Below are 72089 nucleotides of genomic sequence, written 5' to 3' on the forward strand. Positions count from 1 at the left end.
ATCAAGCCTCTCAGTGACCTAAAATACCGGGAGGTTGGTAATCCCGCGTGTTTTAGGGGAGAACAGAATTTGGAGAGATGTCTATTCAAGAGATTCAGCTATTCCCATTATTATTTCTATTCAGACGAGTTGGGACACTCGGTGACTGTAATTATCAAATTGCTGGAAGTCCCGTGTACGGGAGGCGCGAAATACCAGAGATTTAAACCAACCCCAGGCGAGGTGTAAGCAGGTTCATCTCTCTACTGGTTTGACCAATAACCAATAAGAGAGGTTCAAACAATTGTTGCATCAATGATGTTAGAACATGTGTAATGCAAACTTTGTCCTTAACATAAAAGAATTCTTAGAAAAAATCAGTAATGAAAAATTTTACACACTGTTACAACAAACAGTAACTATTACTACTCAGTACGAACTTGGTGTTACTGCTGCAATTACTCACAATCAGTTTAATTTGTTGGCTTTATCAACTATCGACTAAATTACAACTTGTTTCATTCTCTGTTTCATGCAGGTCTTACTAGTACTATGTGCACTTACAGTGTGCACATCAGCCACTTTCGACAAGCTTTTTAGCAAAAAGGACTTCGACCTCAGCGGGCTGTTTGATGGTCTCTTTGAAAAGGAGAAATCTCATGGCCCTCCGCCTCGCCCAGTCTACGGCCCACCACCAGTACACCATGCACCACCACCACCAGTGTACGGACCGCCCGCACCATCGTACGGCCCACCCGCACCAGTCTACGGACCTCCGCCAGTACATCACGCACCTCCTCCACCGCCTCCACCGCCACCACGGCCAGTATACGGTCCGCCAGCCCAGGCATATCATGCGCCTCCGCCACCGCCTCCACCACCACCACCACCACCGCCACGTCCAGTCTACGGACCTCCGCCAGTACATCACGCACCTCCACCACCGCCACCACCACCACCGCGTCCAGTGTACGGCCCGCCAGCTCCGGTATACCATGCACCACCGCCGCCACCACCGCCACGTCCAGTCTACGGACCACCGCCAGTACATCACGCACCTCCTCCACCGCCACCACCGCCACCACCACCACCACGTCCAGTGTACGGTCCACCTGCCCAGGTCTACAATCCGCCGCCACCGGTGTACCACGCACCTGCGCCCGCTCCTACATACAATGCACCACCGCCAGCTCCTGTCTACAATCCACCGCCGCCAGCACCAGTATATCAGGCACCGGTTTACCATGCACCTCCGCCACCACCGCCACCACCACCACCGCCAGTTTACAGTGCCCCGGCGCCGCATCCTGAACCAATCCAGCTATTGCCGCTACAAAACAATCCTGTTAGCTTTTCTGGCGCCAGTTCAGCCTCAGTTGCTTCCGGTTCTGTTACCGATGATGGCTATCACTATGGCGTTGGTCATGGTTCTGGTCACTAATTCCACCAGTACAATACAAACCATCCTTTTCGTCCTTTCTTGCCCTCTCTTGTCCAACCCCGCTACTATTTCAACTTTTCCCTTTCTTCTAGACAGCCTGAAAAGGAAACAAATCCGCTCGTGGATTGTACAATACCAAAAGTATGTTTTATTTTGCTGAATGTCTCACGCACTGTATTCAATCAGGGTCGTGCTGTGCTAGAGCATGATCAAATACCTGTCGAACTGTGCGCCCCGTAAACACTTTACTCTGTGCAAAAAGAAACAACAACAATTCCCAGGATATAGCGACCGATCACAATATATGCACTGCAGAGTTGTGATTACCGGACCATTTCCTTGGATCGAACGAAAGTTTCAGCAGAGTAATAGCCAGGTTAACATTCTAAAACAAAGTCACAACGACCGGTCAGTAGTGTGGTGCTTTTAACACAAATGTACAAATATAGAAGCGACCTTAAATCCTCGTGAGGCTACGCACCGGCATGAAAGATGAAAGTGATATTTGCAGTCTTCACCTTCGATAAGCTCAATCGTGGTAGTTCCGATCACCGGATACCATATGCCATAACATTGCTTTTCAAGCGGCATGCTACATGTACTGAACTCAGTTTCTAATAAAAAAAAAAACATGATTATGTTATCGACAGTGTTAGTCTATTGGGGTTTTTTTAATGCCATAAAAAATACCGTATATTGCAGTGTATCAGCGACCCATTTTTGTCCAATTTTTATGCGTAAATATAGGGGATCTTTTATTCCTCATTTTCACTAAATCGCTCAGTATCTCAGACATCGCAGTATGGAATGACTTTCTATCGCTGTTGATAATTTGGGTGAGAATTTCGTACAAATTGTTCAGAGAGAGGTCATTATTAATTCTTTCAAGAAGTGCATTTCCAATGCAGAGGATAATGTAAGTTTTAGGCAGAGAGATTTCTCTGATGATGAGGAAGAGCTGCATAGTAATTTTGATGAATTATGTTAACTATTACTGAAAAGCTTTTATTGCCTTTTTTTCCTAAAAGACAAGGGGTCTTTCATAAGCATGAAAATATAGTACTTAATAATTTCTGAACAACAGTAGGACATGCAATAAGAACATTCTACACGTTTTCCCAAAACCGAACAAAACTTAAGGGATAGAACCCTACCCAACTGACATTGGTCCAAAACCTCTTAAAAAATTTCCAACTACAACCTACTGGGATGAGTAGAATGATCCCAAATGTAGAGTTATAATAAAGAAAAGAAACTATTACGCTACCGCGTAACTGTCCAGTATAAAGCAAACATTTGTTGAAATGCGAAATTTGTACCAATAAATTGTAGGAATTGAAACACATCCATCCGCGTTTCTTATTCCTGGCTTATTCAATGAAACGCAATACATTAAAGAATTTAACTGTATGGAATCGAAATTTCACAAAAACTTACATGATAGAGTGGAAACTATAGCTTGAATTTAACCATTTTGCACCTCGAAAACTGGGAAACTAGCCGGCAAACCTATTGTTTACATTAAACTGTCAGTGTTGCATAGTTTGTTTACGATGGTGTCCGTATTTCGCAATGGACAAAAAAAGATGGCTGCACCCAAGGTTGTACGAAACAGTCTGGTATGTATTTACCTTCGATTTGTATTTGCGTGTGTGTGTGTGTGTTCATAGAACTGTCTTGAACGAAGAATAATTTTGTCAACATTCTTGTGTTTTCACATTACCCGCAGTGACGTTCCGGTTGTACATACCATCTTTCATCTCACAAGTTGGCTCGAACTTGTTTGGAAATCAGGAGCAAAACAATCGAAAGAGTGCTACCGACACGACCGCATTTTCCAGTCGCAATGGCGCTGTTACATAAAAAGGTTTCGGAAATTCCGGAAGACGCTATCCGCTTGAGTGAGGAGGATGCAATACAATACTTCATGAACTTGGTGAAAAACTGGGAAAACAAGTCGGAAGTCTGGCCAATCGTTTACACGCCCGGGATACTTGGCGCCGGCACGGTATTTTGTGGATTTTACATCAACAATTACTATCGAAGGGTGCTGAAACTTGGCAATTATGGCAAATTCTCAAGCTATTTGCCAGCGGTAGCGCTACCGGCGATCATGGCCACCGTATTTCACTCCACGTTCGTGCTACCAGAAGTAGTGCTGCGAAAGGAACTATGTCCGGTTTGTCTGCAAACTCGTGCTGCTGCATTACAAGGTGCATTTGCAGTGGCATATCCAATGATGCTAGTGCCGCTCTCATCATTTATGGTATGGTTATGGAAGCATTACCTCAAAACAAACGATGCAGTTTTCATCGCTCTGTTTTTCTTTTGCAGTTTGCCACTCGCCATTTCACGTACCGTCTGCCATCCATTACTGAGAAACCTAAGGAGGTGTTTAAACTGTATAAAAAATTATCCGGGCCTATTATGCTGCCGATTACGATGATGCTTGCATTCAACGTTGCACTGACCATTTTCTTGACCGGTAAAGAGTTCGAAACGGTTTATAAGATAAACTTTCGGTTGCTTGAGATAGAACGGCAAATCGAGGAGCAGGCTGCGTTTGTTGATTAGCCGTAAATATGATGGGACAAGAATTATTATGCTTATACGAAGTTTGTACAGTAAAACAAATGGAACGTAAATAGAAAGTCATAGCGTAAATAAAAAATAGAACGTTCTCTCGAAAGATATATTCAGGGAATATATCGTGAATTACTAGTGCGAGAAAAGTAGTAAGCATGATTGATAGTTTTATAGGAAATGAATAATAATTTAACTATCTAAAATAAATTGAATAAAATATGAAATCTTCGTATCTTTGCTTAGGAACGGAAATAATTTATTTTGTCCATTATGTATAGACCTTGAATATATGTCTCAACCTTGGGCTTTGTTTCTCGTCTGTTTTTGCTATGGCCACAGCTTCAGACATTACTTCAGCGTGAGATGAGTTTTCTGCTGTCAAATTCTTCATTTTGAATCAACATCAGGTGCAAGCGAGACAGAGTAAGAGTAAATGCAAATTAGAATTCGTTCAGTGTTCCCTGGGTTTGTGATTTTCCTTTTCTATGTTAACAATTTTTCATGTTCATAGGGATGTCTTTTGTGGAAAGTAAGCTGGTGAATGAAAAGTGATTCCGCCTAACCAAAACCGATTCCACAAGGTGCTGGAGAGAGTGATAAGTACCGGCGTAAAAGAGACGTATTGTAACGTTGTGTACTTCGTCACGCATTCCAGCTGAGAAACGTAAGCGCGTCTGGTACATTAAAAAATCTACGCGCGAGGCGAATGAGATCAACTGTTGCGGCTTTTGCCGAAAATTGTGGTTGTAACTTTAATATATCTGCAAAAAAATTTATCCATCGTTCCTGTTACAAATCTGGACTTTATTGCACATAAAGCAGGTAGGTCAATTGACAATATATCTGGTTTGTATTTAGGTGTCCTATCTAGTAGAGGAAGTACCAGCTGTTTTATTAAATATTTGCTACAGAACTATAGTGTGCGCAAAAAAAATGTTTTCTTTTATATACGTTCTTACATTCCGGCAGGAACTTAACGTAAATCGTCAATTTGGTAGCAGACAGAATGAAAAATGCTACCGTACCACCCGTAGTCATGTCTTCCAGTACTACTTCCGGATCATCTCGGGGGATCAACAATAAACGTCAGCAGCAGATTTACAGTCCAGGTAGTGGACCGCTACGGAAAACCGATTCAAGTGCGAACAACCGATCGCATCATTCCGATCAATCAGACGATCAGCCAAGGTCACGTTGGCCGGTTGAAGGATCCGATGCGGTAACAAGTGGTTCTAATCGGGCTTCTTCTGGCCAGATTCAGCAGTCCACGATGGACCCAGGCGTGTCCGGAAACCGCCCAGCAGGAAGCGTCAATTGGCGACTGGAAGGAAAATCAAACTATGCTAATAATCATCCGCCACGCGACGAAATGAGTTCAAGGAATTTTTTACCGAATAACGCCCCGATAAACAGCCGTGCAGATCGAATGCAGCGTGATACGCGTAGTGTTGAACCGCGCTTTATTAGCGGTTCTAAGAAACCTTCCATACCATCGCTTTCGCACCTGGAGAACCTGGCGCCCCGATTACAGAAAAAAACACTCCAAGATCTCGGACTTCCGCTGAACTATCTAGAGATTAAGCGGGCTGAACAACAGCAAGCGATGTCTCAAACGATGCCGAATCGTAATTGTTCTCGCCAAAATCGAGGACGTATCCGCTACTCTGGCGGTGGACCTGGTGGAGGAGCAGGAAATAGTGCCTGCTATTCAAACGCTGCATACAATGCTGGACGAGCAATGGGCAGTGGACGTCAAATGAACGACGACTATTATCCGCGTCCTCGCAGTCGTTCGTCAGAGGTTGATACCGTCCCGGATAGAGGCTATGCACCGCGAAGAGGTCAAAACAATAGAGAGACGAAATTAGATGCTGGAACAAGCAGTCGGAATTCGAGTTGTGACCGATCTAGGGGTACTCCTATCGGATATAGCGGTGACGGTGGTAGAACTGGAAACCGATACAGACAGTACTCGACTGATAGTAACTCAACAATGCCTGATATGCAAAGTAACGAAGAGCTAAGCGGTTTGGTTACCGATGGTGTTCCTTTGTTAAAGTCAACTAATCATTGGAGTCAAAAAGAATCATTGGTAATAATATTTCTACCTTGTTCGTGAAATAGACCCCATGTATAATTGTTATATTATAATTATAATTATAATATAATTTAATGATTTTCTTGCTTTATACGCAGGACTGGGCGGATGATGAAGGTTTGGATTTGAATGCTGCAGTTGACCATTCGGGTAGACGATGGCAAGGAAACGTTGATATGGAGCTAGTAACACCGTCCTCTAGTAAATCGGTTCCACCTGCAGGCAATTATCGTAACCGACAACGGAATCGAAGGTAACTAAATTATTAAATGAATGGATTCATATTACATGAAAACAATTGATAAATTTATATCATATTCTATCGAAATTCTAACTAAGTACGAAGCAGAGTCAAAAACTCTCACATCCCTAGTGTCACAGTGCAAATAAGGGTTTTTGTTCAGTATAATTAAACTCTAGAGTTGTTTTTGGCACAGCCAGTCCTCAAAATATGTCTAGTTTACATTAGTTCATTACCGCCCAGGACGACACTACTTAAGATCTGACTATTTTCTTTAAATCTCAATAGTTGAAATCAAGGTATTGTGCTTCAGAACAGGAAAACGTAACGTATCTGTTATCCTTACACATCCTTACACATGTCAATAGATGAGTATCGTTATGACCTTTCAATTCGCTCGAATGTGACCCATTCCCACCTCAAATAAGCCATATTCCTGAAGTTTTCTTCGCCTGACAGTCGATAACACAATACTGGACCAAATTAACAATATATTCAAAGTATTTGTGTTAAACCGATTACAGTGCAATTTGTCGATTTTTATTATTACCGGAAGTACGACCTGGTCGTATATTTTCAATTTGAGGAATAATGTGTAGTGGTTTATAATTATCGTATTGAATCTTTGTTTTATTTTTTGATCAATAATGCTTTGCCGATTCCAAGACCAGACCGTAGGGATAAGCTCAAACGATCTTCGTAAGTTGTAATTTATAAAATGATGTTAATGATGTATGTAATGATGTAAAAGATAGAATGTATGCAAGTATGTTTATTCTTATTTTTAATATTTAAGTTTTGAAATTATTCATCAAGCGTATAATATGAACATTTCCAATCGTAATGGATTGTGCCACGCAAAAATGTCCAATTATAAAAACGTTCGTACTAATTCGTGTACTTCCTTCTTTATTTGCAGCGATTCTCGATCCCGAAATGATTTTTACGATGAGTTTAAAGTGCCGTACCAACCGCAACGAGCTTCCAACCGCAGCCGACGAAATTCTCAATCATCTAATGTAAGTCGTGAGAATAGCTCCGAGCGCGGCTACCCACGAGGCCATGCTAATCGACGAGGACATTATCGAGACACTAGTATCGACCGAAACTATGAATCAGGCGGACGGTTTCGAAGACATTCACGTGATCGTTATATGAATCGTAGCCGGGATAACAGTCTGAAGCGGGAGACAGGTGACCGACAGCACGATGAAGATTATAGCGACAACTGGCGATGTGCAAGTACCAATGGAGCGGGACCGTTGGTCCACAAAACTGATCAGGCGATTGCTGAGATGACAAAACAGTTCGAAAGCTCAATCGGGATGCAAAAAGCTCCCGGTGTGTTAGTCATCCCAACGCGACTGCCGTCCAATAACACCGAAACCATGTCAACAGTGGGACCAGAGTATAACGAACGTAGACCAACAAAGACTTTATTCGATCCAAAAAATCCATCCCAGCCGATTATCGTAACACGAACGCAGGCAAGAACACATCCGCGTGAAAATTTCAGACGTGATGAGACAAGGGATTTCGAATCGAATTATAATTTTAAAATATCGGGTGGACCGGCCTGGTACAATGCAGAGCAAGCGAAACTGTTGCGTCAAAAGGACTTGGTCTACCAGGTAGTGGAAGCGGACGCGCAGCTTCAAGAACTGGTCGAGCGAGGCAACACGTTCACTGAATGGGATGAATTTATGGCGATTCGTCACCGGTTGCAGCAGTTGCTTGAAACGTTCTTGGTAAAGGAAATGCGTTTCGCGCAGGATGTAAATTTGGAGCACCATTTCTGGAAGCTGCTGTTTTACGGCATAATCGAACAGTTACGAAAGATGCTAACTGAGACGCAGGATGAGCAACAGAAGCATTTCCTGCAGGAACGAGCGCTGGAAGTGGTTGAAGGTGGAACGAAATACTTTGAACAGCTTTTAGCATTACTCGAACGAGAGTACCGATTCAATCTGGAACAATTTATTGGTGTGAATGCTGCATCGAGCGTGAAAGGACTGCGATATGGGTTGGCACTCGTCTCTTCCCAGAAAATATTCTTATTTTTGGGCGATCTGGCGAGATACCGGGAACAGATAACTCAAGGTCAAAACTTCCGCAAAGCCACGCAGTGGTACGTGAAAGCACAACAAATATTGCCAAAGAATGCACGCCCGTACAATCAGCTTGCCTTACTATCCGTATACGCGGTAATGTCGTCTATTGATCTATCCTTAGATGGTCGCATTGTTCGTAAAAATAATGTTGTTATTATTTTGTCCCATTTACAGAAACGAAAAATCGACGCTGTTTATTTCTATATGCGAAGCCTAATGTCTTCTAATCCCTTCGAATCTGCACGGGAGAGTCTAATGGATTTGTTCAACGAAACGAAAAAGAAGGTATTTAGGATTATTTGTATTTTTTTTGTTATAATGGCCTGGCCTTATCGACTTATTCTATAACGTAGCCTGATATTTAGTTCTTGCTACGAGGGTTTGATCCGGGTGGGATTTTGGTCCAGTCCGTTCGTGTGAACCATAATGCTTACGGGCTGCCCCAGGATTATTTGTATTAAAATGTATTAATAAAATACATTTTTAATGTTTTTTTGCTTTTATGCTGTGCCTCTCTGATTGGTTTTGAAAGACTGTTAATGTCAAGTGAAAACTATGATTATAGCGAGAGGTTTTAAGATCAAAGTTAAAAAAATTGCTGTCGATTTCCAACAAACATATGATAGCTGTCACTAAGGTAAAAATGTGAACCAAATTTTCCCTTTTTAATCATGCTTACAAACTCGAAATGGATATTTTCAAAAGTATAAATTAGTGGTGAGTGAGCAACCCTATAGATTAACACGTTCTAAAGAACGTGTTAATCAATTTTCGTATTATACTGCACCTAAAGCGAAATATTAATTCTAATCTATTGTATCATTTTACTTTCTTTATCAATTACACTGAATAGTTTGAGAACAATCAACGCAAACGTGCAGAAAAATTAAATGCAAAGCGCAAGGGAAAAGAGCAACAGCGGTTCGACGGTAATTTGCGACGTGAAATTTGGATTCATCCAGAGGGTGGACTGCGTTTGCATCGAACTGGGCCGATGTATCCGATCGGTGCTGGCAATTTTTGTGATACGAGCGATGACGAGGAACTGAACAGTCTCAACACAATCGACCTGAATAAGCGATTTATAGTCAGCTTTTTGCATGTGCTCGGCAAATTGATCACGAAGACGGGGTAATATTCATATAGCGTACATGAAGCTGAGTGAGCGTTTTGTAAACATTATTCATTTTCGATTTGTTTAGCATGGAATCATTTACCCAGTGTGCTTATCAGATGTTGCGTGAGTTCCGTGCCTTGATGCAGTATGCTCCAATCGCTGTTACCAGTTATCGACTGCTCCAACTAATGTCGCTGAACATGTTTGCGATCGAGATGACAAAATTAAAAGGCAAGTGCTAATTTGTTTTATTCCAGTAGAACAGCTAGGCCGTATTGTTTATTGTTAAAAGTAGATTAATCTAAAATTAAGATTTACATTAGTTTGAAGACATCTCTTTCTCCAAACAGTGAAAGATCATCTTATCCCGGGTGTACTCGGCCAAGTGTTAAAATTTAATAATAGTATGGATATATTAGTTCATTTTATTTCAATGATTGCATCAAAAATAATATTCAGCCTTTGGGTAGTTTCCATCGTTTCGAGTCCAGTTGAGACGAGTCTACAAATATGTGTTTTTTTATTCTTATCTGCTAGAGATTAGAGTGTTTTTCTATGTTGGCGTATTATTCGCATATTGAATACATTCAAACCAACAAGCAATATTGCGTGATAAGTTATTAGTATTGTATTGTCATCATACAATACGTAATGTTACTTTCACTTACTGGATTAGAAAATAATTATTACGGATTATGATTCATTTTTATAATCAATACTTTTCCCATGTTTTCGTGTATGATAACTGGCGTTAAATGCCGTTTATGTTATAGTACAGTGTAGTTATAATTGAAATAACAACATAGGAGGAAAAGGAAGATAGAAAGAAGTATAACGATGGAATATATGTTTTTACTTCCTTCTGTCGAAAGAGGTTTTCTTTTCTGGTCGCGTTGGTCCAGATCGTGACGAGTCTGTCACTAATCAATTATCCCGATGTTTCCCGATGTTCTGAATCATCTCAATTCAGACGGCCTAGATCGGCCAACATAATAGAGTCTACTAGAGCCTAGCCAGATACAGCTAATTATTTGTTCTTATTATTTTGTTCTTAATAAACGGGAACTTCAGTTGATACATCATACTAATTAATCTCAGATGTCAAGTGCCTAATGTATCTGTGCCTCATTAATCTTGACCAATTTGATATTTCAAATAACAACACTAGCGCTAATGAGTGGCCGATTTCGTGTGCTGGTCTTCATTTTCGATCGGTCCTCGGCAGCAGCAATGCGACGACTACAGCCGAGAAGACACTTAATTGGGCATGATAGCTAGTTTTAAGTTTAACCGAGAGCTACAGCCGTCAATCGATACGTAATTTTTAACAACAATTGCGCGAAAATGATTGCACTGCGCGTTTGGCGTAGGATGTGCCTTACACTATGCGCCTCGAAAATGGGAGTGCTACTTATCACCCATTTGAAATGGTTCGCTTTAAGAACGATACTTGTACGAACAGCACTTGTGCGAAGATGTGTGTAGATAATAAGTCGAAGTAAACGTATTTTCATTATGTGTTGCACAATAACAATGATTAATTAACATTGTTCTTGGATGTATATACGTTTAAACAGTCTTTTGGTGTTTACATATTACGTATAACTAGCCATTCTTCAATATAGTAACTTTATTGAAACCGAACATTAAATAAATTTTGCTGTTGCTTGCTAGTTGTATAAATAAAAAGAGTCTAGCGCCTCCTTGTGTATCGTTTTTATTGCAACGCACCGTTCATCCTTGCCGTTTTACGATCCTTCTATTGCTTTTTAACAACACTGTCGTATGAATGATTGTATAATTATGTTAAAATGAGCATTTATTCTCAAAAATTCTCTTGTGCATAAGGTAAAACAACACTGCTTAGTCGTTTGTTCCTTACCATGACTAACGCGCTACAATGAATACAGCTGAGCTTTTGAAATGAAAATGAATGGGTCAGCTCGTTGCGGTCGGTGGGGTTTCGTTCACATTGTATCACTTTTGGAGCGAACGAACAAGGTATTTTAACAGTTTATTTTAATGACAAGTTGGGGCAAGAGTAAGTACAGCTGCAGGGCTGGGAGGGTTAAAGCTAGCATGCCTAACTCCACCCGATGGACGGTTGATAACGGAAGTGTGTGAAAATCATTACAATGAGTGAAAACCATTCCTGTGTTTTCGCACATCTCCCTTCTTTTGTTTGCAGTTTTCTTTCCGTACCTTTGACCGGCGGAGTGCTAGATTATATTGTTCTGTTTTCGTTTTTTTCTTCTTCTCGTTGTTCCTCTTTTGTCCAGGTGCTGTGTCCTAGCACTTTCGGATGTGTATTACGGTCATTAGCACGGTCAAGACCCTTTGGAAAAATAAAGGTTCCAAGAAGCGTACGGAAGAGCAAAACGCATCCAAGCTCAAGCAAAACAGAATCGCACATTGAACCCATGGTTGTTATGTAAACGAACGGGATCATGAATATTTGAGTCTTTCCATGCCAGAATAAATGAGGCTTGTTGGAATTTATTGCAACAAGTGATCTGCTTCGCAAGCTAACATGACATTACAATTAATTAGTCAATCAGTAAAAAAACAATTAATCAACTGTACTAGCACACTTTTTAAGTACGAATACGCAATATGATGAAACCCATTATGTCATTGCAAGATATGTGTAGAGGGGTTTTGTTTTCCCCAGTAGCAGAGGCTGATAGAAGTGCGATCGTGCAACTGGATTTGGCAAGATACCATGAATTAGGAGTATTTTTATAATTGTTCAAAGTCCTCTGGAATCCTACCCGATGAAAGAAGATGACGATGCCGGGGAAGTGAAATAGAAAAGGTAGATAAGCATTGATTGAGACTTGGTCAAGACGCATATTTTAATAAAACAAAAACAATTTGCACCCTTGTAAACAAGCAACGTGGACCGCACTGGGGGGCGGGTGGTAAACAGCAAATGCTTACGGTCCAGGTGCATAAAGCACTATGAGGCACACAAGCGTATATGGCGTACGTAAAGGTTGGCATGCCGATGCCGTGGAAGAAAGGCGGTAAAGGCATCTTCCTTTTTTTTTGTTCAAGAAGAACGGATAGGCCTTATTGCTCGCAAAGACATCTTGCGAGAAATTAAATTTACGGCGCCAGGTTCATGTTACGCACTTCACTCTGCCAAGGGTCTTTTTTCTCGCTTATATCTTAAGGTGCATCCACACCCATTCAATTTCTATACTGCAAATATGTGTGTGTGTGTGTAATTTTTTTTCTGCAGAAATCAATAGTCACACTATTGAATCCAGCATAGTTACTGTATCAATTTAAATGTTTATTATATTATATATGTTATATAAGCATATAATCATGCTTTAACGTAACAGAGTTAAATTGCGGTTAAGTTTTATTTATAAAAAAAAGAACAAAACAAACAATCTCCAAGTTCAAGACACTGTTGTTCACCTTTCTGTTACGTCTTCGGTGACATCTTCACAGAATACGCGTTGCCGTACCGTCCTTTCCGGCGCATGACGTTTCATTCGTTTAACCGGTTTCTTCGGTGCACTCGCGGATCGGGAATCGCATAAAACCGATTGTCCGCTCCAGGTGATGTGCGCGCGGCCTGGCTTACCGGCTCGCACCGGTAGAGGAGGTTTGAGAATTATTACCCTTAAATCACGTCCACACAACGATTACATACATACCCTGTCCTGCAAGTGTGCGTTGTCTCTCGCACATGCACATTCCGAAATCAAACAATGATGGTCATACGGCCGATACATATATTCCCGTACCCTTCCAGGGATGATCGTGTGTTGGGCAAGCGGTTAAAACCGTACTAAAAATCGAATCTCGCTTTTGTTCTTCGAATAACGATAGAGATTTGAAGTGTTTCGTTACGCTACCGCAGCACACCGAGGTCCATGCCGTTACTAAATAAGTTTACTGGTCAGCCGGCAGGGGCATTAAGGGGCATTAAAGGCAACAGAAAAAAAAATTCCTAAGGGTGCACTCATCTTCCACGAGCTCTGGTACCGGTTCACCCGTACGTCTCCCCGCCATTATGTACGTCGTTCGCTTTGGGCAAAAGGGTTGGGACTGTTTTGCGTAAACTATGTCCTTGAACTTCCGATTGTTGCCTGCGGTCAGTGTACGGGTTCTTCTTTGCTTTGCGACGCGCAATTGCAACATCCCTTAGTTTGATGATCCGCGTTTCTCTTTCGTGTTATTTGCGTCGTCTTATCCTGTTTGCTTGCGATTGATGCAATCATTACACAATCTCGCAATCCCATGTTCACCATCGTTGCTTTGGTGGTGTTTCAGTCAATTTCGGACTGGTATTGCTGTAGGAGATTGCGTTTCGGCATTGCTTGGTCATATATATCTATATATATATATTTATACCCGACGATATACTGGAGATCCTGTTATGCTCAATAGGGTACTAGAAAGGAGAAAAAAACATCAATAAGGTATAAAGTAATACTATAGCCAGGCTTGAGGAAGATATGTTGGGTGGTGTTTTTGATATCTTGAGTTGCCTTTTCCTGTAACGTCTTCTACGACTCGACTAAATTTGTAGTCTTCTTTTTATAGAAGTAGAAATATTTAGATTGTTGGGGATTTTAAATACCTGTTGAGGATTTCCTACGTTGTGTCTTTTATTTTAGATGCTCACCAACACGAAGGGTACAAAAAGAGACCGATAGAATTAATAACGCTTGTTTTAAACTATATGTTGGAACCATTGAACTTTGCCCAAATGACCGATACCCAAAGGATAAATAACCAACTAACAAAAAAATATAAAGTTCATCCCGATATAATTTCTCCTAATCCTAATGAAACCAATCATCTATTATTAACTTTTTCCTTCCTGTTGCATTTATATTCCATCATAAACACCAATAAATAATGAATATCTGATTAGAGGAAGATAAGATGGAATGTGGATAAAAAAAAAAGAATAACATCACACAAAAGTGCGGACAAACAACAACAACCTCCTTCGGGAACAACAACGGCATGATAAAATAATAAAAAAAACAGGATCCGTGGGAAGCGGTTGGTGAAGGTGATTTAAATTAACCAACTTACTAATAATTACTGACTGCATCCACATGCAGGAAAGAATCCGGTTTATGCACTATGCACCGAGCAGAGGAAAGTCGCTAGGGCTATTGGAATGCGAGAAGCCTTGGAGTGGAGGGTGAAATAAATCGCTACTAGTAGCTCATCAATTCTATCTCCTTGTGTGCGTGCGGTTCTAAATTTAGAGCAAAATACTATTAGCACGGTGGGCTGCTTTCGCATCAGCCGCATGTGGATGTGGATCTCCCCTGCCCCCAAAACCCCTTGTGCAGGGGAATCCATTTCTGATCACCAAAGCTAGTTCCGTTGGGCCGTGTATGTGTGCGGAAAGCAGAAAATAGCAATGGTGGCGTAACATTTAGCACCGTTAGCAATTTTCCCTAAGATACTGTTTCATCAGCGCGAACACTTAGTGCTGGTGGAACCCTTCTGGACAAAACAAAAAGCAACGTGGTGCGAAGGGAATGAGAAACCACCAACCTGATCGCAATGCGAAAGGGATGCGAATCAGAAACGGTGGACAAAGAAATTTTTCTGCGTTCAGGTAGCTAGGGATTAATGCGTGCAGCTATGGTCAGTTGCAACATAATTGCAACCATGTTGGTACGGTTACAGACGTATTTAATATTACATAAATTTCATGTTTAAAAAAAAAGTTTTTGTAATAGATATTACGTACAGAATCAATCTACGATATTTCTGATAATCTTTCTTTTTAGACAAAGGGAAAGAATGATGATTACGATCATAGATATTGTTTTTTAAAGACGGTATGAAGACTAAATACTTTAAATAGAAAAAAATCTTTATTTGCAGCACTGTGTCTATATTGTATTTCATGTTTCAAGCATTCAGATTTTAGTCATTCACTTTAATGTTCGGATTGGACGAAACCATATGTTGCACCAAGAACCGTACGAAATGTCGCACATGTTTCTATGTTATTGTCGCAGTTTATCTTCATCGTTCACTGTCATTGTTAATTATGATTGAAGGTGTATTAGCCTCTTCTGGTTGACTCGCGCTTGTTCATACGTTTCATACGTGGTCTGATCAGTTCATCGATTCGTTCTTATCGGATTTTCACTGAAAGATTTTACGATACCAACTGCTTGTTACGTGTATATGTATACATTCACTACCTCAGGTGTTGTTGAGATTTGTTGAAAATTATACTCGTTATACGAAAAACTCGTTATATTGGAGGTAGCTATCCACACAATTTATATGAACAATCCGTTCCACAGCGAAGCAATGTTCATTCAATGTTCAGATAAGTTGTATATCAATCTGATGAAATGAATAAATTATGATTATATATGTTTTATATATTATATAATATAATAATAATTTATATATTTATATATTATATATATGAAAAATTTGGCGGGACTTACAAAACCACAAGATCTTCTGGTATTCATTTCTTGTGGATTAATTTGGCCCCGAAATGTGTTCTATATATCTCTGGGCACCTTTTATTAACATCTGCCAATGGAGACATTGACAATAATAAATTCATAAAGTAGTACATGCACCAGCCTCACAGCGGGCCTTATTAAAGTATAAGATCTTTTCACATCTATTGTTTGTGAATTAATATTTTGATTCCATAAAAATATGTTAGTTCATGCACTAGCCTCACAGATACTGTGTGGATAACTTTTTAAGCATGTTTTTAATATGGGTTTACATTATCAATTTTGCTCTTCATGTCTTTATGATCTTAATGACAGTGTGCAACACGAACATGCCATTACTTTATTATCCTTTTTGATTTGTCTAAAAACTCATACTCCCAGCAGCTTCGGAATTGTTTTGTATTTTGACCTGTTCAGGGAAAATTGGTTGGTTGTTATACTCCAAAGCTAAAGGAAAAATTTCTAGAGGCGTTAATTAAAGTGAATGGTTAAAATCTGAATGCTTGAAACATGAAATACAATATAGACACAGTGCTTCAAATAAAGATTTTTTTTTATTGAAAGAACTTAGTCTTCATATCGTCTTTCAAAAACAATATCTATGATCGTAATCATCATCATTTTGATGTATATAAAGTAGTATGGGTAATATTACTAACCATTCTTAGTATATAAACCTGCCTAAAATGTTGGTTAAAATATGTTTGATGTTTGACTGTGGCTCGGGGTGGTCCTGTGGCATATTCGGTAGCGACACCGGTCTTCACACGAATAAATCTGTCCAAAATCCCATCCGGACCATTGTCCGTATGCAGGATTCCAGTCACGGGTCATAATGAGTGAGAGTCACAGAAAGCTAGAAATAACAGAAATAGACCTCTCAAGGTTGTTGTGCTGGTAAAGAATAAAGAATACCCATCTTTAATGTGGCAGAAGCGCGGCACTGGTAACTTGAGTTGCTAAGCAAAAAAAATGGTGACATTAAATAACATTAGGCTAAACAATTTAGCATTTTTTAATGGTTCAATTGAATGAAATTCAATTTAATTTGTTGAATAATAATAGTAATATTAGCAGTTCAATAGTATTAAATAAAACTGATATTATACGCTTGTTAATTTTTCAAGTATTACTGAGTATTATTTAAAACTACTATGATATATTCTGGGAGACGGCATCTAACCTCGGAGATAGGTAATCCGCCGCCTTGTCTTATACTGAAATGTTTTTTTCCTTTACATTGGGAACTCTAGAAGTACTTCCGGGGAACTTCAGTCGAAGGACTGTTTTTTCGATAGAAGCTCTTGGTTTAGTATTAATTTTCAAACCCCTAACCTAATGTTCAGACCTACGGCATATGTTCATTACCGTTCTCATATGTAATATGACGGCATTTATCGGCACAGCTGTTAAACATTCCGTATCAGGCCAAATTTTCTTCAATGTTTCCACTTCGGCATCGAGCAGGAATAAAAGAGTTCCTGGAGCCTAAATGGTTGGAACCTTTGCATTATTTCCTTGTTGACATGAATATGTTCGTTATCTTACTAAAATTATGTTCGTAAATATGACAGCTAAAGGGAAGCAATGGATTTTCTTACAGCTCAATGTATTTTTCAGAATTCTTCCAGCGGTGTTGTAGTAGCGATTGGAACCTCTCCTTTTAATGTACGGGTGGCGGGTGGCTAATCATCAGAGTACCCCATCAGAAATTCGACTTGAGTTTCGCAACAGTCATGTTTCGGTATCTTCGAATTCCCCACATTTTTTGAGATTATCACTGATACATGGAAGACACTTTCTAATTACTGATCTAATTCTAATTATTTTGATGGTTACATCTCGCCAAGTAATTCGCCAATTCTGGCGAAAAGATCTACTGAAAACATCGTTGGTCCATTTGCAATCCAAATCACCCACAGCAAGCAGAGCAATAGTTCACCATTCGAATCAAAAACCTTAAAGACATGAAAGTTTACGAACTCAACCAAGAATATCAAGAATAGTGAGGATTTGTTTAAACTTTCTCCCGTTACCTTTCTGTTACGAATACATCGTTTAAATCTTCTTCTATGGTCAGTATAATGCGCTTGTTTAACAAAAAAAAAAAACAGCATGAAAAATCACCAACGAATCATCTCATTAGGTGCGTGTTTATGCGCATACATTAACATATATATTATTCAAATGACATGACACAATTTAAAACGGTTCGTGCCTTTTAGGTCATTGACGTGTTCGAGGATCTGTTGATTTCAAGTATTGTTTTTTTGTTCATTTCGTTTTGTTGACTGTCCAGTATTGTTTTAGTCTACATTTTTTGTACATCCTGGGGCATTGCTTAGTCATAAGAATCGTATTTAAATAATCTGTCCTTGATAGATGGTGGGTTGTACAAACTTTCAATAGATCTTTTGTTTATCTGTTTTTTTGTTTGATTACACTTGAGTTACACATCTCTTTATTGGTGTACTTGATGCTAATTTGGTAGATGAATTGTATATCATGTAAACGATATTTGTATGACAATTGGAGGAAATTATGCATCTTTTTCGCCTTCCTCTTTCGAAAGGAATAAGTTCAAAGTATTCATTACATCTAAGCATTTGATTAAGTATGATGTACGTCCATTCTGCTTTGTATACACATTCTTGCTTTTTTATAGTGCTGTTTGTGCGCCCAAGATCCCACGAAGAGGTGGCAGTTACGGTCGATGGCGTTACTCTACTTTATTATGTATGCAGCATGTAACACTCTAGTTGCAATTTTCTCCTGCGTGCCTCCCCGAATTGTGAGCTTACCTTTTCGTCTTTTGTAAGAAAAGACAGTTCGCTGCTAGCGATCTTAAGCGGTTTGACCAAAATTCGAACCAATTCTTGCGAAGAAATGGTTGCTTCCATGTCGCTTTTCCTACTGTACCCTATTAAGGATTTAATATTTGTGTAAGACAACTAGTAAGAAATGTAACCGCAAATCTAAATTATTCCTATCAAAACATTTCAAATTTTGATATTTTTGTGTTTAACAGCGAAAACAAAAAACTCTGCAAGTACCTTGCCGGCTCTGCGTATACTATCAGATCTGTTCTCCTTCTGTTGTTTTACCTTCCCGCTCGATTATGCTCGATCCAATTCGAGGAATCCGCCCGGCTGCAAGTGGAAATAATTAAATGCTCATTACATGACAATTATACAACATAAAGTATGTTTAATTACGTTCTTAACGGCCATTCTTGGCTGCGTTCTCTGTTGGCTCTGGTGGCACGGTCGCATTACGCAGAGCGTTGCCTTTATAATGGCCACGAGCATAGGCCGATGAAACGATGACGCCAACTGGACGCCTCAGCTGTCTGGACAGATTTCGCTGTCCTTTTTGCTGGCGCTGCGCGCATGATATCCAACGGGAATCTTGACAAGAGTGGCTCGAGCCGATCGAAAGAGGTGGCGTGTTAGAGTAGGAAAGAAGAAGCGAAAAAGAAGAGTAGAAAAATACACACACACACATAACAGGCAAGAAAAGGAAAGGAAAAACAAGAATATATTTAATAAGGAAAGAAGAAAGGAGAAAAAATGTTTTAGCTAAAGAACGGCGCTCCACGCATGTAGGTTCGTTTTAACCAAGGTGTTCACATAATTTGTTTGCACTGGTTTTATTTTTCACTTTTTTACCCATTCTTTCACTATGACTTTTTTAATTGTTTTAATTTTATGATGAACGCAATAATAGTTGCGAGAGGATTTTGTATTTGTTTGTGTTTGTTTTACAATTTGACTGATATTTTAAAGATTTTACTAATCCTCGCAACAAAGTTATCAAAACCTTGAATATTTTCTTCTTCTATAATTCTTTCAATTGTTTAAAGTTCTATTTTTTTTATAGATTCACGTTAACTCGTATGTAGAATGTGTTCTCTCTTCTTTCTATCTTCTTTTTTTTAGTTCAAATTTGTTATTATCGATCTGACACCACACAGTTTTTGTATATATGGTGAAATGTTTAGTGGGTTAAAGAAATTCTATAAGCATTTTTCATTTCAATTCCAATTATTGAATTGAACCAATAAACATTGTTTTCCAATAATAACTTCCAGAGAAAGATAAAATTTAGGCAATACGGAAATAATCGGGGGCCTTTCTATTGCTATCAGGTATTTTGTTTCATAAAAAGCTAAGCAAGTCAAGTTAAAACATACGAGACATAAAAGCCTCCTTTATATTCAGTTAACGTTAACTAGTTCAAATATATTTGTATTCTCCCTCTTCAGCAAATATTAACAACGTCTGCGACATCCACGAGTTGGAGATACATAAAATTCTACTGGCCGTCACTCGTATTCAAGCTGACGCCTGACATAGCTCAATAAAACTAACCTAGCCGTGTAATCTATCGCATATGATCATGCTACACGCTAGATTTCTCTTCGCGGGTCTGATTACCTCCGATTCCAAGTATTTTAGCAACGACGCTCTAGCGATAGGTGCGAGAGAATGTTACTCGCCGCGTGATTTATTGATTTTATTCGGTTACAATGCCGTTTTATGGGTTGCTGTTATGGTCCGTATATGTTCAATATCGGCATCGCGAAATCTTTTCCTTATCCGTGGACTACTTCACGGCGATTAAAAGACGGCGCGGCATCCTTTCATGGTGGTCTCTTCAAAGATAGTTCGCCTCAAATCCTAATGTTGTAGAGAGTTTAATGTCCGTAGCGCTTTGACAGATAAAGCACCACTGCTAGAGATTTGATTGATCGAGCCTGGTTTGGATGCGATGCATGATGAAAAGTTAATCTGACAAGCTGTAACCAATTTCGACAGCATGTCATCGAAGTGATATGGAATATAGAATGTCGGTAGGGAAATAATCGTTCTTATGTAGGTCAACACACAACTTGGATCTATTCTAGGACAGGTGAGTGTGGTTCATTTCGAGCAAAGAAATGATTGATATTGTGAGTAAAAATATTATGCCGGCGCGTGTAAATCAAGCCACATAAGATTAGCCCGCTAATAAATTAGTTTTATTGCTGTGTTTCTCCTGCTTTCATGTCAAGTTGTTGACTATGGTGTATCAGATTAAACTGTTTTGGGTGTTTTGAGTTTATACAAGTATCGCAGGGAAAGCTAAGGAAACGAAAATCTTTATTACCCACGCATTAGGTAGCAGCGATTCGGACGCAGCTTATGTCAGTGGATTGATTAATTGTTCTAGTTCACTGTGCGTCGGTGTTACAAATCAATCTCACAATAAACTCGTTTACAGCTATATGTGAATAAAATGGTAGTTGGATGGTGACAATGGACGATACCAAAACAGGTATAAATAAAAAACAAGCGTGACAACACTGACAAAATTTATGACAGTTTTGACGGCTTGTTGAATTTTAAATAATCACATAACATGATTGATGAGCAATTTCGTGAACAGAGCCAGACCCGCTATGTGAGCGTTAAGGCCTACGTTAGCGATCAAACGCAGCCGACCTAATGTGACAGGATGTTTAGCTTTGGGATATTCCTTAATTTTACAAATGTTTTATGGCATGATTTACCACATGATATCAGTGTTTTGCGGCCGGCATGGTCACTGTGGCGATATTTTAACATACCAGTATGTTGTGCTAGTTTAATCAGGTCATTCTTGACCGGGCGACATATGGGTTAAGAGACCGGTGAGCATTTGATTTATTGTTTCGGCGGTTCTATAATCAGTAAAACATATATGTGGGTCGTATGAATGGTTTTGTTGTGCCATGTGGTTTATCGAAATAAACAGATTGTCCTCTTTTCACGAAATAACTGTACTTTACCATACGATGGTGAGGGTTGTTTTTTATGCAGATTAGATGCTGGAGGTTGGCAATAGGGTCGCATTCTGATGATGTGAAGTTATAAGTGATACACAAGATTGTCCTTTTGATACCCACCATTAGTAATGGATAGTCCCGTAAAATATGAAGTTTGGTAAAACGAAGAATATTCCGGCAACTGAGGACTGGCTTATAAATGTTCCGAGTCCATCGTATCTTAAGCCTTGAATGTTGGATACAGCCGAAAGTTGTAAGATCACTGTTTATGCTTATCCGGTCACGGGTGATGAGTACTGCATATGTTAGGAATAAAGTATTAGATGACAGCAGTTTGTAGATTAAATGTCTACATGAAACAGAATTCAACTGTTTTTATACGAGTTGTGATGCTGAATGTTGTGGCGGCCTGGTGGCGTGATGGTAATGGCGCTGGTCTTCACACGAACGGACCGGACCAAAATCCTGTCCGGACCAATCCCCCGCACGCAGGACTGACTATCCAGCTATATGGGTAAATAAAAGTCACAGAAAGCCAGAAATGGCAGGCCGTAACCTCTTGAGGTTGTTGTGCCGATAAAGAAGAAGTGATGCTGAATGAGCCATAATATCTCTAAGCTTTACCTCTGTGCTTTTTGCTAGATATCCGTAAAATGCACGTAGATAGAATATCCGTAGGAACTTTGATGATTTTCCACAGTTTAAATTTCCCGTTCGTAACTCGCTTGTAACGCTTCCCACAGTTATTGAATGCTGATCGAGAGTTACTGTTTAGAACTTTACCTCGATAACGCGCTGTCCCCCCGTATACGATCAACCTGATCGAAAGAAGGGAAGAAGGAAAAATTATCACCTGCATTCACCCCTTTGCCACTATTTTTTAACTGTTTTTCGCCGGCACACCTTCCTCACCATGACCCGCGCAAAGTGTATGTTTGTGTTCACCTTGGATGTCCGATGGTGTACCCTTGCCAATCCTTGGCAAACACTAAACACAATATCCACGTTAGCGAATTCCTTTTTTTTTGCTGAAGGACAGTAATACAAAACAGAATGCAGAGACGAAAAACTAGAAAAATTAAACGAGAGAGCCACCGTGGATGTGTTATGCGATGGTCAAGGGAGGGGGGGGGGGGGTAGAGTGAGAGGGAAAAGGAGAAGCAGATAAGAGTCAGGCTGTCGTATGGGGCTTGCTAGTTCATTCACCTTCCGTTCGGTGATGAACTCCGTCTGTCTGTATACCAACACCGCAAGGGCCGCGTATCTATATCGTTGCTACCGAAGGAAAAGCCATCGGTCGGTGGAATACTCGAGATAGAGATAATTCAAGACCATTGGCTTTGTCTTTCGGACCATTCCCTGACTGGCTAGCGTCTGAATTGGTCGTTTGCAGCGGTAGGAATTCACCAGCAGAACATCATCATAATATTTAGCAGAAGGTATCGGCCACCGGATGTAACGATCATCGTTCCAAATGAGCGACGCGTAGTAATTTTGAAACTAACGAGGTTTTGCGGAATATTGGATGCTGCTAAAATGGCATTATACATAAAGTAGCTGAAATGTGCGCTTGCGTGTACGATATAACTCGAGGTAAAAGTTTATGATTTTTGATAAATATCTTTAGTTAACTTACGTATTCATATCTCTATTATACCGCAGGCAAAAGTCAACTTAATTTGGCCATATTTTGTTTGCTCACATCGCGTAATACTTACACAATTCTTGATGAAATATATAACAACAAGCATGATAATATATCAGCATCATTTCGCCGGCCGTGGCTAGAGTGTTTTTTTTTAATGAAACGCAAAGGAAGGAATGAAACGCAAGTCAAATTTAAGGCAGTGTTTCTTAGAACCCATAGCGTATCGTTTCGCGACCATGCCCACATAATACATATCGTTTACGTTTGGGTCATCGTCACCGTACATAGAAAGGATGGAAAGCGAACCAGATCATTATCATGAGTTGGCATGATTGGTTGCCTGATTGTTGGTTGCTTTATCAAGAACCAGATAGTTATTTATTTGTATTTGTGTACAGCATGGATGTGTGTGTGTGTGTGTATGAAGCTTTCTGTTGTAAAAATTATATTGAACTCTTTTTGTTTGTTTTTTGTTTTTGTTTTGGCAACGTACAGCAGAAGGTTCACGATAAAAGCTAAGCATTCTACCAAAACTCATCCAGATCAGTCGGATGTGGAAGACGATAGACGGTGGTGTTCTGTCTTCTGTATGAAAGTCTCATCTTTCCCACTGGTCTGAAGGGTTTACTTTGATTATATAGCACGCATTCACTTTCGTATGTTTTTGTTTTCTTCTTTCACGGGGTGGAGATTTAATTTACCCATCGATAAATGATTCGATGAAAAGGTTGATGAGCTGCCCGGTCTATGGGATCCAGCAGCATATATTTGGGTACGTCGCTGATGGCCGGTACACGCACTCAAGAGTACAACTTGTATGAGTGTTTTTTTTTTATAATAACTGTACAAAAAACGCTTGTATGTTATTTAGGGTTTTATAAACTTTATTAATGTTAAATATGTCCAAGATATGCTTAATGTTGAACAATGGAAGGTTGGAAAAATGTAGTAGTTAACAACTTTTTCTTTGAATAAGCAAATAATATTCTCTCTGTAATGGTCAATGAGTTGTTTCATTAGAGCATAACAGCATATTCCTGAACGTGCTGTTTGTTTTACTGGATACGATAAGAGGTTTCAAGCAGACAGAATGTTGTACGAAAAGGAATGCCGGGAAACATAATTATGTTTATCATAATTGAGACAATCAAAACTCTAATTTCAACCGAGCGAGAAGCTCTACGGTAATGCTCGATTGAAAATTTCCTCCGAATTTATCTGCGCCTCAAAATCCTGCAATGCGCAAGACGGGGAACAGATTCATATGGGTTGCGATCATGCTTGCTGCTTAGTTTTCATCTCATGGGAGTTCATTCAGCATCAGAAGATTCGTTGGAATTAACCACACGACCCGGTCTGTTTGCTGCATTTGCACCTATCGTTCGCATCCGTATATCAATGCAGTGAATGCTGGGAGATCTTGCTATAATCTGCTCATGCATACCCTCGTTACCCTGCAGTAACGTTGAGTTCTAGACGGTTTAACGTGCGATCCAACGTGCCCACCAACGTTGAGCAGGAAAACAATACGAACCGTGACGGCGCAAAATCATTTCGCATGACATTGGTTTTGACACAGCCACCAGTGCAGAAGGATGATAACGAGTCGTTCCCATCATCCTGGGAGGAAGTCGTCAGCAATATTAAGGCACCTGGAACTACTGAACGGAATGATGGTCAAATTTTCCCAAAATTCCTAACATCTTCATCCCGGTTGGAAGAATGCGATAGTTTAACTCCAAACTCATTATTTATGCTCCAACAGCTAGTCCCTGTAGTTCAGATACAGGGTTAGCTTGCCGACATTGAACGTCGCTGGTCATTATTCCGGGCTTGCTCGGTTGTTTTTTCTACATCTATTTGAACTAAGCTGTTCTTCATTAATAATAAAATAATATTTTATTGTTTGTAATATTTTTCTGCATTTAGATACATCCACAACGCAGGCAACTCGGTCAGAATTGCAGGAGTGTGCACTCTCATCCGGATTGCTGATGTTTGGGATATTACTGGAACGCTTAATCTGTCTAATACAGGAAGGGCTGGAAAAGATTAAAGATGATACGAAAAGAACGACTAGCGATGCCAACAGTACGGATGAAGTCCCGAAGCTTATCCTGCCCGATGATGCCAAAGTGATACTACCAGCAATTAAGGTAATTAATACAATGATTTAATAGAGTGATTTATGATTAATCCATAGAACTTTTTATAAAATATATACCTTTCATCACTTTATCACATCTCATTCATACAGGTCTGGTGCGATTGGATGATGTCCAACACGGAAATTTGGAATCCACCTCCATGCTGTGCTGATCTTAAAATCGGGTATTTTTTATTAATTTTACACATTTTTCTCGCACTTTATGATCAATATTTTGCAAGCAATATGTTTCTGATTGGATTTTTCTTTTGGCAGAAAATCAAACGCCCACGATCCGTGGTCCGAATTGGCGGTACTGATGAATATACTGAAGTGCTTGGATACGAACCGGAGCATATTGTCCGTGGAGCAAAAGCAAGGTGAGATATCATTAAGCATCACATCCATTCATATTCTTAATATCCCCATCACTTTCCTAGGGTACGAAACAGTGCGACTGCCAGAAGATGTTACCCTTGCCGGTTTCACACCACTTATGTACTACGAACCGGAACCAATTTTTGTGCATCCCGACTGCGACATGGAAGAGGCACAAGTAATTATTCTGGAATTTTAATTTATAGGCATGAAATATTTATTCACACTGCTCATTTTGTTTCATTTCACATAATACTTTTGCAGAATGTGCTACGCATACAGAAGTTGCTCTATTTTGGTACCGATCGTTTGTGTAACTGTGATCCGCCGGTGCTTTGCCGGGAAGCTGTGTCAAGCGGGACAGCGGAAAGTGCTGCTCAGTTTTACAGCGTGGTAGAAAGCCGAATAGAAGGGGTAAGTAGCTGAGTGATTAAACTAATAAAACTAAAAAAAAACAATAAGAGAGAATCTGTTACAAGACTGATGTTGCTAATCTTTTTAAGCTGGGTGATATGGATATCCTAGTGGAAAGCTTCAGCGATGACGAAGCGCTACCAACACCGGACGATCAGAACGATGCCAGTAATGCGCCGGAGAATGCGGAACGCACCGAATTACAGGCCAAAGTTGAGAGCTGTACATCACCTTCTGCCGAAAGTGGCGTTTTAAGCGGTAACATTAGCAACAGCCCAAGTTGCCTTGAAACGCGCAAGCTGTTGCGGCTGAAGGACGAGCTCGAGCGCAAGCAACGGATGCAGGAGAAACATAACCAGCGAGTGCAAGTGAGTGATGACACACAATCGTACAAATTCTAATCGAAGCCCTCTAACGTACAAATCGCGTAATTCGTTATGAGCTTAGTGCTCCCATACGAAACCACGTCGAGTTAAATGACCGGAACTGTCTTTTGTCGTGTTCGGCATGGTTTATTGATAGGCAGCACTTCTCCGGTCGCTGATTGCGACTTACGATCATTTCATTAATTACATATAACTCACACTTCCGGGGAAACTGAAGAGCAAGGTAAACGCCTGGAAAGAAAAGCGCTAGCGAGCGAAAAAGGGCAAAAAACTCGAACGAAATTAATTTCTGATATGATGAGTCTTCTTTTACCCATAATGCTCGAGATTCTTATAGCTGACCTACCCGTCCAGTGCCGGGTCTTGAAAAGACGATGCTTTCTGAGTGTTGGTCTTTAAAAAAAAGAACAGAAACAAGAAGGTACACCGCGGTTCATAAGCGCTTATGAATATTAATCATAATTTGCTCACCGGCACCCATGCCTCATCCGACGTTTTTTTTTATTGTTGTGCCCCTCGCTCTTGTATCAAACAACTTAAAGATCAAATGCGAAAGAAAGGGAGCGAAAGAACATGCGAAAGATTTGCTGTTATGGTATCGTGGCTTATTAGTGTGTTAATAGGCTTTTTCGGGTTCATTTTATTATACCACACCGCGTGTGTGTGCCGAAGAAGAAAGGCTGAATCAACGGATGCACGACGCCCCATCGTATGGTGTCTTTATTTTGTTATTGTCGGCAGAAAACTCCATCCCAGCGTCTTCTTCGCAGCTATCAGACCGATCGTGTCAGTCTCTAGGGAGCAGTCGCGGTGGTTGACCCGCCGCAGTCATTTCTTCCCTTCCTTGCATACGCTATGTCGCGGATGGCCGTGGCAATGGGCGTTGGATCAAAGCTCAAGAAAAATTGCAAACTTTTGTGATGTACACTCTTGGCTCCTTATCGAATTGCCATCCTGTATCTGTATAACGTTCCTGAAATTAGCGTTCAGGGAAAATGGGTCAGTCTAATTTATTCTTTACGGGTAATTTTCTGTTTGCTATAAAAAATAAGATTCTATGCAGAGGCACACTCCCGACTCACGTATCGGGAAAGGAATATTTTGACGTTACTCGTTGTTATTATAAGTGAGTTTTTTATTTCTCTTTCTTGAATCGTCCTAATGAAATGATGATCGAACAATAGGTCACGCGTACAATTTCATTAAAATCTAGCACAGTTGACCAATTTTACCATAGCCATTGAACGATAAGACTAAAAGCAGATGCCTGTACAATAAGACAAATTGATGTTTTGTCCCGGGGTGGTTCCCCCATTCCCTTTTTGGAATCGAGGTCGTCCGCGATACTACCGGAATAGACCAAACTTTAGAGTTTCAGATACACAGACGCCCTCCTTCGCGCTTTCCATGCGCTTTTTCGATCGTATGTACGCTTATGTATAAACAGAGCATTCCTACACTCCATCCTGAAATGGACGAAGCGAAGCGATCGCAAACGGTATAGCTTTTGCAGCGGGAAAATATTACAAGAAAAACGCCTGGTAAGAAGCAAGAATTACCACAACTTCGTCACTTGAGTGTGTTCCTCGTGCCACGTATTGTAATTCCACTATCCCACTGTGTGTGTTGTTGATTTTTTTTCGAATCTTGCCCTGGATGGGGACTGGACGGACAACATGGTGAACGCATATTGTGTGATCTGTTCCATGTGCGCTATTTAGGTGAACGAACGAGTGAAAAATTCATGGTTTGCGAGTAATGTGAAAAGTGAAACGAAGCGTGCGGAGCAGTGTTATGGTAGTGGAAGGGTAAATTGAAGTCGCCGTAGCGAATAGTTTTCGCCACGGTTTGACCCCGTGTCTTGTCTTTGCGTGCGGGAGAGAAAAATCGCAGCGATCATGTGCTCGGGGATGTGTTATTTCTATTGGAGCAACCGGTGGATAGTTTTCTTCGGCGGTGTAACGATCGAAACGAGCGAGAAAGACGAAGCAAATGGAGAACAAAAGAACATAAAGAGCGCTAATGGGGTAGGATTTCTGTTGATGATAGATAAAGGTAGGAAGCAGCTATCAACTCCCTCATCACAAAAGAACGGGACACACACTGTGTGCTGAAACTGTCTTTTTCTTTTATCGAAATTTGCGGCAGCACTTGTTACACATTAAATTAATTGTTATTATGTTAATCGATTTGAAATGTAAAAGAAGCAAACAAATCACTCCATCGTTGCCCGTGTATGGGTGATGAATGCGAATGCATCTGTGCCTGATGTGCACACCTTGATGTGCATACCGAGGAAAACATCAGAAATTGCCGCTGCGCGTTATGTAGTTTAAAAGTGCTGATATCCTCCTTCACCTTATCCGCCGCACAGTCAACACTATATGGTCCAACAATGCTGTGCGCAGGATAAAGTGCAAAAGCAGAAGGTTAGTTTAGGGCAAAAGAGGAAGAAAGAGGACGAAAGTAGAAGCGGGCGGGCAAGCAAAAAAAAAAGCGGAAAAAGATGGAGAAGATGGAACACAAATGGATAAAGAAGTACAGCAGAAGCAAAACGACGGACTGGCACTAAAGGGTGGAGATGGGGTTACGAAAGGGGTGCGTGTAAGTGGCGGAAGGGCGAAGGTGAAGATCGCGAAACAGTTGTGGAATGCACACGCGAACGAAAGGCGCCGACGGTTTCTTGATCCAGGAGAAAGAGATTGCGCGTTACCGTAAGGGCAGTGCGAAGAGAAAGAACGCGCATAATAGACATTCTCGTACATAAAAGTGCTTCATATACTTTTCTTTCTCGTATTTTCCCCTGACCGTGCTGGGAAATGGGCAGTGTTTGGCGAGTGGACACACACACACACATACACACAAATTTCAAGGGCATAAAGCGGGGCTATGGAGAAAGATAATGAAACGCTACCTTTGCCCATTGTCTGTGTGGGTGCAAATTAGGTTTTTTTTATTAATAGATTGGGCGGGTTCGGAATTTTCCGCAAGACGGAAGTCGGATCGGACACGGAAGGATTAAGTGGGTGGATGCGCCTGAACTATTCGCTATGCGAAAAATGTGCGGATTCATGTATCAAGCAAAATGAGCAGCAAGTAAAACTGCACCGAGTTGTGAGAAAGAGGTTATTAGTGTTACCCGATAAAGGGCGACGATATTAAAGATTTTTGACGTAATATTCCACGTAACATAGTAATTCCCTATTAATCTCATAATTGTTTTGAGCATGTTTAGGCATATTGTATTTTTTACATGCAAAGCAGTTAGTTTTAGCAGTTACATACAACGCAAACCTATATACAGGCTTTGGCTCTCACACTAGGGCAAGGTCTCTCGGTTGTCGTGTTGCTTCAGACTTACTCCTTTTTGCAGGGTACTGAAACAGGTTTGCCAGCTTTGCTTCCGTCATCATTGCACTGCTCGTATCATGTTCGTAGCAGTTGATCATCAACCATCTAACTTGGTTTCGGTAGATTCGGACGTCGAATCGTCGACGAATAGAATGAAGAGAAAGTTTAGACATTTATGTTTCTTACAGATAGTCTCCAAGCAACGTTTTCTTATGAAAAAGGAGTTTAGTCTTCAAATTCTATCTTCGTTATCTGTTGGTACTCAGATGTTTGCTCAACACTTATGAGATCAGCAGACTTTTTTCTTAAATGCTGACTCTATATCTTCCCTTGGTAGATACAAACTCCCTATGGTATCATGTATTTAACTTAATTGATTTACCTATTCTTACAATGGCAATAGACGCCTCCTTGGAGACCACTCTAAATCTACATAACCCTTACCACTCATCAGTAAATCCGATACGACAAACATGACAAGTGTAACCACAAGATTCGTTGTCAAACATGGGAAACAAAAATAAGTTTCGTTTACCACTGTATATTTGCTCATGTAGGCGACTTGATGCATGCATGGCAAATACACTTATCTGCAGTCTGTTAAATAAATAGTTATCCTACTGAATGAAAATATTATTCAAACACACCACCAAACTGCTCTGCTCCGTACGAAAGGGAAATGAATTTGGTCGGAAAAAAACAACAAATTGAAAAAGAATTTTATTCTTTTTTACAGTTTTAGCAAGCTGATAGGTTTGCCCTGCGAGAAATTTAACCCCTGAAGTGGTGTTGTTTTCGCAAGAGACTCATATCAGATTTGCTCTTGCACACTCACGTGGGTTTCGTGTCATCACCAATCGATTATTTTGGCCAGCAAGCTTCTTAGGCACCAGTATTATCCCGGAAGACGGTACCTATATTTGCTAAGGTCTCCACAGTTCTGCTTAGTGCCAACTATTTATAGGCGCATGATGGTTCTGTAGTATATTTAAATCAACCCGTGATGGCTGCCCCGATGTGGCTGTTTATAGCGTATGAGTAAGTTAAGATATGCAGCGCAGCTCGAATTGCAACGAAGTTTTCCTCCGACCGAACCTATTACAGCACCATTGTTTGTTTTGGCTTTCTTAAACGTTCGAAGTGCTTTTGCTGCCGATGGTTTCGGTAAGACACCCGGGCGCACACACACAGAGTGTCAAGGTCGTCCAATTTGACGTATTAAAAAATAATGCATTGAAAATTCATTTGCGCGCTGTGTTTGCTCATTTTGGACACCTCGCAATGCGTATTCTGCTGCATCGAGATGACGTCTAAACGAACCGCACACAGCAAACAGGGGTCGGTGAGGTGTGGCAAAGGTGGCAAAATATTTACTACCATTTTGCGCCTAACTTTAATTAAGGGTAAATAATAATGTTTCACCAACAATTGCGGTTAGGTTTGGCGCTCCGTTTCCTCGGGAAGAGACCGCTTTGAGGCGATGGTGGCGGTAGGTACACACCGCCAATATTATGTCGCCTGCTCGATGCAATCGGGCGGTCCGGGTTCATTGCGTCCAGCCGAGCAAACAAACCGTTTTAAATGGCACCATTTGCATAAAATCTGCCGTCCATCCGGTCCGGTCAATGGAAATTATAATGCGTCGGGCAATGTTGGCAATTAGGAAAAGGTTTGCGCCGTATTCAATTTGCTTTATGCCAATGATCGTAAAAACCCTTGGCATGGTTTTGCATTGCATCAGGGAATAATGAAAGACGTATGAAAAGTATGTTTTTGACGATTAGTAGCGGGGCCTTGTTGCGTTTTCAACTGCAAAGAATATATAGAAATGATAAATCACGTCTTGCATGATTCGGCTTTTGGTTCGATGGTTGATGTTGGGCTGTCGTGATTGCCCTTTCAATGGGCTGCGTTAATCATCACAGCATCCTTGAGATGGTTGGCTGGTTTTCCGAGCTAGTGGTAGCAACTGTATCGAATATAGAAATAAAAAAATATCTAGGTTAATGGGTTCAATGGGATTTTATAAGTTGTGTTAGACACTTGGTTAAAAATCACTGATAATCATGAAACCTATTTAGAGAACGTAAACAAATATATTTTGCCTTACATCCACCACGTAATGTGTAATGGCTGATTATATGTGACTTGAACTAACCCTTTGCACCAAGATACTGTAGCGATATTTGAACCTTTATCGACCGAGTTGCAAAGTGTTTGGGTTACTATTTTATTATTTTTAAACAGATACACAATGTTAAGCGGATCAGCAAGAAACTTTTCTCAATGGTCATTAATACTCTCTTTACCTTCAGTACTATATCAAACCGCAAAGCAATGGACAATCGTAAATTACTAAATTTGTGACCCGCGCAAACAGAAACCCTTACCAAGCACAGGGATACCAGTATCAGCTATTTGCATAAGAAATGGTGCTCAAATTTTGTTAGCGCGTGCTTATGAATTTTGACTGTTTTAGCCCTGTCTCGTGAATAATGTGCAGTATAATCTTCTGTGGAATCTGCGTGTATAAGTATTTGTGTGGCATTTCGTGTCATTGTACTAGTTATACACATTGGGTTATTGAGAGACCGGGAAAATTTTGATTTTAAGCTGTAATTAGAATATTTGTTATTAGCCTCATCTGGGAAGATTAAAAGAAATATTTTTGCTCTAAAAATAGTTCTAATTCTAAGCTTTACACATATGCCGTTACTTGTGCGAGAATTGTGCTATTCATTAAGTGTTAATAATTCAGAATAATTTCTGACAAAGATCAAATTTATGATAATGTTGTTGAGCTACCTGTTAGAAGTTGACAATATCGCAGATGGACAAGAATATTCAGACGAGTTTAAAAGAATACGCATTAAAGAAATCCGTGAACTATGGTGAGACTATACGGGGTGTGCATGATGCCCGTCATAAGGGTGCTGTTTGAGGGAGGGTTAAACACATGGGTCGTAAAATGGCATGACAAATCAATCGGATATCAATGGTGTTCATTATTTCATTTTGTCTTCTTCGCCATTCCTGGTGGGCTTATCTTATTGTATGAGAATTGACAAAGAACAAAAACCGTTCACGCACCGCTTAATGAGCTCTCCAGTCGCCAAAGCAGAAACTGGTTCTAGTATAACGGTGGATTGGACGATATAATATGCCATTATAATGATATAAATTGTCCAATCATTTGTTTAGTTTAACGGCAAGGAATGTACCGAACTTAAGCGAGATTTTATTCGCGCAGTATGGCGTAACTACGTTGAACGATGTTTTTCGTCCTGATAAATCAACAATTGCTGTCAATTCAGGCCTGCCAAGCAAGTGCTATTAATGGCTTCCATATTACTAAGATTTGCAGAATTGAATGCTGGGTAAAAACAGGATACATGTACATTGAAGAAAATGAGATGATTTACCAATCAGCAGCTGTACTGTTAAGATTCATTATTTGTATTACTTATATTCTGCGGAGCTGGAAAATCATCTTACTGCCATCTAGCATTGACAAAACCCGAAAGGCCATCTGTCGGCTTAAGAACAAAGAGACACAATGCACCGAAGGAATAGTAGCCGAACTGATAAAAAAATGAAAGTGCAGCACTAGAACATAAAATGTTTTAAATTATTACTGAGGTATTCGATAGTGTATCGATGCCATGTGATTGAAATCTTGGTATAATCTATCCCATATACAACAAGGGAGATAAGCATATCAGTTTCTCCATAGGCCCCTTGTGATACACTTCGGGGCCCCCTCTGGAATACGAAAAAGGTTAAAGCTACGCTTTTCGGGCCCATTACTGGCATAGTTGATAAACTTTTTTCTACTAAACAGCTTTTTTTGGGTCCACCCACCGTTAGATCCGTCACTGTTCAAGGTCCTTTTGCTACCACTAAGGGTCTGTGCCAAAGAGATGGGCTAGCTTATCTACTTCTACCTAGTGTTGGAAAGGGTCATCCGGGACTTGGAAATGGAATTTTTGAGACCATCTTATATAAGTCAATCCCGATTCTTTTATATGCTGATGACTTAGATATCATTGGTTTACGGCTCTCCTAAATAGTGGATGCTTACCTAGACCATTACCATTACCCTTAGAGATTAACGAGACAAAACTCAAACTCAAATTCTAACTTACGCCGGGGTGACACACCGATAATATTCGTCGAAAAAATCGTCCAAAATTTCACCAATAATGGTTCAAAGGTTAACATTGACAACATTAATCATGAGATACGCGTAAGTGCCAACTGGTCTTTTTTACAGTCTGAGGACTATATAGAACTTATATCGTTCCAGTATTCTCATACGCCTCTGAGACATGAACTTTGTCCAAAACTGACAAAACCCTCTTAGCCGTGTTCGAGAGGAAGATGCTCAGAAGGATTTGTTGCTCTGTACGTGTGGTAGGACAATAGGGAGCCGCCACAATGAAGAGATCTACGAGCTGTACGGCAAACTCTCTGTTGTATAGCGGATTTTCCACGTGTGGGCTAATCATGTCATGAGAATGACATCGAATGACCTGGGCCATAAAGTCTGTTTAGGTCGGCCACATAGACAGAGGAGTCGTGGTAGGTTCAAGTTGATGCGTCTGCCTGCTAGGCCGAGATTGTTCATTGGTTGGTGACTGCACCGTGAGCGGTATAGAGGACTCCCGCAGCAGGCCCAGACAGCGAAGCGATTGTAGCGCGGGATGAGTAAGGGAGTAAATAAGAACTTACTAGGCATGTAAAAAACTTCTGATGTAATCTTCAAGGTGCTGTATAGTCTTTTATGTTACGTATAGTAATCCCTTACAATGATCTATGATTTAAAGTAATATCTGACGGTTCTTGGAAAGCTTTTTTGTAGAAGTCGTCATGTGTAGAAGGAAGCTCTCTTCTGGATCAGAAGCATACTTCTGGCGAAATAAGCTACTGATGATTGAATTTAATGTTCAGAATGGTTTCTCAAGTTTTTAAAACACAGTTATTAGTTTATGTTATCATGACTTCCATGGTACGCTTCACAATTTTTAATAAAAATTCCGTCAGTGAAAATATTTTGACGAATGTCCTAAATCTTGATAGTAGTGAATATGACCTTCTTTGGTCAATACTGTTTAGTATAAATTTTCTACTTCAATAGTATTTAAACACGTTAAATTATATTGATACTCATTTTTCCAATAATTCATTGATTTCTAAGATGTTTAGATTGGAGTGTTAGAATATGCACATGCCTTTCTTCACAATATTGGCCTTAAGAATTGTGAAGAATGGCCAAACCGCATTACTAGATAATTGATACTATTGCAGAATTATAGCGATATCTGCTTGTTTCAGGTATGATCTTGAACATCGTTTCTTCTCGCCATTTATTTACTCCATTAAAATGCCTTCTTATCCTGTCCTTATTTCTTTATTTCATGTTCCTGTTTATCTTCACCCTGTGCCTATAGTTTGTGTTTGTTGTACTTTTATATCTTTCGTGTATTTGCCTCTTCTTTCCTTTAGCGTGCACTCTGTTCTTTTTCCTTGTCCTCTCAACTCATCCATCCTATTTCAATGCCCAGCGATGTTCGGGACTGTAAAAACACCTCGCAAAACAGTGATACGATCAGCGTCGGAAGCAGCATCAATATAGTCTGGCGAGGGAATTGTTTTGCAATTTCTTTTCCCATTGAGAACCCACCATTGCGCAATGTCCATTTGATAGGTAGATGGATGGGAAGATGGGTTCATGCTAACGAAGATGATGCCTTGATAGCGATTATAGCATGCATATGGTATTTACACCTTCCCTCCACCTATATCTCTGCCCTAACAATGCTCCCTTCCTCTTTTCTATACCGGAGTTGTCAAACGTAAAGAGATGAAATATTATCCATTAGCCAAAATGCCAAAATGCATATAAGTCTGAGCGTGTATTTCATAGTGAAACGTTGAACGCATTATAGGAACCGGTACATTTAGGAACTTAGTAGGTGAAATCAATTTTATTTTTGGTGTCAAGATTTTCTATTTTGACGCAATGGACATATTGTTTTTGCAGAGACTTGTTCGGTTCGAATTACTGCAGAGAGATGAAGTGCTATCCTGACCATCTTCCAAAAAATTGGTTGATGTAATTCCAAAGGAATGTGAAGAGATTCTGCATCGCGCGTTGCTTCACTGGATGAAACATAGTCTGTAATTTTGTTTTTGTGACTGCAATGGTACAATTGCTTTTTAAAGCTTTTTTCGAACTGCATGCGTCACAACGTTCCAAAGAAGTTATACAAACTTAAATCTCTCGTCCGTCATGGTCGATTTGACTTCTTTTATGGGTTCTCCTATCTTAAGAAAGGCCAGATTTTCAAGCAGTAGTTTTGTCGTGGCCACCACATGAGAGAACACCGGGTTAGTAGATATCACCATAAAGTGCAGCAGAACCTAATGATGAAGGTCGACAATAAAGTCCCATCCCTGCAGTCCCTAAATATTGAAGCAATTTCTCGAACCCAGTTCATTCGTTTTTTTTCGAAGAACTGCAAAAGAACGACGTTGTACTGCTGAGTATGCAAGATTAATTCAATACGTTCTTATTGCCTTAATTCTAAATTAAGTTCTATTTCTTTCTTCTTATTTTTTTATAGTTGACTCTTTTTATTGTTGTCCGTTTGTTTCAAATTGCATTCAGGAGAGTAACGCCTCAACCCCTTGATGTTAATAAGGAACTAGTCCATACAGCTCTTTGACGTGCGAGCGTGTGTATATATGTAACATTGTTGCACATTATGCTTTGTCGCACCGGTGTACATGCGTCTTGGGATCTTGCCATTGATTTGCTTCCTTTACCCTGTCACATTCCTACTTTCTTCGGAGGTTTGTATGTTAGACTGTTTGTTTGGTGCGATTTGTTTGCGCATTTGCTCGCCCTGCTTTCCTTTATTGTGTGCATTGGCCAGTGGTTCATTGGATGAAGGGTCGAAAGGTGTGAAAGAAGGGGAGGGAGGGGGGATAGGTGGGAGGGTAGTAGGAATGTTCAACAATCACCAAGTTCCTCCCACCACACCGGTGAAACATTAAGGTTTCGACGCAATGGAGAGGCAAAAGTATGACAGTCGTGGAATTGTCAGCATCCGCAGATAAAAAGGAATGTGAGATATGACAGCAGAAAAAAAGGAGAAGTGTTAATGGGTGAAGGAACTGGAAACGACTATGAGCAAACAGTGTGCAACATGCAAATATATGTTTGCATACTTAAACACACAACAACCGCCGTTTCTACTCGGCCAGGTCAGGTGTCCTTTTCAAACACGGCGCAAAAAGCTTACCACAAACGTACAGCGAGTAGCAAAACTTGTGACCAACGCTGCCCGGTGATGTTGAAACGGATGTGCGGCGGAAATTGGACATAGCTGATTCGGGTGGTAGGATACGCTGCGCCGCATTTACATCAGCTGACTGCCACGCACGATGAGTGTCCTAGCTTTTAGTGTCGTATTGTGTTCATTAATTCCTCGCCACCATCTCGGCCAACCTGCACACAAATGTGCGGGTGTTTGTTGGTTTTATTCCTTCGCACCTCCGGTGCCAAACCGCTCTTAGCAGCTGTGCTGTTGCAAGCCTGCTAGCTGTTCTGAAACAGTATGTTGACATAAGAGAAATTGGCGAATAGTTTTGCATTATAAACAACAGCGAAAAGTTTGTGACTATGTTATATGTTGAGCTAGGGATACTGTGCCACCACATATGTTCGTCTAGCTGTACGCATTCATACATCTCGAATGAAGTGTTAATGCAATTCAGGTGTCATATTATACGTCTGTTCCAATTTTGAACTTTCATCCTCAGGACATTCTTTCGCAAAGCACGATAGCGGTCACTATCCAGGTTCGTCCAAGGTTTTTAGTTCCAGACACGAACTGCTTCGTCGACTATCTGCCAGCGATTGAAATGATCGCCAAAGCGCATCCACTTTACCAGTTAATGGTACCAATCATCGGTAAGCGATTCATATTCCCTCCCCCTCCCCTCAGCCTCCTCCCTCCACTTCGCCCTAGATTTTAACACTCTTTTATACTGGAGCCAGTAACACCTAAAATGCTTCTTCTTCTCAACTTCTTCAATTACCTCCTGCACCAGTGATTAACGAGCTCGAGGGTCTTTCAAAGGGAATAAGACATCAGCCACCGAAACAGCAGACGTTGGCTGGTACAGCAGTTAGTGAACTGTTAGTACCGGCATCGAAATCATTCGCATTACCTACTGCTCCTGCAAGTGCTGCGGACACGGGTACTATACCAACCAGCAATAGTGCACCGATACCCAACCTCCAGCATGCCGCCAAGGTCGCCGAATCGTCAAAGAAAGCGTTACATTTCATCAACTCACGCAATCCGGCCCTCAAGTAAGTCTCGCTCCTTTTCGGATTGAAAACAGGAATGATAAATTATAGTGTGTAAACTGTCAACTCTTAGCAGTACGTTGAAATCAAATTTTCACTACATTTATGTGTTGTTGTTTATAATTTGTATCTTTGCACGACGTATTAGATGCGTTACGACGAAGGGATCCATATTGAAAACGTCATCATTCACGGAAGAGGATGATGTAGGAGAGCTCAAGTCTAATGATGATCGTATACTGGAGACGGCGCTTAATCTTTGTCGCTACAATGTGAAAGACAAACAGAGTAAGTGAACTTGTCCAGATCATTGTCTCGTCTAATGATAGCTTTTGGTAGACATATTAGAAACATTGTACAACATGTTCTCATGTTTAATTTAATACAATATACACAACACTTTCATGTTCATTTCCAATTTTCTCTCCGTCTTCTATTCGATTAAATAATCTGTCTATTCTGTTCTGGCTTTAGTTGTTTTGTTTTTATAACAATCTATTCTTCATGTATATAAAACCTTTTTCTGACAGGAGTAGGTTATCCCGTGTTTTGAGTTGTAATAACTTAACTTAATTGCTTCTAATCTACTTAACACTCTCTGGTAACATGCATAATTGAACCTAGTTTTAAACTGATCTGATCTAACCCACTGACAACAACTGTACTGGCCTAAACTATATCCTTTACTGTAAATATCTTTGTGTTACACATCTAAGGTCTATTGAATATACAAGTTTCGTAATATGAGGGTTCTAAAAAAATTAGATCAGAGTTAGGTGTCCTGTCGTCCATATTAAAGGTAGTCTCCGGAATACATTACTACAGTGGATCTTTTTTTCTTATTTGAATAAATTGTATTGATTTCATAAACTGTACAGGATGTTCAAGAAATATTAGGTACTATGTATCTCAGAAACTGTCTGTACAGTATTCTTTTACCTACACATAGCCTAGGACGCCTAACGGTCAGAATAAAACCCACGATGTCCATGTCAACATTGGCTATTACGAGACTTCATTATTAGACCTTGTATACACCTCAGCATCCCCACAAGTTGCAAGTGTCTTACGCTTGTTAGTTTGCTATAGAGTTATTAGTTATTTACAATTCTTTATCTTGTTCTAAACAGTCGAAAATCGCAACCTAACTCTCGACGTCGTACTGTTAACGACCGACAGAAACCTGCGCGTGAAAGCCATATCAAACGACCTACCGGTGCGAGAATTACCAGATTTTATCAAGTGGGCTGGGCTGAGCGATTAGCAAATGGCGTTCCGTTTGGGAAACAGTTGGGTGGCAGCCTTTCGGTAGCGGAAGTGAATGCGCAGCGTACATGCTGTGTACATCTAATTTAGTTAATATTGAGTTTAAAAAATGAACGCAAAATAGCGTCCTTGGGTGGTTTCTTGTAGTGATGATCTGTACGTTCGGGTTTAATCTCGTTTTAAGGACTGAGTATGTATAGCAACGGAGCATACATAGCACGTATTGTAATGCTTGCAAAGAGTAGACATGACCAGCAAGGTGTTACGCGAAAAAAAGAACAATTATTAAATTATAAAAATAAAATAAAAAATAATAAAAATTAGCGCAATGTGTACTATCAAATCGTTGGTTTTATGCTGGAGAACCATTTTATCAAAATGGCCATGAAAAAAAAATAATAATAACATTTACCAGATGCGTCATGTTCCGTACGCAGGGCTGACTATCCAGCTACGGGTAAATGAAGTCAAAAGAAAGCTAGATGTGGCAGGCTTAGACCTCTTGTGGTAATTGTGCCGATGAAAAAAGACGCGTCATGTGCATTACTGCTATTTTATTACGAAACTGGACAATGAAGAAGAGTTTTTGTATGAATATTTATCCATCTAAAGGTTGAATAGTTTACCCAAAAGACACTTTTTTATCACAAACCCCGATTACGTATTGCATGATTGACGATTTATTTTGGTTACTTATTATTTGACTCAAATATTAAAACTTATCACTTTACCGTCTGACGACAACACGGTGGTATCGAGTGCAAATCAAAGATCTGAATACCATTCCCCCATACCATGGTTTGCTAAAAAAACAGCCAGTAAGGTGAGTAGTGTTCGCGTTCTAAACTGTCAGCGCGATGCGGTTGGTAAAACGTTAATACAGATATCAATTTATTTATATTTACCGAAAATCCAGTTAAAAGAAAGATTCTAATGACAGTTCTAAAGACAATGTTCTAAAAAGTGGTAATGCAAGTCAGGCAAATACAGGCCAGGGGATCTCAAACAGGATTATAGAATTTCCATCAATATTAAAAATTGCATTAGAAAATATTGCATGTGTCACTCCAAAGCCGAAAAGAAATGTAACTATAAAGAAATACGACCAACGGAAGAATTACATATCTAGAAGAAATATTTTTCGATACGATCGGGGTTGTGTGTTTGGATCAGAACTGACCTTCTAGAATCATAATTCTAGCATGCCATTCGTGTATGGGCAGATATCGCCAAGCCCAAGACGTTTCGTGAAACAGCAGGCGAACTTTTTTTTTTTGGCAGACTTTTTCTAACGCGGGAGTTATTTTGTTTAAAAGAAAAAAGTTGTTAGCGCGTAAATACCTTAAGACGTCCACTAAGTTTACAGTTAAGGTGCTCTTAAAAAGTTAAGTTCGTTAATACGTTTAACAAGTGAAATTTATCAGAAGTGCTATTACTCGCCCTGAGTTGTACTAAATGAATATTAATATTGATTATTCATAATATTGACCCCATTTTATAAGTCGTTACTCGTTTCGCAGTTATTATAAACAGAGATAAGTTATGCGGAAAATTGAAATAATACTCACTGTCTCACTGCGTTAAATATATGAGAACAGTATGGAATTTGTAGAACATTTCTTTTATTTCACATTTTCTGCTTAAAGTTTGGCAATTTTTATATTTTCTTTTTTTTTGTAACTTTTTTGATGTTCTAGAGCTAGCCAATAGGCAGGTCAGGCTTTTGCATAACGACAGCATTCTATACTTAGTTCAGTTAAAGGGATATATGTAACACATCTTAATTTCAAATCAACCAATTGCTTGTGTTTAATCTACATGTACAGTTTTAAGTTTCTTTCTATTCGTTCGTAACTCAATTGCACTTTCGACTGATGATTATACAAGCGCTACTAAGCAAGATACTATGTTTGGAATCTGCGTGAAACAGTTGCGAAAGGCTTATTTTTTAATCAAATAAACGCATTATAATTTTAAAACATGTACAACGTTGTAAAGTGACGGCGCGAGTACAACATCCGAAAGCATGGAAATAAAAATCCATTAGCCAATGTGCTTTGAAAACGGTTAGCAGAAACTCACTTCTCCAAGCAAATTAGCAAGCTCATTCATGCCTAAACATGGTTTACAGCCTATTTGGGGGATGATTTGACAATTATGTTTTTGTGTGCTTGCCTCCATTACTATGACAACACCTGCGTTCGTTTTTGTTCGGTTGGCTGTCCTTGATCTTCTTGAAAACATAAACAAAGTGCATTCTATATACGCAAAACGCATCGTAAATACACAATGAGGAAACTATTAGCGAGGTTGATGAGGATTGCTTCGTTTTTTTGGGGGTATTTAGTGTATAAATCTTGCCATGGCTTTTTTGATATGGCTGTGCTTCCTACCCTTAACCGTTAATATAATTAAAATTTTGCGTTTGTAAAAATAACGCGTTTGTGAGCTTGAGCAATGTTTCAGGTTCTATTCTGGTGAGAAACGAGTTCTTTGGGATCCAGAATTTGGGACTTACAGTAATAGTCCAGAATGGGATCTATTGCAATTCGAATATGTCAGAATGGGTTCTCGAGACTAGAATCCAGATTTGTCATTACTCGTATCTCTATAAAAATCGAATACGTCAAATTCTAGAACTAATCGAACGAATTCTAAAAAAAGAATTGGAACAGAACGAACTCATACATGTCATGTCTCCAAACATGTCTCGGCAACGAAGAATAAATTTAGAGCAGCAAGTTAAGCTGGTCAATAACAATCTGTTCAAGAGATTCTAGGATTAGATCTCTGAACCGAACAATCCGGACGGAATGTTAAGTTCTTCAGGATTTGGTATCCAAAAAAAGCCCAACATGGTTTCTTTTTGAAAATGTGATCTATTATGATTGTAACTCGAGACTAGAATCCAGATTTGTCATTATTAGAATCTCTTTGAAACAAGAATATGTCAAGGTTCAAGAACTAATCGAAATTGAAGTGTACGTATTTTTATTATTTGGATTCAGAAGATGGATCCGAATCGGTTGGATCGAGTTTTTCATCGGACCGGAAATTCTCATCACTATTATCGCGTAGGGAGCCGTCGTAAATCGTTCATGTTGATCACACTTTTATCACCATCACACTAACGTGATCCAACATCAATTTTGACCTTATTAAGCACTTTAGCACAAACAGTGAAATTCGTAACATCACCCAGTAAGCATTGCTATTGTGGATTATGCCCTCTGTTATTCACACGCCAGTGTTAAGTGGTGCAATTATTCGCTAGAGACAGCCTACAACATCAGCAGGATATTCACCGATGAGCTCGAAAAGGATTGACGTATGATTTGCTTTGTGGAGTAGAAAATGAACTTAAAGAAGCTCCCTCTCGAAGAAGTATCAAATAAACTATCAAACCGGTATGGGGAGAACCGAAGGGATGGGAAACGGGGGGAAAAAATATGTATAAGCTCCATATTGCCATCCCAGGTAGATGGCAATTTTATGGTAAACGCGTAGAAAAATCCGAAGAATCAATTACCGCTTCCTTCTGACACATTGAATTAACGTTCCTCTTCCTTCTCGTTCTTGATTTCTGTTCTCGTTTCTATCCCTGTTTGCATTTTTCTGTTTCCAAGTCAACGCGTTACACATCATTTGCCAACTTCCTGCTGCTTCACCCTCAGCGTGCTTTAAGTTCTGCTAACGCTCAACTCCGCCAGCAGGAGGAATGAGATACAAAATAGAAAAAGAAACTTAAAGAACTTCCTCATTGTGGTAAGCGACGAACCCGTCCGCGCGGGTTCCCGACCCGGTCGAACGGTGGGTCATTTAATGTAGAATTCACCTCCAAAGCGGTCCGTTTCGCGGTTGTTATGCGTCGTACACGTTACGACCATTACGAACCAATTGTTACCGGATGCGCCATTTGTATGGTGGTTTCGTCCGTAATAAGGGTAAACATTGTGTGTGATCGATGCATCGCGATGACAGCTACTTGACACTGATGATGATCGCCGATTGTTCGATCGGTGCGCGTTGAAAAGAAGCTGCACATTGGAGCAATATATTATTTTCGAAGAACGCTAATCCTTTCATGACCATCTACGGCCTGCTGTATGTTAGCATATCGTTTTTGTGGTGTTTTTTTTTGTTTGGCAAGATTGGAAGATATGTAAATGTAATTGCATATTAATAACAATCTTTGAAATCTTTGCCGGGCTACGACAGTGACGCATAGCTATTATTGATTAGCATGTATCAATTATAATGTCTTGAGAGGGTAAAAATTAATTACATTTAACTTTAACGCCAAGCAACATCTTCAGGCAATTTCAGCATCAAATGAGAATATGGCTAAAACAAAAATAAATAAACAACCAGTTGGAAGTTGATGAACTAAGGTACTTTTTCCATGAATCTCTCTCTCTCTCTCTCTCTCTCTCTCTCTCTGTCTCTTTACCTTTTTGCTAACGAAAGCTCTTCTTATCCTTAAACCGGATGAGCACGTCGGGGGCAAAAAGATAATCGTATCTTGCGCTTAAGGCTAACGTTCGATCGCGGGGACAGCATAATACACTGTCTCGAGCGATCGATGACCGACCTAACTGCCGATTACCTGTAGATAGAGCGATGGGTAGAAAGAATGGAGGAAAAAGAAAAGCAACGATTGAATCAGCACGAGAAAATCGGGTTTATCAGCAAACGCTGGGAAATACTGTGGAACAACCTCTCCCCCCCCCCCCCCCCTCCCCTCACCCCTCCTAAAGCCCCTTTAGTTATACCATCAATGAGAAGTTCGAGAAGGAAAAAAAGAGAGGGTTAGAGAGAGAAAAAGAAAGAAAGAGAATGAGAGAGAGAGAGAGAGAGAGGGAGAGGACGTAAGGACAGCACCGAAGTCATCGCCGTTCTATTACTGATCGTCGTTCTGTTATGTTTGTTCCCAGCCCCGTACCATACGCCTCGTTTTGAGGCACGGTGCGCACAAGGATGACGACCTTCCAAGGCCGCAAAAGCTCCTCCATAATTTGTGCACGCAGCAGGGCCAAGCATACCTGCCGACCGACACGCCGGACGGGCCTCCACATTTTCGTCTTCTAGCGTTGCGCCCCGTGTTACATAAACATCCGATCGTGCGGATTCCTGCTCGAACGCTATCGCTGTACCGTCCCGGCCGTGTCAGGCAACGAAATGTGGGGTTCGTCGCTTGTACAGCGCAACAAGCGCATTGATGTCTATCGTTTCAGTGTTGATCGGAATACTGGCAGGCGGGCAGGCGGGCACATGATTACGAAAGCGCGAGTGAGTGAAAGAGAGAGGGAAAGAAAGAGAGAGAGAGAAAGAGAGAGAGAGAGAGAGAGAGAGAGAGAGAGATGAAGAGCAGTTAGAATGGAGGAAAAATTTTGTAAAAAATACAAACACACCGCAAAATACACATTTATATCCACAATCCACCAACATATTCCGCATCGAATGCTGCACAACATGGCAATCGGTTGTTTATGATTATTCGCGTGCATGCGAATCTTAGTGCGGGCATGTTGAACACGTTACATAATTGAAATCCAAAGTTATATGTTGCATTCCCTTTTTATTGCTACTATTATTACGTTTTTTCTCTGTTCAAAAGCACATCTCAAGAAAATATCAAGTTCTTCTACCGAGAACAGACCGATCTGCACAATAATATTCTCCATATATTACATTTTCTTTTCGATTGAAATTGTTAGTTATTATAAAAGAAATGAGAAGAGTTTCTGTTTGCTGCGAAACGGAACGAATTTTAATGCCAGCTTTTCGTGCCAAAAGTCATTGCTAACTTGGCAAGATCCGTGTATTGGTGGTTTTCGACACGGTGAAAAAATGGTTCTCGATTCCACCAAACATCCCCAAACTCCCGTCCATTCCTGTTTTAGACTCATCTTCCACCCTCCACTACCACCGAGCAGCGAAGGGTGAATGACTCAAAGGACGTACGGTAACAGAAAAAAGGGCAAAAATTGCAGCGAAATCATTTAGACACTGGTGGTGATGACGCCTCGCTGTTCAGCGGTTGGCCGCGCTGTTCAGCGGTTGTATTACAGCTACCCTCAAGGATGCATCAGTGAGTCGGCTCGGAGAGTCATTTAGATCCGAAGGGAGAATTGAAACATAAGTACCGATGATGGAAGACATTTTCGTCCTGTCTTCATTATCGATGAAAAGTGGGACGGAAACGCGGTACGGGGGAAACGTTGCAAGGGAAGAAGGGATACGGTGGTTAATTTTTGATTGATTCGGATGGATTTATGGGTTTGTTGACTCACAGCCGGCGGTGGCCTTGTGTGTCTCCATGGCATCGATCATGAGCTGGAATGAGTGGAAAAGTGGCTGGTTTGCGTTTTTCCTTCTCCTCGTTCTGATTTTTCATTCGTTTGAGGAACGAAAAAAAGTAGCAACAAAATCAGGCGAAAGCGGATGCACGTGTAAACACCAATACTAATTATGCCAAACTAACGTTGCTTTTCATGGAGGTTTAAAAAGGGAACACCCGTAGGTTTGAATTATAATAGCACTCACGAAAAACTTAAATCTATATTAAAATGTAGCCGATTCTTTGTAAAACTTATTAATTGTAAAACTATTTAATTTCTTTAAGACTAGAGCCGCCGGTCAAATTTAACAGTGCTACCTTAGCTAGTGCATTATTTTTATACACCTTTTCAATGAAAATGATGATTCAATGAAAAGAACTCTAAATAATAGTAAAACATGATTCAACTCTTCAACATATTCAATAATAAAAAAAAGTTTAAATTACGTAGCAACTCTAGTGTTAAACATAGTGAGTAGAAGCTATATTAACACTAGAACTACGGGAGTTTTTAGTGACTTTATCGTTGATTACCTTATGAACTTATTTAAAATTTGTTTTCAATATTCTTGATATTTTTACTAAATAATAAATTTGCAAACGATATACTGATATGATATCCGATATACTGATATGACTAGTGAAAATCAGGGGTTTGCTGAATGAATCCTTTGAGAAGAACGATTGAAATGAATCTTTGGCAAAAAGTCATTTCAATCATGAGGTGACTCACAAACGATTGAAGAATCTCTTATGATAAAGAATCCAGTTAGAGTCCATAAGTAGTCTCACTTTACACTAGTGTTGAGTGCATTAAGAATCATTTGAGAAAAGCAATTCTAACGAGTCTTTAATAAAAAAGTATTTAATTGACATAACTCATTAACTTGAAAGTTCCTAGATTGTTTACAGCTTAACGAGTCTTGCATCGTTGAAGAAGGTTCTTGAAGGTTCTTGTATCGGAAACAGATTCTAGTCAAAATGATTGGTCATTTATTTGCATTTTAGTACATATGCAACAAATACGACAATGTTTCGAGGCTAATTATTCTTTGATTTGTACGGCCAATTGTTCCTAATTGGCTTGGTAAACTTGAAGTACCGGTATTACTTCGAACCCGAGGAAAAAATGGTCAAGTTTTACAAAATAATTGTTTAATTTATGTTTCTGCTACCGCATTTTTTTTAAGTGGCTCTAAATGATACTTTTTGCATGTCAAACATGAAGCAACCACTGGGACATTAAAATAAAACACACAGTTATACCTGATTTCACATCATGATGTCATAGCTGTAAATGAACACAAAGGACGAAAGAAGATGAACAGCCACGAAAATGTAACCCAATAAGCGAAAGAAGACCAAGATGATGATATGCTCCGATAATAAAAAAAAAGCACAATGCTCATACTAATAAAACAAAACAACCACCAAATGGAAGATAAAAACACCTTTCGCTAGTGTGGTTTGTACGCGGAATGGCAGAAGCGTTTGGCCCATAGCCATCACACACGCATGTCGAATTCCCGGCCCGGAGGATCGTGTGCCACGAACGAGCGCCGGATGACGTGACGTGTGCGTGACGATTCTAAAGGGTCCACGGCACACACCGAACGGCATGGGCAGCAAAACTAAGAGGAAGATCGTCATCGAGCTTCATTTGCCCCGACGCTCTTACTCATCATCATCGTCGTCAGCAAACGGCCCAGCACCGTCATCAGCCGTTAAAAACACAGATGACCTTCGCCGAGGACAACAATGATGATCATCATGGAACGAACGAACCAAGTAAGCTAATCATAGTTCAAGTTTAAGGTTGCTGAAACCCCCTTCGCCCGCTTCACCCCATTTGGTTCCTTCCCACCACCTCGGCCCAGCAGAGACGACCCCTCTGCTACACTGAAAATCCTTCCGGTGGTTGCAGTGCACAACAAGCGATTCGTTGCCCGTTTTCATGGGGCCAATGCGCACGGTGGGCACACCATCTGGCCAAAATGTTGGGGCAAGGATTTGAAAAAAATATTTCTTTTATGTTGAATTTCATCACACATTTGCAACTCTACACACAGCGAACGGTTTACGTACGTTAATGCGTGGCAAATAATTCTAACCAATGAGTTTGGACAAATTAGCTGCACCGCCGCTACCACTGTGCGATGAGCTTCTTTTCGTCACTGTACGAATTGGTTTACAGCGGGGATGGTTCGATTAAATTTAATTTTTTGTTCGTTTCGTCTAAAATTTTACCTACCATCGGACGGGTTGGTTGTTAGGCAGTGTATGTATGTTTTTTTTTTTTCATTGCCTTTGCTTAAGTTTTTTTTTTGTAACACTGCGCACTGCTGCGTCACTTCAAATTCAACAATGATGCGCGGTGCGTTCATCATCTGTTTTGGAAACGGCAACAGCATATTAACGGAAAAAATTTAATGTGGAATGCGGTGGTGATTTATATCTTGGCGATGTCAGACGTTTTTATTCCCCGATCTCGATTCGCATCGTATATTGTTTTGGAATCTTCTTTACCACCACCGTGGCCGCCTCAGCTTTCGTCCTCATATTTCCCGTTCCCTTTTTTCCCAGCCGTTTCCCACTTAAATACTATTGATTGACCACCCACTTTGGAAGAGGAAGAGGAAACGCGGGTGAAGGCAGAGGGGGCGGGAGGGGTAGGGGATGGGTGGAGGTTGAGACTCAACAAAAATGATACTGATTGGCGTCGGACGCACGCGACACGGAAATTGGAATGCTACGACGGGTCGGTATCGTCTTATAGTCATCGATATAGTTGCGTCATGACAAGGGTTTATTGTTGATATTTTTTTTGTTGTTGTGGTGTGCGCGTGATTGTGTCTGTATGCGCTGTTTTCAATTTTTCCTTCCCCAAATCACTCGTTCATCGTTCGCTGCGTTTCCGCTTGGAGGTGGAATTTTAATTGCATCAAAGGGAGAACGGACGGTGTTTCGGTGGCGGATTCTTTTTGCGGCAGGGAAGTTTTATAGTAAACAAATTAGCTAAATTATAATTCGAAGCGATTTTTATTCCGTTTTTGTCTGCCAAGGCCGGCCTCAAGGTCGACGCTGCTCGATGGTTTCGTAGTTAGAGCTTTAGAGGTGATGAGATGTTATTGCTCTCTTGGGAAGCGGGATTGTAATTCCCGCGTGTCCATCTTCATTCTAAATACGATATAAACGCATTGCGCAAAATGAAACAAATCGTTTTGATGTTGCTGGAAGAAAAACTTTGAATGTTTCGTTTGAGGCTGTTCACGTTGCCAGTACATGGAATTTTGATGGAGCAATAAACTATAGCAAATAATATTAACGACGAACAAGCAAAGCAAAAAAGCAGTACTAAAATTCGTTAATGAATTGGACCTAGAGAGTAGAAATCGGGATGTTGTAGTTAAAAATGGCGAGAGCTTATGTTACTTGAGTTAAGTTTTATTGTTTATATACACTTAGAAACTAAAATAGTTCGTACTTGCGGTTTTCGAAAGAGTATTTTTATTTAAACGTGCATTCATCATTCAAGAGTACGTAAAAACTAAACAAGAGTTTGAAACCAAATAAAATTCCTTCTAACGCTTTTCTTGATCGTGAGAGTGCAGAACGAATTTTTGGATTGTAACTTCGTTACTTGTCAGAATATTGATTTGAATATGTTAAGAGATATTCTTGAAACCTCAATTTTCGACCTGCAACGTCCGGTGTTAAGTAACGGAAAAAATAGGGTGACATTGGGACATTATATAATGTTGAAATAGTAACTATACGACCATATTTTTATCGGCACAACAATCTCAAGAGGAGGATTTGGTCTATCATTTCTGGCATTCTTTGACTTTATTTACTCTTAGCTGGATGGTCAAAATCTGCGTTCAAAGGATTGGTCCGGATGGGATTTTGTGTCGGCCTTTTCGTGTGAAGACCGACGCAACTACCAATACACCACCGAGCCGCCTCTAAAGTTCACCATTAGTTCGCGATAAACACAATTCTGCGTAAGGTGGTGTAACCAGTCAGAGTGCGCATTTTACAGGCGTCCTCAATTTTAGATCAAACCAGAAACCAGACTGCGACATCTATACAGTGAGGGTTGCGAATTTCTGCATACAGACGACTTAGAAGACCTAGAACTTTGAACGATTTTATCACTATAATATCGATACGATCCTCGAAATCCTTAATAAAGAATTGCCAAGGCACCGCTAGGTCCTTTACTAGTGATACTCGTATGTGAAAAATAAATAACGAGTAGTTTATATTCAGTTTACAATCATTGGGACTCCCAATAGACTAGCATTTATGCAGGTTCTAGGCCGTCAGACACACATCGCAAGGAAGTAGAGTTAAGATCAGCATGAATAAAAATGTATCGTTTGTCGAATATATGAGAAGAAATAAAGTGATATCATCCGCCTAAAGCAAGTGTCCAAAACATTCTATTTAATTTATTTTAAAACAAATCAAGTCTGCTGTTAAGCGGCTTAAAAAGATGAATAATATACAGCCGATACTTCCATAAACATAGCGTTGTAGTTCCCTAAATGTAGTTAAATGTTTGCGAAAGTGGAAGTGTTCGAATAGGTTATTGAATACCCTGGACATAGCGGAAATTGGATTATTAGATTAGCAAATGTGTGTCTAAACTCATTGTTTAGTAACTGTCTGCATCTTGATGAGGATCAGTTCACATTGAAGTTTATATGTTCAAGTATATCCAGAGTTCGAGGGTTCCAGTTCCGTTACAGATAGTTCCAGAGAGAACGTCTGCAGCAATTAAAACCTGACAGTTCGTTTTGTTTCGTCTGTTTTTTAATGGCTCTAAATCGAGCAAAATGTATCGTGACCGGTAGAACATTGATATTGTCGTTTGTGAAGAGGATAAATATTAGAAGGTTGAGGAAACGTCTCTTTGGTGCCAGACAAGGTATTGCGAATCAAATGCATTTAAATTTTCTAGTACTTCTCTCCAGATTGTGGCTTGGCTTTCGAACCAACTTTTCATCAACAGCTAGTGATTAGTGGGAGTTTTTGAAGTTTTTCATGGGTTTCAGGGGATTTTTTTTTATGCGTCCATATGAGTTTCTTATGTATTGCTACCAAAGGGTGGACAGAAAGATTCAATCCAGAATGTTCTTCCATTTTTTTAAATTCGTACACAAGGATCTGATAGACCGAATCTGTGATGTTGTGATGGCGTTGAAGAATCACCAGGGCAAATTTCAGCAAAAGACCAAGTCCATCAAATGTCTGATGAGTAGGATTATTTGAAACTGACCAAGTTGTCAAAACATCAAACATCAAATATTACATATTGGACTATCTGCCGCAAAGTTTTCTTGCGTGAAATAATTATTTATTTGCTTTGCCGGTTTATGCGTGTTATCAACAAACGATACTGCTTCTGACAAATGCAACAGAACAGTAATCTGCACATAAGTTTGTTTGTTTGAACGATTTGTTCTTTGCCTGTGGAGTGTACTGAAGCTAAGCAACGGGACATGGCTAATTTATCTGTAGCGTGAAGAGAGTACAAGCGGATCGTATCAGTAATGCATGGGCTGCAAACAAAACAAACACATTCCAAAACCTTTAACCACGCAACCCTCTATTCAGTATTGTAAGCGGAGGGACGTGGTAAAACCGCAAAAAACAATTGCGTTTCGAAATAGATTTCATCCTGAATTGCTGATAGGGATATGATTGATTCGAATGGGTGTATTTTTTTTACTTTCCGTCAGACCACGCGTTCGCTCGCCATCCATCCATCCATCCGTCGGTCGATGCTGTCGAATTGCTCTCTGCTGCATGTGAATGTGTGTTATTTTTTTATTACCATACCCTGTCCCGGCGGATGACGACGGGATTCGGGATAAAATGTATTCCTGTTTTTCAGAGAAAGGATGTGAAGGTTGACACAACCATGGGTTTTGTATGCTGCGAGTGAAAGGAAATTTGTTTTCATTCATTAGCGAATTTTGCTAATGCCGAAAACGCACAACGGTGCGAACGCAGCCGAAAGGCACACACCGGCCAACGGCGATGGCCCCGATTCCCCGTGGCTCTGGCACATGTGTGACGAGTGTTATTGCATATATGCACTCGTTTCCCTGCCCCAGCATCCCGTAGCATCCCGCACGAAAGGACAACACTGCGCAATCATCGTTGATTGCTGGTGTATTATTATGCTGGCCCATTTTGTGAACGAGGTTTGAAGTTGCGAATAAGTTGAACAAATCGATAAGCGTAAGGGCGCACGGTAAGCGAGTGAAGCAGCGCAGAAGGAGGAACAAGAAAGAAAGAAAACCCATCTGATGCACTGATTGGATGCAGCTCGTTTCGAATATTTGTTAAGCAATAGAGCGCGTTGTTGTTTTTCTTTTTGCTTTGGATCATTTGCAACAGAACACTTCTTCGGCATTAGCGATATGGATGTGTTGGATTAGGTGTCCAGTGAAAGAGGGAAATGAAGGTAGAATGAATCAATTCAAAGCATCAAAACAACCTCGATAACATGGCAGTGGTATCGAACCAATTTAATAGCACCAGTAGGATAGCTGAAGGATGAAAATCGTCCACAATTTAACCACACCATTCCACAGAAAATCAATTGATCCGGATGGTGGTAAGTGGGCAAAGATATCTAAATAAGAGATAAAGAAAGGGAGAAAGATTAATTCATATTGAATTTTGTAAATATATAAATATAAATATTTCAAAAATAAAAATATGTTAAATACGAAAAATTTCAAACTTTCGTTACGGTAACATTCTTAAATATTGTTACATTTACACATATACATAGCATTTGCATATAGGGTGGATTACCCTATTATAGCAAAAACGGGTATTTTAGAGTCATTTCTCGATTCTATTTACGTTAAACTCGGGGTAGTACCTCAAGGTAAACCTGGAATTGTACACACTAGTTTTGGGTGAATCTGACTCACGTTCATGAATGAATCTTTAAACCGAATGAATGATTCTGTATCTCTGTTAAGACGATTAATGAATGTTTAAGTTTCTTAGCATTCAAGGGGGAACTATGAATCGAAGCTTGAATCTCCGATGATTCTTGATTTTATGCGCTATTATTATTTGCAATTGAAATTTTTATACTCAAGAAATAACATAAGTACTTAAAGCGTTCAATAACATAGACCAATTATAATAATAAATTCAAGTTAATTTAATGTTTGCAAATTTAAAATTTATTGAGAATTGATTCATGCATCTTTGAACGTTCATAGACTCGCATCACACTCAACTCAACTGTTCACTGAAAATTCTTTTGAAAAGATTCATTAAACACAACATTACTGAACACACTCTCGAGCTTTTTCAAACTGAAATTGGTTTTCATAAAAACCTTCACAACTGATACACTGAAGCCATTGCAAATGTTTGAACTTCAATGCTGTTTCGCATGTTTGTAATCTAACACTAGAATTCTGAAAGCCAGTTTTGTTTAACCTAGTACAAGCTTATAATAAATTTTTTTTGGTGAATTTTGATGAATGAATTTTTTCAATTTTTATGAAAAACTGGATTGGTTTCAATTAAACGATGTTCCCGAAGATCAGATACAACCATAGCTGTTTTGGTAGATTTACTAGGAACGTAGGATTTACTGGAATAATTTCGGAGAAAAAACTAAAGGCATAGACAACTGAAGCTCACGATAAAAACTGGACCAAATTCACAAATTTTTGTTTTTATCGAACTTTGCTAAGATTCTGACGAACCGGTGTACTGTTACTATAATAATACTAATACTTGTTAGAGCATATTTTGAGAAAAGCAAAAATAAAGAGCCAAAATGACAAAATACTCAAAGTACTCAACTTACTCAAAAGGCTTGCTGCAGGAGTCCTCTAAACCGCTCACAGTCCAATACCGTCATCTGCCAATTTAATATCCCACATCTATTATGCCGGTCTTTCGACCTGAAGGGACTTTACGGGTTGGATCGTCCAGTGTCATTCTCATGACATGACTATCTGCCGAAATCTGGCATGTCTAATTCGCTATAGGATAGTGATTTCATCGTACAGCTCGTTGAATTTGTTTCATTGTTGAATCATTGTGGCGGATCTAACGGTGGGTGTAGTAAGCGGCCGCCTAGGGCCTCTCCGTGTGGGGCCCCCCGAAAAAAGCTATTTAGTTAGAAAAACTGTATAAATAATGCCAGAAATGTGCCCGAAAAGCGTCGCTTTATCCCTCTCCGTATGTAAGAGGGGGCTCGTAGTGTATTAAAAGGGATCTCTAGAGATCTGCAGACGTAAGAGAACGTACGAGACGTACTAGTCTCGTAAGTCTGTCCGGGATTCCAAAGAAGCTAACTGCGTCGTAAAGTTTTACCCTTGATATGCTGTCCTATGAAGCCTTGAAGTCGATGAAGAGATGGGCCTTGAAGACGATGAAGAGTGTAGCTGTTTCTCCGCCTTGTGATATGTTCCAACTATCTCTTTGACGAATGGGACAAAACGTTCTTGTAGTACAATGGAGAATATTATGCAGGTGGTATTCAACTCCGCAATATCACTGTAATTGCTGTACTCCAGCGTATCTCCTTTCTTGTATATGCGGTAGATAATACCAAGATCCCAATCGCTCCTAAATAGATAAAACTCATACATTGATGATTTATTTTAACCGTAATTGGGTCACTAAACCCGTCAATTATTCTTTTTCTAATCTATTTTAACATTATTGGCATTTTAGATACAAAAATCATACATATGATAACGAAACCGAAGCTATAAAAAATAGTTATTTGGAGAAAATTTTAATATTCCTTTTCAAAATAGATATTATTCTTCTTTATCGGCTAACAAACCTCAAGAGGACGAAGAACTACCATTTCTGACTATTTCAGACTTTATTTACCCCTGGCTAGATAGTTAGTCCTGCATACGGGGGATTTATCCGAATGGGACTTTGTACCAGTTCTGCCATGTGAAGACCGGCCGTCCTCTAATAGGTATTAGTTAATCATATTTTCGCAATAATTAAGTTAAATAATGGATTAGCATAATGGATTGTAATGCAGAAGAAATTACACAATAATCAAAATTTATCACAAGAGTGACAGATGACATCACAACAGCATTTCAGAATATGGTTTATCACGTAGATTTTTCCATCAAATTTCAATGAACAAAACCTCTTGATCGCATCAATTGCCTTGGTAAATCGTTCACATTGGTTACTCTGGTGATTTGCTAATTGATTATTGACCAAAAGGTGCGGAATTATTGGTATTAAAAAAACGAACATGAAGCACATTTCATCTTCCCGTAACGGTCCATTAGTACAGGTGACGAGGGTGCCCCATTCCTGTATTTATTCCACTAAATCATTTGCATTGCCTCCCTCACTTTTTTTTTAAACCTCCCACTTTACATCATAGAACTGTGCAAAATTCATTCCGGACAATCGCCTTTGCGAGAGAGCATTCGATCGACCGAACAGAAAGGACCAATACTAGACCGGACGCTGAATACACCACCTACAGGAGGCGATCGGGGGAGTGTGTGTGTGTAGTGCAAAAAGGGGGCGGATAACAATGCATGGATTTCTTTTTACATGCTCGGCCACATAATAGGAACCTTTCATCCTTCGCCTACGCTTCGAAGCTAATATTAGCTTTCGTTTAGCGCTGGCAAAGGGCTAAACGCAGCACGGCCGATGGATTGCATTTCCTTAATTCCTCCCCATTATACACGCGCTCGTTTCGGCCGGGAAGCGAAGCAGGGAAGCAAAAAAAAGAAGCCAACAACACATGGAAACATGGGCAAAATGGACAGTCGAAATTTACATGCAACTGGATAATTGATATTAATTCCTTGGCATGGACTACCCGGTTATGTTTTTCCTGCAACCGTGCGCCCTCGGCGGGTCCAGTATGCGCTGCTGGTGCTGGACGGTTTTTTTTGCTTCCCAAACACCCCATCGCTTTGCTTTTGTGCCACCCAAATAGAAGGTTTTCCATCCCTATCGCTCTGTGATCGTGTGTGTGTGTTCGGCGCTTTTGTTACTTCCATCGGAAAACTTAACCCATTATACGTGTCCCCTTCCCCCGATGAAATGGAGGATGGGATTGAAATCGAGCTGTGCAGTATCGGGGCATGTGTGGTAAAGTGGCCGGTTTCGCACACTCTCCAAAAAGGATGATGATTTACGAGCGGTCGCCCGGCCGGCAGACTGGCCTGGTTCGGGATTAAAAGCATATTTCGCTTCCCGAAACCTTCGCTTTGAATCGATAGAGGTGGTACCCAATAGGGGTGTGCGAATACGAGGGTGGGGTGAGGTGGAAGGTTCCTAGCCGAAGCTTCTAGAACCATTCCGATTGCACTCTAGAGCGTGTCTGGGCGGATGACGATAGTAGCATTGCCGGGTATTAGGCCATTCGAGTAGCACTAATCCGCCTATAAATTGTCTTTGCTTATTCACGTGTGCGACGGGTGCGGTTTAGAGTATAGTGCTGCCGATAGGAAGATGCCAAAGCCTAAGCACCGGGAAACTGGGCGCAAACAAAAGCGAGCCGTGTCAAGTAATGGAAAGACTCCAACGGATGGGTGCAACAACAATATGTATAGTAAAACTTACGAAATTCCCGTGGGTTACACATTTAAAAATACAAATATTGTGATAAGCAAATCGAAAGCAGCATGTAAATAATCAAAATTGAGGTTATAAATTTAGATTAAAATACATCTGCATAGAATGCTAAAATTGCACAGCATCTAAACATTTGGAATAAGTAACCCCAGAAATAATAAAATAAATATCCACAGGACGGTTTAACCAAAAACCGTCATATTTTTTTGTTGCACTTGAACATTTTCGGCGTGTTTATTTGTTTGTTTGCTTTGTAAGGATTAGTTCGATACCGATAACTAGCAAACATAAATTAGAAAGTTCTCCAACGTTTAGACTTATCGGATGGAAAATAAACGAATGTTGGCGAATAAATTAAGCGTATCCATTTCACTTCATGGTGAAATTTTTCGACCGCGAGCGACACATCTGGTCGAATGTCTCATCCCGGTACCATGCTGCACAGAACACTAGACTGCTGTGCTTTTGGAATGGGGGCTAAAAGATTCAGACGTGCTACAGAAAATGAAAAATAAATTATGTTGAAAACCCCCAACAACAACAACAGCAACAACAACAATAAAAAAAACTCACTCCAAAAACGAGCTTCCTCGCCATTCTGCCCGTTGAAGTCTTTCGTCGTGGATGGCAATTTTTTACGTTTTTCATTCACACATCCGGTCGAAATGGTAATTAGTTGATTATATTTTAAAGATCTTCTTGTTTTCTTTGTTCCTTTTTGCTACCTGGATTATTTCTGCTTGGCAAAGAAAAACCCATTTGAAATGTCCTCTCTCCCCTTTCCCCAACCATTACACAACGTGTTGGCGTATTCACTTCCTGCAGGCGAGCAATATTACAATACGAAAATTTATTCCAAACAAACGATAAAAATAAATTCCGGACCAAATCATCATTGCAAGGTGTGATGGGGAAGGGGAGGAAGGGGGGAGGGGGGGCAACAACATCTCTAAAAAAAACAGACAAAACAAAACCGCCTAGGCGAGAGAGATCGAAGCGCCGTTATGATGGAGACGGTTTTTTGTTTTTATTGTTGGAAGATTCTTTCTTTTTATCTATTTTTTTTCGTTTTTGGACCGTGCTTTCTTCCTGCCCTGATATCACGTCACACCAGATCGTTTATCGCGCCCGCGGACGGACACACAGAAGGCGCACGCAAGTTAAAGAAAGCACCGAAAATTGCGATCGAAACAAAAACAAAAAGGAACGAACCTAAGAAAACCGCTTAAAAATTGGCATAAAAACGTTGCCCGGTTAATGCGACAGTTTGCGGCGCAAGAAAAAAAAACACATTTTGGATTCGGATGGTAGGAGCGGAAAAGGGGAGCAGGTGGGGAAGCGTGCGGGGGAAGGTTGGCGAAAGCCAAAAAGGTAGATGTAGAAGGAAAACAAAACATATATTCCGTGAAACAACCGTTACTACGTTCGCGCGTTGTGAATGCATCCTGCATGTGTTTCCCTCTGGCCTTGATCTTAGCCTTGATCTTACCCCTGATTCTGGCAGCCTCTCTCTGTCTCTCTCTGTCTCTCTCTCTCTTTCTCTGGCCGCCGGTTGACACGCACTAACATTTCGTTGTTGGAAGATAGTAAAAATAAACAAACAAAAAAAAAGCAGCACAGTAACAATCTTGCAAACAAACACACCACACTACACGGCAACTGCATTTTGTTTTGTTCGAAAGAAAGCATGTTGGATGATCTTTTTTGTTGGAGGGGGCGGGTTGGCCGTGTGTTTTGCATGGATAAGTAAAAACGGCGAGAAGAAATGGATTTTTGGGATGTCGCGCGTGGATGACCGGGAAATACAATAAACACCAGGGAATGGTGGAACCGCCGTTGAGTATTTTTATATCGCAGCTTCAAGCAAGTTGCCTGCCGAAACAAGGACATCCTTTTGTGGTAATGTTTAATGATCATATTTAACATACGGTACAATATGGCACTGAATAGAAACTTCCTGCTACTAAATGGCGGGTCATTCATATGTAGCAAAATGAAATAAAATTTAAAGTAAAAAGAAAAATAATATTAATTTGGGGGGTTAAAAATGAGAATTTCACATCGACCAGAAAAGATTCCGATCATTTTACGTATCTGAAGTTACCGTTCCTCCGTGGCAGGCCAGTGAAAGGAATGACCTACCGAAGTCAGTACCGACAGAAAGAAAAAGAGATAGAGATAGAGAGAGCGACAGAGACAGAGGGAGGGTATCTTACCCTGGAGTTTTATTTCCCCTTCCGATCCCCGGTTCCATCAGCATCAACACTCAAAAACCACTCGCATATATGCCCATCAGAGAAGAAAACACCAGCAAAAAAGTAATACTTACAATAAAACCGCGCCCGGAAACAAACGATTGGCAGCCAAATATCTTTCGATTTGTCTTCCCTTTTTTTCCACCCCAAAAAAAAACACCCCCTCCTCTTCGCTGTTCTATTTTCCACCACTTCTTGGTCACGGCAGGTCTCGTTCAAGTCCCGGGAACATCTTTCCCTGCCCGTAAAGCGTGGCAAGAAGAAGTGGTCGATGTTGATGTGGCAACAGTTTTGCTCTGATTTTGGCCCGGCACGCTGCCCTTTTTCTTTTCCGCAATACCGAATGGAAAGGGGTTTTGGTAGGGGGGATAGTCCTTTTACCATTCCGCGACCATCATGTCCAGCTGGTCGAAGAGTGTTACCGTTGCGGAGCACTTTTGTGGTCCATCCTTTTTGCATTTGGGTTTTGCCTGATGTTGAGGGAGGAGGAAGAGGGGTGGATTTTTATTTTGTTTTGTATTTCGGTCGTTTCACATATTTAACATCGGTGTGCATGGTCCGGCGCAGTGTGCCTTTTTCGCGCTTGACGGTTGACGGCTGGGGCCCTCTATATCTTTGTTTAACGGCTTTGGGGGTTTTAGCTTCTTTTTCGCCTTCTGTTTTTTTGTAACAGAACTGAAAAACTTTCGTTTGGTTCTTCCTTTCTTTTTCCGTCGCACGTAGATCGTTTGTTTGCTTTTATTGTTGTTGTTGTCTTTTTGCTTCCCTTTTTTTTCTTAGCTGCCTAGTGACAAAACGTGTACGCATACATGCATGTCAACCAAGGCGCATTCTTGGGGATTTGCTTTTTGACAACTTTCTTCTCACCGTGTCGCTGGTTGCATCAACCTCCTACTTGCGGATGGCATTTGGTCCGGCCGATGTCCGGCCGATGGGGTGGGAAGGGTGGGAAGGGAGCCCAGGGCAAGGGGAGGGACGTTGAAATTAAGCGTGACCCTTTGTCGTTCCATTTTTTCCGTTTTGTGCATGTTAATGCTCTATGCGGATTTTTTTAGGGAGGGGTGGGGGAGTGGGGGGAGGGGGGGCTTTTTATTTGCTGCTCCATTTCACTGGAAAACAGATTCAAACGGTCTGTGGAAGTGCGTCAAAGCGATGTGATTGATGTTTAATTCAACCACCACTCGATCGATGGTTGACCATCTTGCCACGGAAGACAAAGTCTTGTTGTAGGTTTTGGCTTGCAAATATTTAGTACACATTTAGCACAACAATTACTTTCGCACAACGCAACTTTGACAGCTCTGGTAGAGCTCCTTACCAAAAGTGACAACTCGGCTGGTAATAGTGGTTGCCAACTGCTCGCCGCACACGTATAAAGACACACATGAAGGTAACTGGAGCATAGCGCGACCTCTTCCCTTAACCCTTCCCCTTCATCACCATTAACCTCCCCACCCCCTCCCCCTCCCCCATTCCACAATTTCCGTTCTTCATCATCGGGAAGGATTTAGCATGGGTTTCAGCGAGCGATCGTGTGTCAACCAGAAACAGAACGGAGTGCCTTGTTTAAATTTCCGTGCCCGGAATGATATTTCGCGACGGAATTTCAATTTCTCAAGGTATTTCGCTGGCCGATAATTCACCACTTCTTCTCGCCTAAGAAACCGGAGCACACGGATTGCGTTTGCTTTCTCAAATATTCTGTTCACATTTTATTTGCAACAAAGCGGGTTTGTAGTTTTTTTTTGTTTTATTCGGACGTTTTGGTGTAATGTTTTATGTTTTTGCTGGTTTTATATATAACTTTTCTCCTGACGTTCTTTTGTGGGGTTCTTCTTTTAACTCTGTGTTTTTTTGCATATCTGCACTGGTTTGGAGTTGGTGTGCGTTACTCTAGCTTTAGGAGTTTTCTTTTGCGGGTATTATATGCTATTTAGTTTCGTTTAATAGCCAATTTTGCACGTCGTGTGGTTTGTCTCATCAAGCGTCTTACGTATTCTGGGCACATACACGCATTCTCCGGTCGCGTCGTGTACCGGATCATTGCCCATTTGACTCTTTGCTCTTGTTTTACGCTCGTACACGCAAACTAATTTAATAGGTCAGCAGTGAATTTGGTTTGAAATTCCACCAAAGCTGTTCCGTCTGAAAATTAAAATAAAGTGCATTCTTTGTGTAAATGTTAAACGCGGTTTGCTTGATTGTTTTCTCGAATAGTTTTCAAATATAGGATTTTGATCTTGTGTTTATTGTCTTATAAATAGCCCACCACTACTAACTCAACCATGACAAACCATTTACTCCGTTCGGAATAAAACCCATTTTACGATGTACCGCATTACCGACGATAAGGGTTGATGCGTCTGCAAATGAACAAAGTTGGAAGAAGACATAAAAAACCCACCCCCAAATAGACAAAAATCCTAGACAATCGGTGGGGGAGAAATAAATCCAAGCCTGGCAAACGGCAATACGGCATTGGTATGAGTTAGCGCGCGTTTTGCGAATGAGAAGATAATTTTAATCCCTTAATTAATTAACTCAATTGACCTTGAGGCAAACGGTTGGGGCGTCGTCTAAATCACAGTTGCGAAATTGGTGTGGGGCGGGTGAATATGAACCTAACCACGGGAGTTTAACCGGGAACGGCCGAAAGCTAATAGGGGTGATAGTAGCTTACCGTTACCCCTTACCGGCAACTTATTCATTAAATTAATTTTCCAATGTGATGAAGACATGCACTCAACGGCGCAAGGAGCACACTGGTGCCAAGGATATGAAGCAGCGCGCGCGAGATAAAGATGGAACGTTTTAGCAGGGAATTAATACGACCGACCAACGGTGAAGGGAAATCTCGTTTTCAGGAGCTATTTCCCGAGTTTCATCATTCTGCGTCTTTATCGTCGGTAGTTTACCTTCAATTTCGGCTATTGTGTACCGCAAATCCCTTTTGCAGACGTTGACGTATCATGATGCGGTAATTGCAAAATGACAACGAAACCGAGCTAATCCACCTTCCACCCACATCTAATACACCGCTGTTCCAAAATGCTAGGTTAACATAAAGTAGCGAAATATAAAAAATATGTAATTTTTCGGTTAAGTAAATGGAATAATTTAAACTACTAAAAAAAAACAACAAACTAATGTCTTATGGCCAAAACAACAGAAAAAGGGATTCCTCAAAGTGATGTCCTCTGTTATAAATATAAATCTAGTTGACAGTAAGAAAATGGCAACTTATGCGAAGAAAAGAATATATCAACATCGGATTAAATTTATTTATAATCAGTTGGCTAGTTAAATCCTCAGATTAATGTACTAAATATACGTGCAGGTTACTATAAATTACGCCATTATTCTATTGATTTATTTTGTTGATTGCATTGATTTTGGAAGTCGTCTAGTCATTTATAAAAACTTTCTGGATTTAACATCTTCTCCTGATTATGAGGGATGTCATGATAATACTACAATTCTCACAAAATGGTTACAAGGTCTGAATATAATTCTTGGTAAAAAGTCAGCGTAGAAACGAAAGTTATCTACGCCAAGTATTGACTGAGGATAATATGTAAAAACAATTTGGAGCAGAGATATAAACTAAACTTTTATTGATTGGATCTCCACAACTGACGAGATTAGCTGTTTCATGATATGGAGAGCAATCAGTTTCAGCCATGATGAGAGTGATTTGGCTATTCTTTCAATTCATGTACATCGAAAATACTTAAATCTTTATCCGGTGCTTCACAACCACCAGTAGCTTATCTAACAGATCGGCTGATAATTGTATGGCCTGACTCATAGATGAGGCTAGTGGACTTAAATCCATACCATTTTTAGCTTGTACCAAACTTGAAACGAATTCTGTCAAAATTTGACAGCCCTCGGACAATAACCTAGTGAGCTAGAACATTTTGTGTGACGCAACTTTTATGTTTTGAGTAATCATGAGAAAAAAACAAAACACTTTAATCCGTGTACCACCCTTGAAGGTATGTATGTTGAATAAAAAAAAAAGTGTTTTACAATTATCCCCTCACTAGCTAAAGATAGCTTAATATGAAAACATGAAATAATTTATATAACTATAATGCGTATCTCTGGTAAAAACGACTTAAAAGTCACACTAGATTCGGTTATGAATTTTAAATAACCACTCCGAGTACATTGTAGGCCGTTCGAATAAAATTTTAGAACTTATTTTAAAATAAAAAGACTTTATTGATCCAATATGCATAACTAATATTTTCGTAAGTATTGTGTCCCTAGACCTCTATGTTCATGATTAGAATTGTAGCTATTCAAAGCGAAGTCACTCGATATGCGACACGCAACTGGTCAGGTTGCATTATGGGACGAAAATCGTAAAAAGACACTGGCTATGTTTTTTTTTTGCCGTATTGCTTAAAGGTGCGATGGACGCTATGTGAATTTTTGAAAAAATTAACATCCTCGTATCAAGAATAGTTTCTTCGTCATCGGACATTTCTGTTTGTTAATAAAGACCAACACACGGTATGATGCATACGAACCAATTAGAGCTGTGTGTTAAAGTTTCAATGTGACCTTCCAGTGCATTGATTTTAGACTGGCATTAGTAATATTTAGGGAACGTATTCTCCCTTAATAATTGTTTTGACAGCATTCTGAGTCCAAAATTATTGTATTGTCTAGTATGTTACTTAAACTTCAGCACTTAATTAGACAACCAAAGGTGTTATTGGTGCATGTTATTTAAGAAAATAATCATATAAGCAAGCCAGTCAAAACGTGCCTTGCTCGAACTATCTATGTACTAGATATTACTTTATATCACAGAGAATAGTTGAGAAATGTTACTTTGAAACGTCAGTGAAGGAATGAGTCAGAAAATTTGGGAAATCATTTCTGAAGTTCGATTGATAATCGGAATCTTACTCGGATCTACGAATGATCCTCGTTTAATTCATAGTTCTCGATGTCGCATAAGAGATATCTTTATCCGGTCCGTTTATGGTTGTAGTACTGCTTCACAGCAGCAGCTCACTCGATTACCAGTTCGTTCGGAGAAATCGTCACAAGACTAAACAGGAGCTTGCGCTTAAAGTTGTCATCAGAAATTCTTAACGATTTTTGTCTATTATATTGATTTTGATTTTGTTTATAGACGTCTTTTTGGAGCATAATTATTTCCGTTTATATCTCTAGATTAGTAAGTTCTTGTAGATTTTCTAAAATTTCTATTCAATTTTAAAATTCTAAGACAATTCTTTCAAAAAGTACTCATACAATAGACACAAGAATTGATTTCATAGAGTAGCTTCATATTGCTGCATCTGTCCTAAACAAGGAAGTCTTCTAAGAAAGAGCTTTGAGAGAAAACAGACTTCCGTCCCTTCTGTCATTTTTGTGTTTGCTCATCACACAACAGCGCACTTTGCAGTCGTAGGTCAAGGAAATGTGTTTGAACCTGAATTGATCGATCGGTCCGAATGGGCAGATCGCGACCGAAGATGCGAACCTCAAGGTTTCTCTCCGTTCGTCAATGTTGCCGCATACACAAACACACACTACAAGGTCTGGGTTGGGTGAATGCATCGAGTAGGTCCATTACTGTCACATTGCTGCACGCTGTCACCGCATGGGAAAGCTGCGCAAAATACCTGACAAGCCTAAAGGGCACAACACCACCATATGTACCAGCTCATCAGCTGACCGGCCCCGGTGTGCGACGTCATTTTCTCAGGACGTGCACCCGTTTGTAAGTGCATGCTCCTACCTCGCCCGGACACTGCACAATTTATAGCGTCTAGCGCAAGTGTGCAGGCGAAATTGGGAACGAATCATTCCGACGGTGCGCCTATGCGCTACTGGGCCGCTGTGTAGGTTGTGCTAATTCAATCAATCAATCATACAACACAGCCTGCACGAATTCACGCCCGAATATGTGGCCCCGCGTAGCTATCGGTTTCTAAAGCACGGGCAAAATATGAGATCTCTCAACAATCGGCTCACGTCCTGAATGAACCGCTCCTGCGTGCGTGCTCCCGGGGCGGCGGAAAGTTCGCGGTACGCGATGTCAGCGATACAACGCACGAACCATGAATAATAATGGCGCGACGCATGGTAACCCAGCTGCAGCAAAAACCTGGGAAAAGGTGTACTGAATGGTCGAATTTGGCGCGATTTGACGCCAAGTCAGTGCCGAGCGAATGACGCCAATTATTCTAGGTTGCATCCCAATTGTGGGCACTGTGTTATGCGTGACCAAGTCCTGGGAAACATCACTAAACTAGCCCGATTCGCGCTGGTCTGATTTTTTGTTTGCTCTTCCTGTATAAAATGCGGGCAAATATTTTACAAACACATAAGCACAAGTGGTAGTAGTAGTAGTTTCTTAAAATCCTTAGAACCACACATTGTGGTGGTGCGCTAGCGTGTCAACGAACAATTTTACTGCGGGAAATATCATTACAAAAATTAAGCAAAAATTACACACGCATTATTACACACACACAATTACAAAAGAATAATTACCACCTGAACTCGTAACAGATCACTTTGTTTCTGCTTGCCTGCCTGTGAATCATTCGGAGGAATATCCTAAGAATATGCATTGTATATACAACTTGTAGCCAGATTCTACGGCTTTAGAACGAACTCCTCTTCCCGGATACTGCAGTACGGACGGATTTATTGATATTCATGCCTGCTGCGAAGGTGATTGCCTCATCATCATCCGCACCAACATGAAAAGGTCGTTCAATGTTTCGCGTGACTCCATGACTCAGACAATGTTGCGTTTTGCCGTCGTTACAACCTGTTTGTACGATGAGCAGATCGGACCGTCCGTTTGTAAGCGGGTACACCGGTGTAACAAATGCGCCAACTGCGGAAGGACTTCGGTCACGATTTTTGGATGCGTCCTTGCGCCGTTTGCCCGGCCAGTCGCTTGGCCGCAGAGGTGAACGCTTCGAAAACCCCGTCGATGATCGCGGTTCCAATTTGCCGATGACTCACAAAAACCCCCACCGATGGCCTGGAATGGAGGAACACGTTCGTTACGTCCGAGGCATTAAATCAAGCATCCATCTTCCCAATCCACGCGGACGAAATCAACAGCTGAAGCGCAAACGGCTGTGCCGTTTTCAGGTTTTTGGGCCACCGACGGCCCGGAATTGGTCGACCGGAAGCTCGGCCAGTGGTGAAGGGGGAGGAGGAGAGGCTGCGCGGTTTGTGGGAAGGGATGAAAACAAACCGACCGATTTCTTCATCCACCCGCCGTGCGCATTTCCGTCCGCCGCGCAGTAAAGAAAGCTACAGCGAAAGCAACGGCCAGCAACAACAACAAAATTATCGCAATGCCACCACCGCTTCCGGATCGGGTTTGATCGTGATCGTTTACTTATTTGAGCGTATTACAGTAAGCATCGCTAATTGCACTTAGTTCATGCAACGCAATAATATTGATTAGTCGTAACACTAATGGTACCGGCTGGTGGAAGATGTATTGATGGTAGTAATAAGTGGTACGTGGTTTTGATTTGTATGTTACCTATGCTTTAACCGCATATTGCTGCTGTACTCCACCGAAGATTATGTTGCTCTTTTTCCATCCATATCTTTGCACAATGTTTTTTAAACTTGGATTTTTGATTCTTGAAACCAAAACCATAAAATTTCGCATGAAAACTCCCATTCCGAATATTCGCCAAGAATTCCCCGAGACCTTAGACAATAAAACGTCCAGAATAATTCCAATTTCCCGATTCGTTTCATCACGCAAAGATTTTCGTTCCAGCAATAAAAAACAGTTATTCGCGCAAATGGACGCCAAAAACTCACAAGGGCACTAACGGGGAGATCGCTAGTGATGTATGTTTCACCGAACGCACGGGTTCCGGCATTGCACAAAATTGTCTTGTCTGACCCTCGTTTAGCAGAATATTGTATCGATGTAAGCAGCAATAGAAGATAGACGAAAAAAAAAACACAAACAGAAACGATTAATTTTTTGTTGCCGTTGCTTCGTTGCGTTAGTTCATCGGTCGGGTGAACGAAGCCCAGAAATTGGAAATCATAAACAAATTAATCCACCTTAAGCAACCACAAGTACGGAACACGCTGAACGCCGCGTCCTTGACCGTTGCTGCTGTCATGCCACCAGTTCAGCGGTTCATCCGTAATAGACGTCTTGGTTGGAAATGAATTCCTTCCTTTTGAACAGGAAGCGCAAACAGTCGCGCTACACCGCAAAACCGGGCCCTTACGGACTTGAAATCACCACGACCACGAGTTTGGAAGGTCTCTGAAAAGCCTGGTAAATTATTTATCACCTATAACTATAGCAGAGAGGAAATAAACCACCAGCCCCGTCCGCCGCTTTGACAGGAGAATCGGATTGATCGACAAAGTTATATCATCTGCCAGAACTTTATCTGCCTGCTTTGACGTGTAAGAGGATAGACAGCATGATCTCATCAACCACCGGACACAAGTAACGCTGCGGAAGAGTTTAAATGTATGCTGACGTCGTTTAAACAAGATTGAAAGCAGCAGCAACAACAACGGAACACATATACATTTTAAGATGATGTTCCCGTCTCATCGTGAACTTTTGAACTCATGTGCTCGATGCATCAATGCCATTCGTTTTTTTTTATATTCGAAAAGCAAAAAAAAAACACGAATGTCCGAACCTGAGGTTAGCTGTTTGTTTAATTGTGAAACTGACGATAGGATACGTCTACAAATATGGAGGATGCGATGTTCGTTGTACATAGATATGGGCTGATAATGTCATGCTAGACGTTGACTTATTGAGTTATTTGGTATAGCTCAGTTGTCACGATACATAGCGTGTGTCCATCCGGAACGGATAATCTGAGCCACGGCCCCAACAATGCCTGATAGATTCTTGAGCAGTGTTCGTGCATCACAGCATGATAGTGGTAGAAACATAAATACGTCCATAACCATTCACTTCACAAGATAATAATTTATGTCTTAGCTTTTTACTTCCAACAAAACTTTGTATCTCGGTGCAGTAGTAGTAATAGCTAGAAGTATCTGGGCGTCGTAATTATGCTTTGCGATGAACCTATACCTCCAACCTACTATTTCATGTTCAATCCTTCTTGGAAGCATTTCGCAAAGTGGTTGTATCCCCATCGCGACATACAAAAAAAAATACGAGGAACTCAACACCGCAACTCCGCGCCTCTCGGTGTCACTAATAGCACTGCTAATTGAATCGCGCGACTGTCTGATCGTACAGTGCCCAATTATCAGCAGTTGCGCCGCAGATGTGTCTCTCTGCCAACGCAAGGGTGGCGGTTTTCTGTCCCACCTTTTCTGATTGATTGCAGTCAACTAGAACCAATCTGGCCGCCCGTCCCGGGGGCGATGCGTTATCTAGACGCTTGTCTGTTGTATGAGCTTGTTACTCATCATAATAAATAAATTGGCCCCTTTTTGCCACGGCGAACGAGGGAAGAGAGATGATTGGAAACATAACCCCCTTCCCTCCCACCGGAGGTGGGATGGAGCAATAGCGTCCTGTTTGGGGCGTCCTCCTCCGACGCAAGTCACGAGAATGAGCAACTATAATAAGTAATTTACATACCAGTTGCCCACCGGTCACCTCGGCGCCGGTGCTCGGAATTGATCGGCGTACCAATCGCTCTCATGGTGTCTAACGGGAACCGAACGCTGGTGAACCTGTACACAACCGGCAGTGCTTCGCCAAAGGAAGCATGGGTTTACGGGGAGGAAAAAAAACACGAACGAGAAACAGCGGGCGAATGGATGGATGGAGATCACGATGACGAACGAATCGGGGTGGAAAAAGCACCAGAAAGCAGAGTTTGAATGACGCACGAAAGACGGTGACGACAACAATTGCAAACGATGCAGATCTGATGTCGTGTACATTTCATTGATCGAAATCAATCTATAAAAGGTATTTGGGGTATTACCCTGCCTATCATATTCAGATTTTGGATGATTAAACACGGCAATAGAAGATATAAGAAGACTGCAAGGTTTTGAATCATCGGGAAGTTGAAATCGTACAGTCGGTGAAGTACGGCTTGGGGAAACGCCAGACGTGGGTGCTCAACAGTATTCACTCCCACTAATCAGATCACAGATCTAAACCCGTTAGCCAAGGTAGTTCCAGATCAACTTCACGGCTAAATAGAGCTACATACCACGCACCAAAGGGTTTGGATTGGCGAATTCCATTTGGAGATGCCTAGAAGCAGGTATTCTGGAACGTTTAGTTTTACAACCCGTCCCGGACAACGACTGCCGCTTCTAAGGTCTTTTCTGTGGGGTTGGTCCTGCTAGGTGGATGAAGTTTCTCACGAGTAACCCAAATTTCACCACTCCACTGCATCAATCGTACCACCATCACAGCCTTGACCCAGTGTCGGCCACCATGGATCCACCCAAACCCCAGCAGTACTGAGGACATAAAATATTGCCGCTTAACGCGTAAGATTGGCAGCGCATGAGGACGAAATCATTGTAGCATTGTTTTGGGTGGGATTTTTGGGGCTTGGGTTTTGGACAGAAAAAGGCACATGCGCCGGAGCGGAAGCACCACCACCCGACAAATACACGGAAGCGGCTAAGGTTAGGCAAAGAGTAATGACTGCTACGTCTAACCCCATTATCGGCTGCCAAATGGGCTCAACAATTTGTCAAACTGGCAATGGGCATACCTACTGCTATGCTGGCTGTACTACCGCTGACCGGAGGTGTTCGTTTATGTGTGCTTGGTGACTGACTCTGAAAGTTTGACACACAGTGGTATTTCCCATTCTGTGAAGAAGTGCTAGCAAACGATTTTAAGACACACTTCAGCGTATCGTACAAGCGTTTGAACATTTAGCTTTTCCTAACCTCCAATAAGCTTCCGTACTTTTGTGGAAATTTGTATAGGTTTTACTACCCCAGTACAATGATTGGGCAGACCTCCGAAGGTAATTCCACATTTCTCTTACAGCTTTTATTCAGATCAGTTATCAGTAGCAGCATGGTGATCAGTGGAGTCTAGCGTAGTGCAATTATCATGCCTCTTTAACCCAGAGGTCGCTGTCTCGCCCAACCGTGGGTGAACCCTTCCGTCAGCTTATGTGGTTGTGAAATTCTCAAAACCACCCGGCGCATTGATGCGATGAAAATTATGCAGCAGAAGAAGATGATAATGAACTTTAGGCGTACAGTTATAGGCCGGACATTTAATAAACGGTGCCGCTACGGAATCACCATTGTTGCGGATGGGGGTTGCACGGCCTGTATTCTTGCATGTACAGTTTGTCCGTTGGCTGGGATCCGTTGTGCTACCCCCTTGCGTAATCGTGTAAACCGTGCACGCAAGTCAGCGGTACTATCCATCCTGTTGTTTTCTTTTTTTAATCTCCACTGCGCTCTCTTTTATCTTTGCTGAGGTGGTTTTTGTTTTGCAGGGGTTGCTGCTCTGATTTCATAGAGCGTGTAAGATGCAGCGGATGGATGATTTTAAAGATCTTACACTAACATTCTCGTCCAAACAAATAAATCGGCCACAAGTGTTACACTACTGCTACGTTCGTATAAATGTGAGTCTTTTGTTTGCTTTGGTTTTTCATACACCCACCATGACCCCTGCATTTCATCTTCGACCAAATAGCTAAGGCCACCATGCCGCTGAAGGCGAGGGCAGATATAACATCTGATCTGAGAACTGCTCTCCATTAGTCTCGTGGAGGATTTTCGTCCAGAAAAGCTAGTGAAAGGAAACGGAAGAAGCAAGAGGAACTTTTCTTTGTTGAGAAAAAAAAACGCACACCGCCAGTCATTGCGTACTCATCTCGATCGCTCTTCGCCGCTTGTTCTTTCCTTTCCATTCGGTGATCATTCCCTCGGCTACTGCTGCAACGTTGACGCAACGGGAAAAGAGTTCTACTTTTTTTTGTTGCCTATTTTTAACTTCATCTTATTGTATGCCGCTACACACCGCGTAGCGAACAAGAATCACTTTAACTGACCCCCCCCCCCCCTCGTTCTACTACAGAACTGACCACGCATAGCATTGGGGCACGCGCTCACTTCCTCAGCCGCACGTTGACATTCTTCATGCGCTTCCACCTCGGGTTTTGCTGTTGCAAAAATTCATTGTACCATGTTTCTACGGTACCATCATTCATAAATCTAACGTTATTTTGCTGGCTTGTGGATTAATCGTGTCGGCCGCTTCGAGTATCCCTTGTACCAACGTTGGGCTTTTCTTTTTTAACAACCGCTGCCACTGCGTAACCACGCAGTGTATTTAGGTTTGCCTTTTTTCCAAGGTTGCACTTGTATTGCATGGTTGAAGAACAGTGGCGAATGCATCTACACCGCGAAATTGTCTGGTGCGAAAGGTAGTTCTTAGAATGCTCGCAGAAACTCAGAATATTGGAGCTGATAGTGCAGCGTAACTGTAACTGTGCAACTGGAAACTTGTGCCCGCAATGTCTATTCCGATACGCAGACATTCCTTGCAATAATAATGCGAGAACTCGCACAACTTTTACTGGATGTTTGGAGATTTCCGCCCATGCCACACTGTGGAGATTTCCTCACAGGCAAGCATTACCGAAGCTTGCGTGCAACTCATCCGACGATAAATACTCAGAAGCGATTATTTATCGTCTACATCGTCGCTGTGCAGCACACCACACACACAAACGGACCAGAACGGTCAATATTTTGATTTGAGAACATTGCACTTGAGCAATGCTATGTCAGAATACCTGAGGATTGCTTAATACAGGTACTGCTGCTTCTTCGTCCAACTCCGTGTCTCCGTCGGCTTCAGTTGCTTACGGTGATCACCCCGTCCGTAAGGAGGGGGCACGCACTTGAAGAGGGGCTACCGGCTGAATAGTCATCGCACGGCTATTCTTAGACAGCTTTAGACAGCCACCACGTCCTTGCCGGACCTTTACTTATCTGCGATGTGCTCCGTGCGCTCGGAGAGAAGCTCCACACCAAGAACGCCCTGAAAAGGAGGAATTAAGGTAG

The 72089-nt window shown here is 40.8% G+C and overlaps 3 protein-coding genes across 3 annotated transcripts; all 3 read left to right on the plus strand.

The window, feature by feature from the left end:
- The first annotated feature begins 511 nt into the window (after window positions 1–511).
- LOC128709567 (uncharacterized) lies at window positions 512–1420 on the plus strand. Its single transcript, XM_053804577.1, has one exon. It carries the CDS (start codon window positions 512–514, stop codon window positions 1418–1420), a length of 909 nt encoding a protein of 302 aa, XP_053660552.1.
- Window positions 1421–3266: 1846 nt separating this feature from the next.
- On the plus strand, window positions 3267–3994 carry LOC128710040 (uncharacterized). Its single transcript, XM_053805083.1, has 2 exons — window positions 3267–3686; window positions 3755–3994. The coding sequence occupies exons 1-2, from the start codon at window positions 3267–3269 to the stop codon at window positions 3992–3994; spliced, it is 660 nt and encodes a 219-aa protein (XP_053661058.1).
- A 1018-nt stretch (window positions 3995–5012) lies between these two features.
- On the plus strand, window positions 5013–39825 carry LOC128710512 (telomerase-binding protein EST1A). The gene is made up of 17 exons (XM_053805571.1): window positions 5013–6098; window positions 6203–6357; window positions 7024–7044; window positions 7265–8549; window positions 8631–8741; window positions 9310–9587; window positions 9659–9804; window positions 25436–25662; window positions 25764–25837; window positions 25929–26032; window positions 26093–26208; window positions 26295–26444; window positions 26534–26812; window positions 38009–38159; window positions 38300–38564; window positions 38710–38849; window positions 39692–39825. The coding sequence occupies exons 1-17, from the start codon at window positions 5013–5015 to the stop codon at window positions 39823–39825; spliced, it is 4722 nt and encodes a 1573-aa protein (XP_053661546.1).
- The last annotated feature ends 32264 nt before the right edge of the window (window positions 39826–72089 follow it).

The sequence above is a fragment of the Anopheles marshallii genome, chromosome X (genome assembly GCF_943734725.1).
Source record: "Anopheles marshallii chromosome X, idAnoMarsDA_429_01, whole genome shotgun sequence".
Classification (NCBI taxonomy): Eukaryota; Metazoa; Arthropoda; class Insecta; order Diptera; family Culicidae; genus Anopheles; species Anopheles marshallii.

Coding starts and splice junctions, on each gene's coding strand:
- LOC128709567 (XM_053804577.1), top strand. CDS start 512: ATGCAGGTCTTACTAGTACTATGTGCACTTACAGTGTGCACATCAGCC.
- LOC128710040 (XM_053805083.1), top strand. CDS start 3,267: ATGGCGCTGTTACATAAAAAGGTTTCGGAAATTCCGGAAGACGCTATC. Junction 3,687..3,754: donor TGCCGCTCTCATCATTTATG/GTATGGTTATGG, acceptor TTTCTTTTGCAG/TTTGCCACTCGCCATTTCAC.
- LOC128710512 (XM_053805571.1), top strand. CDS start 5,013: ATGAAAAATGCTACCGTACCACCCGTAGTCATGTCTTCCAGTACTACT. Junction 7,045..7,264: donor GATAAGCTCAAACGATCTTC/GTAAGTTGTAAT, acceptor CTTTATTTGCAG/CGATTCTCGATCCCGAAATG. Junction 25,838..25,928: donor TGTGCTGATCTTAAAATCGG/GTATTTTTTATT, acceptor TTCTTTTGGCAG/AAAATCAAACGCCCACGATC.